This window comes from Mobula birostris, chromosome 6 (genome assembly GCF_030028105.1).
Source record: "Mobula birostris isolate sMobBir1 chromosome 6, sMobBir1.hap1, whole genome shotgun sequence".
In the NCBI taxonomy this organism is placed as follows: Eukaryota; Metazoa; Chordata; class Chondrichthyes; order Myliobatiformes; family Myliobatidae; genus Mobula; species Mobula birostris.
In genome coordinates, this window is record NC_092375.1 from 114,210,093 (window position 1) to 114,282,181 (window position 72,089).

A 72,089-nucleotide genomic window follows, 5' to 3' on the forward strand; every position below is an offset into this window, starting at 1 on the left:
TTTAGGAACAGCTTCTCCCCTCCTCATTCAGATTTCTGAATGGACAATTAACACTACTTCATTATTCCTCTTTTTATCTATTTTTTGAAACTTATGATTTTTACATCTTGCGCAAAACAACAAGTTACATGATGTACGTCAGTGATCTGATTCATTGAGGTCACAGATCCGAGCGACGAAAGATCGAGGGCAGAAATGTCACCTTATCTAAGGGGACCAACCCTCTATCTCTGGTATAGTGGGGGGATGGTGTTTCACCCCTCAATCCATCTCATTCAAACAGTCACCCCATTTACTGGACACCATTTAAGCCATGATCCCAGTGCCTGGCTGGCAAACTCCAAACGTCAGCAACTGCCACGCTTGGGGAGCCCCCACCTGTGTCCCGTCTCCCCAGCAGCCCACCAGGAGGAGGAGGGATTGCTCACCCACTGTGTCAGGTTGAGGAGCACCCTGGGGGTTGCTGTGTGCCGTGGGGGAGGGGGGAGCTGGGTGGATGGGGTTTAGACGTGTGGAACTCAGGGGAGGCGGGGTGGGAAGGGTTGGAGCTGGAGGGTTAGGTAGGCAGTGTAACTCCCCTCCCCCTCCACTATCTGCCGGCAGCCTCTGCGATGCTGACATGGACAAAGAGCGAAGCGGGTGCGATGGGGGTGCCGTCCCGGGAGAGCAGGTGGACGTGCCGGTAACCTGTGGGGAGTGCAGTGTTACAGAGGGCAGGTACTGGGACCCACATCCTCACCCCGTTCCCCTTCTCCCCTCCCACTCCTTCCTCCTCCCCAACCCTCCCATCGCTTCTCACCCCTCCCCAGCTCTCATCAACCCTCCCTTCCTATCCTATTCTCTCCTCTGGCCCTTCCCTCCACCTACTTCTCTTCACTTTCCCTCCTACTCACTGACCCCCCCTTCTTTATTCCTCCCCTCCATAACCCCTCCCTCCCCCCACCTCTCCAACCCACTATGACCCTCTCCCCTCCTCCCTTTCTCCCTCTTCGTCCCTACCCCTTTCTTTGCCCTTCTCCCCTCCCTCCGTCTCTTTTCTACTCCTCCCCTTCTCGCTCCTTTCCTCACCTCTCCAGCAACCCCCTCCCTCTCCCCCCGGCCCCGACCCCGACCACCCCTTCCACACAACCGTAGGGTTCTCAGCGGTTCCTCACCCTCCTTCATGGAGGACAGTGGTATTGTGTACTGCCCCACAAAGTCGTTCTTCGAGGCCAGGTCATAATCCTCAACCAGAAACCGCACCAGGGCGAGCTCCGGGACATGGACGATGAAGCTGAGCGTCTCGTACCACACAGGGTTAAATCCTGCAAAAGCAAGGATGGGAGGTGACACAGTGATTCAGCAAGTCCTGGCGTTCCTCTGTGACGGGGTCCCAGGACCCACCCCAGGGCGCCTCCTACAGAGAGCAGCAGGGGCTGGGGTCTGAGCCTCGTTCCTCATCTGCTGGACTGTGGACAGACTGTGTGCACACAGATGGACCGACACAGACAACACTACCCCCCACCATCTCATACATACAGATAAACATACAGAGACACACAGATATGCAGACACTTTTAAAGACACACGGTCATATATAGACACACACACACACACACACACACACACACACACACACACACACACACACACAGACCTACACAAAGACTACATATACATACAGTACATATTGTACACATACAGAGATTTACGCACACAATTAGTGTTTCATGTATGTACACACACAACTATGAATTACAAGTACACATACACATGATGCATAAACACAAAGAGACACACAGATACATACTGTACATACAAACATTTAGACACACAGATACACATACACAGGTGTGCACACACAGACATTTCAGTTTTAAATGACCAGTTCCTAATTTTGCATGTTTGTGTACGCATGTGTGTCTTTGCGTGTGGGTGTGTGCACACATTTATATGTGCATGTGTGTCCGTGTGTGTATCTGTGTGTCTGTGTGTAACTTTGATCTGATGTGCACATGGGCTCCTCCTGCCTGTTTTCACAGTCTGACTTGGCACACTCCACATCTCCACATGGATGTCTCCAAATTTCCAATCCTGTCACTAATTGTGCATCCCTTCCCACCCTAACCCTGACCTCTCCACTTTTGGCCTCAAGTATTAGGAACAATGATGCCCAACATAATCATCTCGCCTTTCAACTGGCCACATTATCCTCAGCATTTAAGATCACCATTTCAGATATCCGGCCATTCCATTTTCAGCTTCACACTAGCAGCTGTCATTATCTGGTTTTTGTATTTCTGATTTAATTTACTCCCCCTCTTCCTACACCCCAGTTTTTAGACTAACTCAAGGCAACACACATGAAATGCCGGAGAAACTCAGTAGGTGAGGCAGCATCTATGGAAATGAATTTGATGTTTCAGGCAGAGACCCTTCTTCGGGACTGGAAAGTAAAGCGGAAGACACCAGAATAAACAGGTAGGGGGAGAGGGAGAAGGGCTAGCTAGTAGGTGATAGGTGAACCCAGGTGGGTGGGAAAGGTAAAGGAGCTGGAGAAGAAGGAATCTGATAGGAGAGGAGAGTGGACCATGGGAGAAAGGGAAGGAAGAGGGGCACCGGGGGGAAGGTGATAAGTAGCTGAGTAGAAGTGGTAAGAGCCCAGAGTGGGGAATAGAGGAAGGGGGAGGAAAAAAATTACCGAACGGAGCAATCAGTGACCATGCCAACAGGTTGGAGGTTACCTAGATGGAATATGAAGTGTTACTCCTCCATCCTCATCATGGTAAAAGAGGACCCATGGACCGACATGTCGGAATGGAAATTGGGATAGGAATTAAAATGGTTGGGCACCAGGAAATTCCACTTTTGATAGATTGAGCGGAGGTGCTTGACAAAGCGGATTCCAATTTACATCGAGTCTCATCAATGCAGGGGAGGCCAATTGGGAGCACTGGCCACAATAAACGACCCCAACAGGTTCGCAAGTGAAGTGTTGCCTCACTTGGAAGGGCTGTGTGGGGCCCTGAGTGGAAGTGAGGGAGGAGTGAATGGGCAGGTGTAGCACTTCTGCCACTAACAGGGATAAGTGCCGGGAGGGAGACTAGTGGAGAGAGACAAATGCACAAGGAATTCACAGAGGGAGTGATAGCAGAGAGAGGGGGAGGTAAAGATGTGTTTAGTGGGAGGAGCCCATTGAAGTTGGTGAATCTGAACAAATATGTTTTCTCTGGAGCAGCGAAGGCTGAGAGGAGATCTGATAGAGGTGTATAAGATTATGAAAAGCAGAGACTGAGTAGACAGATAGCATTTTTTACCCAGGGTTGAAATGACTAACACCAGAGGGCATGCACTCAAGGTGAGAGGAGGTAATTTCAAAGCAGGTATGATGGGCAAGATTCTTTTTATACAGAGAGTGGTGATGCCTGGTGTGGTGGTAAACGTAGATATATCAGGGACTTTTCAGAGACCTTTGGGTAGCCACATGATTGTGAAAGAACTGAAAGAATGTGGACATTCTGTACGCAGATGGGATTAGTTTAGTTGGCCATTGGATGACTAATTTAATTGGCTCAGCTCAACATTGTGGACCAAAGGACCTGTTTCTGTACCGTATTGTTCTACATCCTATTCATCTTTAACTTTTTCCAGTTCTGATAGAGTTACTCGGCTGAAATGTTGGTCTTGTTCCTCTCCCCACAGATGCTGCCTGAAGGTCTGAGTGTTTCTGGCATTGTCTGGTTTTGTTTCACATATACAGCATCTGCAGCTTTGTGGATTTGGGCTGTAATTTCATGTTTCGATCACCAGAGGGAGCATTTTAGTGACTCAGTGCCAGGAAAGTGCCACCTGTTGGTACCTATTTACAATTACATGTTACTCTGTTTTGATTGGCTATCACTGCTAATCTTCTGGATAGATTTGAGCCAATTGAGGAAGTGAATATTACCCTATACTGTCCCTGCCCTGGGAGTCTGTGATGAGACATAGAAACATAGAAAATAGGTGGAGTAGGCCATTCGGCCCCTCGAGCCTGCACCGCCATTCAGTATGATCATGGCTGATCATCCAACTCAGAACCCTATACCTGCCTTCTCTCCATACCCCCTGATCCCTTTAGCCACAAGGGCCATATCTAACTCCCTCTTAAATATAGCCAATGAACTGGCCTCAACTGTTTCCTGTGGCAGAGAATTCCACAGATTCACCACTCTCTGTGTGAAGAAGTTTTTCCTAATCTCGGTCCTAAAAGGCTTCCCCTTTATCCTCAAACTGTGACCCCTCGTTCTGGATTTCCCCAGCATCGGGAACAATCTTCCTGCATCTAGCCTGCCCAATCCCTTTAGGATTTTATACGTTTCAATAAGATCCCCCCTCAATCTTCTAAATTCCAGAGAGTATAAGCCTAGTCGATCCAGTCTTTCATCATATGAAAGTCCTGCCATCCCAAGAGTCAATCTGGTGAACCTTCTTTGTACTCCCTCTATGGCAAAAATGTCTTTCTTCAGATTAGGGGACCAAAACTGCACACAATACTCCAGGTGTGGTCTCACCAAGGCCTTGTACAACTGCAGTAGTACCTCCCTGCTCCTGTACTCGAATCCACTTGCTATGAATGCCAGCATACCATTTGCCTTTTTCACCGCCTGCTGTACCTGCATGCCCACTTTCAATGACTGGTGTATAATGACACCCAGCTGACCATGAAGAGGGGAGCTTCAGTCTGTGTCTGACCCGGGAAGTGTGTGTGTGAAGGGACAGTGTGGACGGAGCTTACCTCTGTGTCTGCCCCCAGGAGTGTGTGATGAGACAGTATAGAAGGAGCTTCACTTTGTGTCTAACCTGGGAGTGAATGATGGAATAGTGCGGAGGGAGCTTCACTCTGTGTCTAACTGAGGAGCGTGTGATGGGACGGTGTGGAAGAAGCTTCACACTGCATTTAATCCTGGGAGTCCCTTAAATGTCCCTAATGAGTCTCCCTCTACCACCACTCCCCCCAACTTTCTGCAACAGCCTACTGTACCTCTGATATCCCCCCCACCATACTTTACACCAATCACAGTAAAGTTATATCCCCTATTAACCATTTCCACACTAGGAAAAAATCTGACTCTATCAATGCTTCTTATCATCTTGTATGCCTCTATTAAGTCACTGCTCATTGTCCTTTGCTCCAAAGAGAAAAAGCCTAGCTCACTCAACTGTCTTCATTATGCTCTCTAATCCAGGCAGCATGCTGGTAAATCTCCTCTGCACCCTCTCTAAAGCTTCCATATCTTTCCTATAATGAGGTGACCAGAACTGAACACAATATTCCAATTGTTGTCTAACTTGGGTTTTATAGAGCAGCAACGTTATTTTGCTGCTTGAATTAAATCCCCTGACTAATGAAGGCCAACAGCATAAGCCTTTTTAACCACCCTGTCAACTTGCAAGGCAACTTTGAGTGATCTATGGATGTGAATCCTGAGATCCCCCTATTCCTCCACACAGCCAATAATCCTACCATTGATCTTGCACTCTGCCTTAAAGCTGGACCTTTGACCCTGGTTCGACCTCAGACCCAAGCCCAATCATCCCCCCTGAGACCATTCAGCACAGGGGATAGTGGTGATGGAGTCGGGGAGAGCATGTACCATTATTGTCGATGTACTTGGTTTCTTGTTTCGCATTGTCCATGGGTACTCCATGTACCTCCACCCTGACCAGAGGGTCCACGATCGATCCCTGCTTACTGTTGGCCACTTTTGGTAACTGCTGTCCACTGATCACCTGAGAGACAGAGAGGAGGGGGGGGTAGGACGTGAGATGTGGAGAAAGGGAGGGACGGAACGTGCCACACTGGTGCAGTGTCTATCGTGTGCAGATCAGGCCACAGAGAAAGGATAAGGAACGATGCACTGGCATTGGAGATAGCACAAAGGGTTTTACAAAAATGATCCCAGGAATGAAAGGGTTAACCTATGAGGAGTATTTGATAGTCCTGGGCTGTACTCATTGGAGTTTAGAAGAATGAGGGGGGAACCTCATTGAAACGTATCAAATATTGAAAGGCCTAGTTAGAGTAGACTTGGGGAGGATGTTTCCAAAAGTGGGAGCATCTAGGACCAGAGGGCACAGCCTCAGAATACAAGGGTCTCCCTTTACAGCAGAGATGAGGAGGAATTCTTTAGATAGCGGGTAGTGAACCTGTGGAATTCATTGCCAAGTCACTGAGCATATGTAATAGAAGTTGATAGGTTCCTGATTAGTAACGGTGTCGAAGGTTATGGGGAGAAGGCAAGAGAATGGGGTTGAGAAGGGTAATAAATCAGCCATGGTGGAATGGCTGACTAAACTCGATGGGCCCAATACCCCAATTCTGCTCCTGTGTCCTACGGTCTTATGGAATATTGTGAGCAATTCCGGTCGGCCAGCTACAGAAAGGATGTGACCAGCTGGAGAAGTTGCAGAAAAAATTCGCAAGGACAGGAGGGCTTGAGTTATAAGGAGAGACTGGATAGGCTGGGACTGTTTTCTCTGAAGCAAACGAGACTAAGGGGTGACATTACAGAGGTTTATAAAATAACACGGGGGTGGGGTCACAGATAAGGTGAATGGTCACAGTCTTTTCCCCAGGGTAGTGGACGCTAAAACTAGAGGGCACAGGACTCAGGTGAGAGGGAGTTAAAGGGGACCAGAGGGCGAGGTTTCCCATACAAAGGGTGGTGAGTACGTGGAACGAGCTGCCAGAGGAAGTGCTATAGGCAAGTCTTTTGCAGCCAACAGACCGAAGCAGTTCCCCCAATCTGTGTTGGGTCTCATCGACGTAGAGAAGGCTACAACGGGAGCAGTGAACATAACAGATGACCCCAGCAGACTCACAGGTGAATGGTGTTGAGGGAGAAGGTGTAGCACCTATCACGGTTGCAGAGCCCACCCCCCCCCCCCACATCCCACGGTTCAACGAAGCAAGCTCAGGGTGGCTGGTCACCTGGATGGTGAGGTTTAGGGGTCGGTACCCAGCAGATTCCTTGGGATGGTCGGGGTCGAAGGTGGAGTCTGTTGACCTCAGGAAGGCGGGCTTCAGCACATAGCCGCAGTGGCCGTTGGTGGTGAAGAGGCCGTCGTTAAGATCCATCTCCTCCCCCGCTGACTGGAAGTTCAAAGCAACTCAACAGGAGAGAGGAAGAGCGTTAGTCGGGGGGGTGGGGGTTGTAGAGGAATGCCCTTTGCAGACCGTCACCCACACCTTCAGCATAACCCCAACTGTGACCCTGTCACTGTAACTACAACCGTGACCCCAGCTTTAACATCACCCCGACCCCAACCTTACCATGAACCCCACCATTAACATCACTGTGAGCTTATCACCGTGACCTCTGACTGTCACTGCTATTACCATGTGAACCCGATGTCATCATGTGACCATCATTCCCATGACCTCTGACCATCACGCTGACCTTAACAGTCACCATGACCCCACCGTAACTGTAAACCCAATAATGACCCCTACTGGAACGAAGACCCTAACCATTACTATGATTCTGAACATCAGAATGACATCAACCCTGACACCCACTATACAGTGGCCCTGGCCATGGGCCCTCTGTGACCCCAACCATCCCCACAATCCTGACTGTGATCCTACCTTGACCACAGTTGCTGTGACCCCGACTGTCACCTTGACCCGACCATGACCCCATGACTGTACTGTAATGTAATTGGGAGGAATGTACATAATTCACAACCACAGACATTGAGTTGGGGTTTCACTTTAAGGGGTGGTCGGACGTGATGAGGATATTATGTAAGGATTTTTAGCACACTTTTGCCTTTAAGTTTTAGAGTTCAATAAAATGTATTACAAGTTTCATTAAACATAAAACACCTCACTGTGTTTTATTTGTGAATTTTACATTAGTGACCCCAATGTTCTAGGACGATTCCAGAGTTACTGAACATGTCGGCCAATGCAGTCGCTTTGAAACTCCCGGAGTTTTAGGAGCAAAATTCCATCATTTGGTTTGTACAAACTGAGACCCAATTTGCTCTGCAAGAAATCACCTCTGACAACACCAACTTCTACTACGCAATAGCGTCTCTCAGCAATTCCACAACTGTAAGAGTGGTGAGCCTGCTTGAACACCCGCCTGAATACAAGCACAACAAGGATCCCATCATAATGTCGCCCGAGCCTGTGAAACAGACAATGCCGGGTGTGTGTTTCTAACCACGCTCACTTTGGTATGAATGCTAGGAAGTGCCGACTGCCATGCAGCTTCGACAGTGCCAGCACATCGGGACATCAGAGGTCTGTGAACACCGTGGGTTCCAGCTGCTTGGGTCATCTACTATTCATTACGGACTCCCTTTCAGGGCTACACTTCCTGTGTGACACAGGTGCTTGTAAGTGTGCTGTCAGCATCGGCTATCGATGAGAAGGCAGAGAGTGACAAACCTTGTTGGAGGCCAACAGTAGCAAAATCCAGACCTACAGGACACAATGCGTGATGCTGTGCTTCACTGGGCAATGTGACACATGGAACTTCATCCTGGCTAAAGTGGCCAGACCTCTGCTCGGTGCAGATTTACAGTGTGCTCACAGTCGATCTTTAAATTTGCCGGCTTGTGGATGTCAAGGCCTTTGGGTCATAACGCTGCTCCCCGAGTAAGTTCCCCACAACGACTCCGTCAGGCATATGTACCACTGCACGTGAGCTTACTCGACTGCTGGGTGAATTCCCACACCTCACCAAGCCCACATTCTCCATGACAGTCACAAAACATGGGGTCAAACACCACATTGGTGCTCGACCCACAGACTGGACCCAGGGAAACCGGCAACCACGAAGTCCGAGTTTGTCGACGTGGAAAGACAGCATCATATGCCAGTCAAATAGCCCCTGGGCCTCACCCCTCCGTATGGTCCCTTAGTCCGAAGGTGGTGGCTGCCCACGTGGTGATTACCGAAGTCTTAACAAGGCCACCATCTCCAATCATTACCTGATCCCACACATGCAAGTCTTCTTGGTAAATTTAACCGGACGGTTAATTCTCTCCAAAGGCAATCTTGTTAGGAGCTACCCATGTGCTCGGAAGGTATTCCCAAAACTGCTGTGATAACCCACGTTCGGCCTTTTTGAGCTCCTGTGCATGCCAATTGGACTAAGAACTGCAGCACAGACTTTCCAATGACTGATGGGCTCTGGGAGTTTGACATATAAAACCACAGATCCCCAGGAGTGGGTTGCAGATGGGGTCTACACCAGGGGTTCATGGGTTTATATATAGAATAACAAATCCCTGGGAGTGGGTTGCAGGTGGGGTCTACACCAGGGGTTCATAGGTTTATATATAGAATAACAAATCCCTGGGAGTGGGTAACTGGCTGGGGTCTAAACCAGGGGTTCATGGCTTTATATATAGAATAACAAACCCCTGGGAGTGGGTAACTGGCTGGGGTCTAAACTAGGGGTTCATGGGTTTATATATAGAATAACAAATCCCTGGGAGTGGGTTGCAGGTGGGGTCTGCACCAGGGGTTCATGGGTTTATATATAGAATAACAAATCCCTGGGAGTGGGTTGCAGGTGGGGTCTACACCAGGGGTTCATGGGTTTATATATAGAATACCAAATCCCTGGGAGTGGGTTGCAGGTGGGGTCTACACTAGGGGTTCATGGGTTTATATATAGAATAACAAACCCCTGGGAGTGGGTAACTGGCTGGGGTCTAATCCAGGGGTTCAGCACCTGCTCCCCACTGCACTCCTAGCCATCACTACTGATGCTTCAGACCTTGCTGTGGGTGTTGTGCACCAACTATCAATCAGAGGCGGGTGGCAGCCACTCGCCTCTTTCAGTTGCTGCTCTGTCTCTTGGAAAGGAAGTACAGCATGTCTGACCGTGACCTTCTCAGTCTCTATCTGACTGTCTGCCACTTTCATTTTCTTCTAGAGTGTCACCATTTCATAGTGTTCATTGACCACAAACCCCTTATGCACGCGATGGCCAAACTATCAGACCATTGGTCTGCACGGCAGCAATGCCAACTGGCCTTCATATCAGAGTTCACAACTGATATACAACATATCATGGGGGAAAATAATGCCATGGCTCTCATGGCCAGTCACTGAGGCCATACACATAGGGGTCGACTATGCTGGCACTGTAGCCAACCAAGATACTGATACTGACCCAGTGGTCCAGGCTTACCAAACAACAATCATGGGCCTGCAGTCAGCTGACTTTAAGTTCGGGAAAGCTTGGGTTTCTCTCCTGTGCGATGTCTCAACCGGTTGCCCTCCCCACATAGTGCCCACAAACTGGAAATGGACTGTTTCTGACTCCATACATGGCTTCTTGCATCTGGGCTGGAAGGTCTCACAGAAATTGGTTGTACTAAAGTTTGTGTGCCAAGCCCTTAAGGCTGATTTATACTTCTGCGTCAAATCAACGCCGTAAGTACGGCATAGCCACGAACCCTACGCAGAGCCTACGCGGATCCCTACACCATAGCCTGACGCATACCTCTCCCAAAATGTAACTACGCATCACGGCAATGCAGACCGCAACAACTGTGATTGGTCCACTTGGTAGCATCGCATTTCCTCCTACGCTGCAATAGCTTCCCATTGGGCGACTGAAGGGCAGGGAAGGAACTCTGGCTGCAATGCTTTCCATAAAGCTTTACAGTCCTCCAAAATTATGAAGGACACATTTCGCTTTTACAAAAAAAGACGTTCGCCTTAAACTTGTTTATCCCGAGAAAGACTACCATGACCATGAAGCCTTGCACTGGCAGGTGTGTGTGTATGCGTGACGTGCATGAATTGCAGAGCGATGCAGACACACCAACACACAAGTATAAATGCTCACAACAGCATTGCCCACTTGCGTAGGCTGCGGTGCAAGTTTGATCCACAAGTATAAATCAGCCTTTAGAAAGGACGTGTGTGATAGGTCTGCAGTTTGTGTGGAGTGCCAATGTGAAAAAATTAACCGTCATGTTCAGGCGCCATTGGCACCTTTTCAGGTCCCTGAGTGATGAGCTGATCATGTGAATGTGGACCTTGTTGGTCCTCTTCCTCCCTCCCATAGTTCCACGCAGTTTCCTACTATGGTGGGCCGTTCTACCAGGTGGCCAGAGGACATTCCTCTAGCCTCAATGACTTTCACAGACGTGGCTCGAGCGTTAATCAGCACCTGCGTCGCTCGGTGTGGCACCCCATCTGATATTTCCTCTGACCGTGGTCCCCAATTCATTTCAGACCTCCGGGCTGCGATGGATGCATTAGACTACGTCACAGCATAGCGTATGACCTGCAGTCCAATGGCCTATGTGAGCGGTTTTACCGCTCCTTAAGGGCCGCTCTGAGGGTTTCCCTGACCGATCAGTGTAGGCATGATAGTCTCCCATGTGTCCTGCTGCGGCTCAGAACTGATCCAAAAGGCGATCTGCAGTCTTCTGTGGCTGAGTTGGTATATGGGCAGCCATTACAAGTGCCAGGTGATTTTATTCCTGATACCACGACCAGGCAGCCTCTCACTCTCCTCAGTAAATCCAATTCCTTTGCTCCTATTCCTACCTCCCTTCATGGCACACAGCACTTTTGGGTTCCTGTTGACCTGTAATCTGCCTTGTTTGTTTTCGTCCACCATGGCACACAGCAACATCCCCTTAGCCTCCGTTATGTTTGCCCATTCTGCGTTTTGGAACGGGGAAAAAGACTTTTATCATAGATAAGAGGGATAAACCTGAATATATTTTGGTAGCTCGCCTTAAACCGGTCCACCAAGATTTGGAGGATTCGGCTACCATGCCCCTGGCGTCACAACATGGCCACAAGCATCTCAACGTGCCTCTGGACAAGCCAGGGGCAGGCATCTGCGGTTCTTCCACCCATGGAACAAGGGACCTGGGCCCTCAGCTCTGGACAGACTCACAGTGCCAGTGTTACTGAATTCACAACCACCGATATAGAATTGGGATTTCACTTTAAAAGGCCGGTCTGACGCGATGACGTTATTACGTAAGGTTTAGCGCGCTTTTGCATTTAGGATTTGGGGCTCGATAAAATATATTACGGGTTTCATAAAACATAAAACGCCTCACTTCGTTTTATTTGCGAAAGCCGACATGGTCACCAGCCCCATTGGCAGGTAGTTACCGATTTGGCACCCGGCGTTCCACATCTCCTGTGGGTTGAAGTTGGATGAGTCGGTTCGGAAGCCGCTGGGATAAACCCGGGTCAGCTGGCGAGCGTTGTGTCGGACAAATTCATTGGCTGCAGACACAATACAGCAGTCGTGAGTTGTACCCCCACCTGAGGGTGCTGAGGTCAAATCTTCCCACCTCAGAGTCACGCAGGTAGAAGGATGAGAGGCAGAATCATCCTGCGGTACCTAAATCCTAAAATCACAATACATCCCAGTCTGTAACCCACTCCTGGGGATCTGTTATTCCATATATAAATACATCAAACCCCTGGATTAGACTCCAGCCTGTAACCCACTCCCGGGGATCTGTTATTCTATATATAAACACACCAACCCCTGGATTAGACCCCAGGCAGTAACCCACTCCTGGGGATCTGTTATTCTATATCTAAACCCCTCAAACCCCTGGATTAGACCCCAGGCAGTAACCCCCAGGGATCTGTTATTCTATGTACAAACACACCAACCCCTGGATTAGACCCCAGGCAGTAACCCACTCCCGGGGATCTGTTATTCTATATCTAAACCCCTCAAACCCCTGGATTAGACCCCAGGCAGTAACCCCCAGGGATCTGTTATTCTATGTACAAACACACCAACCCCTGGCTTAGACCCCAGGCAGTTTCTCACCAGACTCCCGGATCTGTTTCCTGGCCTTGTACTCGGTGAAGGAGGAGATCTCGTAGAACTTGTTGTGCATGCGGGCATGCTTGAAGCCGTGGAAGTGGACACTCTTGCAGTAGACGACACAGTCAGACAGCTCCCTGGCCAAATGCTGCTTAGAGTCCTTGGGAAGCAGGTAGAGCAGAGAGAGACGTGACTGGGTGCGAGGTACGAGGGAGAAACATGGCGCCATTGAAACGCAGCTAGGCTGCACATTTGCTGGGATAACACAGAGACTGCATGGATAATGCACTTGGCTCTCTGGCAACAAGTTGCAGAGTTGCTATAATGATGGATACACAATTAATGTTATTATTATTATCCATATAATTTAAACAGTTAATATAAAGTAAAGTTAATATAATGATTATATGTATATAATTAATAATATAAATTTATCTGTGTGTGCATATGTACAGTATGTATTTATATACGTACAAATACCGTATATGTACATTTAGGTCAACGGCAGACGCAATCTCAATGGGTCTTCACACAGTCTTAGATCACCTGGATAATGCAAACACTTATGTCAAGATGTTTTTCGTTGGCCATAGCTCAGCGCTTAACACCATCATTTCCCCAGTCCTGATCGATAAGCTACAGAACCTGGGCCTGTGTACCTCCCTCTGCAATAGGATCCTCAACTGCCTACGCGGAAGACCAGTATCTGTGTGGATGGATGACAATATCTCCTCCTCGCTGACGATCAGCACTGGTGCACCTCAGGGGAGTGTGCTTAGCCCACTGCTCTACTCTGTCTATACCCATGACTGTGTGGCTAGGCATAGCTCAAATACCATCTATAAATTTGCTGATGATACAACCGTTGTTGGTAGAATTTCAGATGGAGATGAGAGGGCGTACAGGAGCAAGGTATACCAGCTAGTTGAGTGGTATCAAAGCAACAACCTTACACTCAATCTCAGTAAGACAAAAGAGCTGATTGTGGATTTCAGGAAGGGTAAGACAAAGGAACACATACCAGTCCTCACAGAGGGATCAGAAGTGAAGAGAGTGAGCAACTTCAATTTCCTGGGTGTCAAGATCTCTCAGGATTTAAACTGGTCCCAAAATATCAAAGCAGCTATAAAGAAGGCAAGCCTAAATCTCATCAGGGGTTTGAAGAGATTTGATTTGTCACCTAAAACACTCAAGAACTTCTTTTGATGTACCGTGGAGAGCATTCTGACAGGCTGCATCACTGTCTGGTATGGGGGTGGGGGGGGTTACTGCACAAGACTGAAACAATCTACAGAAAGTTGTATAATTAGTCAGCTTCATCTTGGGTACTAGCCTCCATAGTACCCAAGACATCTTTAAGGAGCAGTGCCTCAGAAAGGTGACATCCATTATTAAAGACTCCCATCACCCAGGGCATGCCCTCTTCTCATTATCACTGTCAAGAAGGAGGTACAGAAGCCTGAAGGCACACACTCCGCGATTCAGAAACAACTTCAGCCCCTCTGCCATACGATTCCTAAATGGACATTGAACCCGTGAACACTACCTCACTTTTTAAAAAAATGTGTTATTTCTGTTTTGCACGATTTTTAATCTAACTATTTAATATACTTATTGTACTTGTACTTTAATAGATTTACTTATTTTGTTTCTTTCTATATTATCATTGTACTGCTGCTGCTAAGTTAACAAATTTCACGACACATGCCGGTGATAACAAGCCTGATTCTGATTCTGAATTTTGTATTAAGGTATACAAAATTGTGAGGGGTATAGGTAGAGTAAGTGCAAGCAGGCTTTTTCCACTGAAGTTGGGTGAGACTAGAACTAGTAATGGGTTAAGGGTGAATGGGGAAACGCTTAAGTGGAACCTGAAGGGGACCCTCTTCAATCAGAGGGTGGTGAGTGTGGAACCAGCTGTGGGCAGAAGTGGTGGATGCAGGTTCGATTTCAACATTTAAGAGAAGCTTGGTTAAATACATAGTGGGAAGGGTATGGAGGGCTACAGTCTTGGTGTAGGTCAATTGGACCTGACAGAATAATATTTCAGCATGGACTAGATGGGCCAAAGGGCCTGCTTCTATATCAATTGTATATATTATCATATTATTGATAGGTTGTATGAATTAAATATTATAATGTCTCAACAACAACCGCAAACTCAACATCAGCAAGACTAAGGGAGTAATTGTGGACTTTAGGAAGGGGGATTCAGGAGAACACACACCTGTCCTCAGAGAGCATTCAGCAGTGGAAAGGACGAGCAGCTACAAGTCCTTGGGCATCAATATTTCAGAGGATCTATCCTGGGCCCAGACCATAGATGTGATCATGAAAAGGGCACGCCTGCACCTATATTTCATTAGGAGCTGAAGATTTTCGGAATATCACCAAAGGCTCTTGCGCAGTTCTATAGATGTACGACGGAGAGCATTCTGACTAGTTGCATTACTGTCTGGAATGGAGGCTCCTCTGAACAGGATTACAAGGGACAACCTCCTACAAAGGAATGCCAGCTTCATCACAGGCACACCCTCCCCACTATCGGGGGCATCTTCAAGGGGCACTGCCTCAAGATGCTGGTGTCCATCATTAAGGATGGATGATAGACATGCCGCCTTCTTGTATCACACACAGTCAACGTTTTAGGTGCGGATTCTTCCCCTCTGCCATCGGATTTCTGAATGGTCCATGAATACTACTTCACTATTCCTCTTTTGCAATATTTATCCATTTATTTATTTATAATTTATAGTATTTTTATAGTAACGTGTAGCCCAGTTAACAGGTTCCAACAGATATCTTCAACATCAAGACAGCCATCATCAACTCAGTCTTCCCAGTAACCTGTCTTCATGACTACAGTCCAGTGGCACTGACCTCAACAGTGCTTTAAGCGGCTGGTTATGGATCACAATAAATCCCATCTTCCTGCTAAACTGGACCCTTTCCAATTCACTTATTGTTCAAATTGGTCCGCTGATGATTCCGTAGCCTCTGCCCTCTACTCCGTCCTGTCCTACCTGGAAAATGGTGTCTCATACACCAGAATGCTGTTTATCAACTTCAGCACAGGATCATCCCTCAGAAACTGGTGGGTAAACTGTCTTCGTTGGGTCTCAGCACCTCTCTCTGTAACTGGATCTTGGACTTCTGGACAGAAAGGCCACAGTCAGTCCACCTTGGCAGAAACGTCTCGAGCTCCATCACGCCGAGCACTGGCACTGCCCAGGGTTGCTTGCTCGGCCCACAGCTGTTCACACCGCTGATGCATGACTGTCCTACTAGATCCAGTTCCAACCAAATAATCACGTTCGCTGATGGCACAACAGTGGCTGGCTTCATCAACAACGACCACACTTCCATGGGTGTGTGAGTTATGTGCACCATGTCGTGCACGTTGGTCTGGAGCAGGGATTCTCAACCATGGACCCCTACCATTAACCGAAGGGTGCATGGACCCCGGGTTGGTCTGGAGGAACATTGTTTTGTCTGGCAGCTTTTGGATGAATTACAATAAACTTGAACATAGGCCTTGGACTATACTGCTGCCACAAAATAATAAACGCCACAACAATATGTCAGATAGGTGGAGTAATGCAGGGTTGCTGGAGTGATGGAGGCGCTCCGGGAGCAGCAGAGACAGCTGTCTGAAGCAATGGCTCTGTGGATGAACAAACACTTTCCTGTAGCCAAGCTGGATATTGCTTGGTACAGGCTGAGGCCAATCAGCCACTCAGTTGGATTATGTTGGGACCTTGAACCCTACGGATCCATTCCATGTCCATTAGACCATAAGGCATAGGAGCCAATCTGGGTAGTTCCACTATTCCATCATGGCTCATGTATTTTCCTTCTCAATCCCCATTCTCCTGCCTTTTCCCATAACCTTTCATGCCTTTACTAATCAAGAACATGGAGAGTCTAGGACCAGGGGGCACAGCCTAAGAATACAAGGACATCCATTTAGAACAGAGATTAGAAGGAATTTCTTTAGCCAGAGGGTGATGAATCTGTGGAATTCTGAGCCACAGTTGGTTGTGGAGGCCAAGTCACCGGGTATATTTAAAGCGGAGATTGGTAGGTTCTTAATTAGTAAGTAAGAACATCAAAGGTTATGGGCAGAAGACAGGACAATGGGGTTGAGAGGGATAACATATCGCCATGGTGGAATGACAGAGCGCACTGAATAGCCTAATTCTTCTCAATTGTCTTAAATCTTATGACTTGATCTTGGAGAGATCTACAAAATCATGGGGGATGGAGAGAGGGTGAATGCACACAGTTTTTTTTCCCAGGGTTGCGAATCAAGAACTGGAGGGAACAGGTTTAAGGTGAGAAGAGTAATTTAATAGGAACCTGAGGGACTTTTATTTACACAATGGGTGGTGTCTTTGTGGAAGTGCTAGAGGCAGGTAGAATAGCAACTTTTAAAAGTCAGGTGGGCAGGTATCATGTAATGGATAGGTTTAGAGAGACAAGGGCCAAATGCAGGAAAATGGGACAAGTTTAGATGGGTCAGCTTGGGTTTGCATGGGCCCAGTTACGCCAAAGGGCTTGTTTCCGTGCTGTGTGACCTTTCCCCCCACCCCCGGCAGTGACATATCCCAGCATGCCCCTGGCCCCACTGCCCTCATAACGTTTACCTTCCCTTTCTGCTTCACTTCATTCTTTACGGTCTCGTCCTCCACCTCCACCGCCTCATCTTCGTCTGTCACCTCTGCAGCGCAGTGCTGCTGACCCAGGCCGTTCACGGAGCTCTCCAGCCCCCCAATCCTCTTCCCCTTCACCAGAACCTTCCACCGCAGCTCCTGGCACAATGACAACACATAGATTCCGTCAGCAGGGCACCTCCTTGGTACTGAGGTCAACTTTCCTCCCTCAGACAACTTAAAAAAAGACTTAAAATTTAGTTTCAATGTCCACACGTACATCAAAACATACAGTGAAATGCATCACTTTTGTATCAATGACCAAAAATGTCTGAGGATTTGCTGAGGGCAGCCTGCAAGTGTCACAATGCTTCTGGTGTCAATATAGAATGTCCACAACTTACTAACTCTCACCCACTCATCTTTGGAATGTGGGAGGAAACCAGAGCACCTGGAGGAAATCCACATGGTGAAGGGGAGAACGAGCAAACTCCTTACAGACAGTGGCAGGAATTGAACCCCAACTGGTGATTACTGGGGTTGCTGTAAAGCATTATGTTAACCACTGTGCTACAGTGCTACTCCTGATAACCAAACCTTGACCCCACCAGACCCTTTCACCTATCCTTGCCTCCCGAAACCCTGAGATACCCACCTTTCCATTCTGGGATCATGTCATCCACAAGCCTGTTCCAACATTCAACAAAACTGTGTCTTGCCTTCGAGAGGATGTTTCCTATGGTGGGGGAACCTGGGACCAGTGGGCACAACATCAGAATAGAAGGGTGTCCCTTTAGAACAGAGATGAGGAGGAACATTTCTTTGGCCAAAAGGTGGTGAATCTGTTGCCACCAACAGTTGTGGAGGCCAAGACATTGGGTATATTTAAACCGGAGGTTGGTTCTGGATTAGTCGGGGTGTCAAAGGTTACAGGAAGAAGGCAGGAAAATGAGTTGAGAGCAATAATAAATCACCCATGATGAAACCGCAGACCTGATGAGCCGAATACCCAATTCTGCTCCCATGTCAGATGGTCCTCACTGCCAATTTTTTCACTCACTCTGTCCTTCTGGACTTCCCACATATCCAGAAGAGGGTGAAGAATTCCGAAGATTTACCACCCTCTCAGTGAAGTAATTTCTCCCCACCCCGGTCATAAACAGCCAATCTCTTACTCTGTCTCTGCCCCTGATCCTCAACTCCTCACACCGGAGGCCACACCCCTCCCTGCCTACCTACACGAGGTGTTGCCTCAAGAAGGCAAATGCAATGTTAGCATTCATTTCGAGAGGACTAGAATATAAATGGAAGGATGTCGTGCTGAGGCTTTTTAAGGCACTGATCAGACTGTACTTCTTGTGAGCAATCTCGGGCCTCCTATCTAAGAAAGGATGTGCTGGCATTGGAGAGGGTTCAGAGGAGGTTCATGAGAGTGATTCCAGGAATGAAAGGGTGAATGTATGAGGAGCAGTTGATGACTCTTGGCTTGTACTCATTGGGGTTTAGAGGAATCGGGGGTGGGGGACATTGCCTTGTTGCTGGATGCGCGTGGCAGGGGTTAGTAGGGGGGATTTGGGGTTCTAAAGTTTTTACTGTCACTCATACTTTGGAGCACTCTTCTGTTTTTGTGGATATCTGCGAAGAACAAGGATTTCAAGTTGCATGTTGTATACATTCTCTGATATTAAATGGAATGATTGAGCTATTGAGATAGAGTAGATCTGGAGAGGTTCTTAATTAGTAAGGACATCAAAGGTTATGAAGAGCGGGTAGGAGAGTAGGATTCAGAAGGATAATAAATCAGCTGTGATGGAATGGCTGAGCAGATTTGATAGGCTGAATGTCTTAATTCTGCTCCTATGTCTTATGATCTCAAGGCAACATCCATCATCAAAGATCTCCACTATCCGGCCCATGCCATCTTCTTATAGCTACCAGCAGGCAGGGGGTACAGAAGCCCGAAGTCCCACACCACCAGGTTCAGGACAGCTACTTCCCTTTAGCCATTCGGTCTTGAACCAACGGGCACAACCCTGATCACTACCTCAAATAGCAACACTCTGACCATTTGCACTAAAATAGACTTTGTTTTATCTTGTACTAATTATGTTCTTTTGAACATAATTTTTGTTTAATGTGTCTCTTGTGATGTGGAATTTTTAGAAGGTGCAGAGGAAATTTACCAAAATGTTGCTTCATTAGATAGGTTGAGCAGGATAGGGCTTTTCTCTTGGGAGTGAAGGAGGATGAGAGGTGACTGATAAAGGTGTACAAGATGATAAGTGGACAGCCAAAGACTTTTTCCCAGGCCACAAACCGTTAACATGAGGGGTCATAAATGTGTTTGGAGGAAAGTATTGGAAGAATGTCAGAGGTAGGGGTTTATTTAACACAGAGATTGGTGTGTGCATGGAACGCTCTGCCAGGTATGATGGTGGAGGCAGATACATTACGGATATTTAAGAGACCCTTACATAGTCACATGGATGAATGAAAATTGGAGGACTATGTAAGGAAGGGTTAGGTTAATCTTGGAGTAGGTTAAAGTGTTTGGCACAGCATTGTGGGCCAAAGTGCTGCATGGTTCTATGTTCTAATATGTTCTATGTTTCGGGAGGAGAAGATGGCGGCGCGACGACAGCGCGCGTGGCCTTTCTAGTGATGGATATCTGTTATCTGTCAAGTAGGGGACGGTGAACAATTCTGATTTGATGGAGACAGACGTGAGAGTATGGAGGAACATCTGGAAAACATCTGAAGTGCCCGTTTCGCTGCCGCTGCTACTGTGTGGTAACCGGAATCTCCGGAGCAGAAGGCCCCGAGTCCTTGGCTTTGCTTCTTTCAGAGGCCGGGGCGAGGTTGAAGGCACTTGGGAGGCTGTATTGGAGGGGCTGGTCGGAGGCTCAAAGTTTTCGGACAGATGGACTCAGTGTCGTCTGCTTCCAAGGCATCGGCAAGTTGACGGTGCCTGGAGGTTTATGGCAGGGAGTTTCTCCCTTTTGTCGCCTGCTATCGGGGGCTCGGGAGTCGATTGACTCGGGGACTTTGAGACAATTTTTTTACCGTGCCCATGGTTTGTTCTTCATCAAATTACGGTATTGCTTTGCACTGCTGTAACTATATGTTATAATTATGTGGTTCTGTCAGTGTTACTCTTTTGTTTGTCCTGTTTTCTGTGATATCACTCCGGAGAAACATTGTATCATTTCTTAATGCCTGTATGCATTTCTAAATGACAATAAAAGAGGACTGAGTGTTCTCATAATCTAATGCTCTGTGCCTGTGATATTCCTACAAGAAAGATTTTCATTGCAACTGCCATACATGGACTTGCGCAGATGACGTTGACCACTCCCAATCAGTACAAAGAACATCCCTGTTGGGTATTTCCACTGTTAGATCAGAGAGTGATCTGAACTCACTCTGACCCCTCAGATAGTTCAAACAACCACAGTACAAGAGGCACACAGCTCTCTCCGGTATCCCAGTGTGGATGTCTGTTCCTGTGCTGTGCATTTATATTTAGAGATACAGGGTGGAAGGTGGAACAGGCTCTCCCAGCCCAATGATCCTCACTGTTCAGCAACCCAACTATTTAACACTAATCACAGGATGATGTACAAAGACCAATTAACCTTCTAACTGATACCACTGTGGGAGGAAACCCACTCGGTCATGGCGAGAATGTACAGACTCCTCACAGGCGGAGCCAGAATTGAACTCCAAACTCTGATGCCCTGAGTTGGAGTAAAGTCACTACGCTACCATCATAGACGTCAAGGGTTTCGTCGTTCAGAGTTCAATTCCAGCATCCTCTGTAAGAATGCTTTAACTTCCCGTGTGCCCATGGGCTTCTTCCAAGTGCTCCGGTTTCTTCTCATAATCCACTGACATACCGGATAGTAGGTTAATTGTCGTTGTAAATTGTCCTATGATCATTCTAGGGTTCAATAGGTACAGTGCTGGCTCGTTAAGTCAAAAGGGCCTGATCCATGTTGTATGTCTAAATAAATAAAATAAATTAATTCGATATCTATCCATCAATCACTAATTAACTATGAGGTGACCTTCTCACTAACACACTGCAAACAAGCTGTATGCAAATCCGATTCTGATTCCATCATCTACATAAGCCTGTTATGAGTGTTTGCTGACAAGCCAAAGCTCTTTAGCTTCCTGAGAAAGTCCAGTGGCACAGCACGGTGGCGTGGTGGTCAGCGTAATGCTATTAAAGCACTGGTAACCTGGGTTCTATTCCCGCTGCTGTCTGTAAGGAGCGTGTCCATTCTCCCTGTGACCGTGCGTGTTTCCACGGGGTGCGCCGCTTTCCTCCCACACTCCAAAGACACACAGATCAGGGGGTCAATTGGTCACATGGGTGTAATTTGGCAGTGTGGGCTCGTTGGACTGGAAGAGTGTGCTACTGAGCTGCATTGTTAAATTCATTAATTAATATTACCAGCTCCCCCACTACCCACATTTCTAAAGTATTGCACCAGCTATAAACTTATCATATGTCCCGTGAAGCAGAGAACTGTTATGGGATTGAAAGCCATTTAATCCCTTTCTTTGAGACTGTCCCCCGGTTCTCAACTGTGGAGGTGACATTCCACCCCACCATTGGTCATATCTCTGAAAGACTGGATTTTTTGATCCCTCGAGCCCTGATTCATCATTCAACAAGGCCATGGTGATCTGGCTTTAACTCAATGCATTATCGTGCACCCTCTGTAACCTGTTTACACCCAGGCCAATCGAGAATCTAGCTCCATCTGTTTTAAAAATATTTAATGAGTCTGCTTCCACTGCTCTCTGAGGAAGAGATTTGCAAAGGCTTACAAGTGTCCCACAAGGAAAAAAACAGCTGATCTCAAAAAACTCACATCATTTTCTTCTTCATATTTCTTCCAGATCATCTCCAGAAACTTTGTCTTGCTTCTATCATCAGATCAGGGAATGCATCCCAGAGTCCAATCCCACCCCAGGGTGAAAGCATCTTTCCTTGGTTTCCCTCTAAAACCCAGTTTTGGATACCCCCAAGTCCAGAGAAGTCTCCGACTATCTACCCGAGCAACATCTACTCCCATCAGGTTCCCAGTTCCCATTCAGCCTCCTCTGCTCCCAACACAACCGGCCGAAACCTCAACCTGCCCCACAGGATGCAGAGTGAAAGCGTCAAAATCCAGGCCTAGCCCAGTTGAGTAGTTGGAGGCCAGTGGCCCAGGATTGGTGTCTAGGCCTGTTTGGTGACAGGCTCACAATCCAGACAGGGAACTGTCCCCACACTAACTGCTGGAGATGAGCACCATCCATGAGGCTCTATGGCCGGGAAAGCTCACTAACACCTCAACTTCACCAGGAAACTGAAGAAACTCGGCATGTCCCCATTGACCCTCACCAATTTTTATCAATGCACCATATAACATATTATGTTCAAATGTATCACAGCTTGGTACAGTTACTGCAGAGAGTTGTAGACACAGCTCAGCAGATCACAGAATCCAGCCTCCCCTCCATGAACTTGGTCTACACTCCTCACTGCCTCAGTAAAGCAACCAAAGACCCTACCCACCGTGGACATTCTCCCTTCTCCGCCCTCCCATCGAGCAGAAGATACAAAAGCCTAAAAATACGTACCACCAGGTTCAAGGACAGCTTCTACCCCACCGTTACAGTATTAAGATGGACTCTCCACCTCAGAATCTACCTCATTAAGAGCTTGCACCTTCTTGTCTGCCTGCACTGCACTTTCTCTGTAACACTTTATTCTGCACTCTATTATTGTTTTACCTTGTTCTACCTCAATGCTCTGTGTAATGATCAGATCTATGTGAACAGTCTGCAAGACAAGCTTTTCACTGTATCATGTTATCTAGACAGACTGTGAGGAATGAAGTGTTAGTGACGGAAAACTATTTCCACCAGATTTTCTCCATAAATTCGGACATTTCTGTCGGTATTCCACAAGTATTAGGAACATTGCGATGGAGAGATTAATCTGAAGGATTTCAAGTGACAGTGTAGTTTCCAAATCTGTTCGAATTCTTCGAGGAAGTAACAAGCACTGAGGACAAAGTAGAGGCAGTGGATGTCACTTACTTGGATTTTCACAAGGCTGCTTAACAAGATAAAATCGTATGGCGTTACGGGAAAAATACTGGCACGGTTAGCAGAATGGCTGACAGGCAGGAGGCAGTGAGTGGGAGTAAAAGGGCCTTTTCTGGTTGGTTGCCAGTGACTGGTGGTGTTCCTCAGGAGTCAATATTGGGGCTGCTACTTTTCACATTATTTGTCAGTGATTTGGATAATGGAATTGATGGCTTTGTGGCAAAGTTTGCAGATGATACGAAGATAGGTGGAGGGGTAGGTGGTGCTGAGGAAGCTTGACCTGCTGAGTTCCTCCCGCGCATTGTGTGGACCACACTTTTATTTCACCCTCTATTATTGCTTTACCTTGTTTACCTCGATACTCTATGTAATGATCGGATCTGTATGAACAGTACGCAAGGCAAACTTTTCACTGTATCTCAGTACATGTGATAATAATAAACCAATTTCAATTCTATTCCACAATCCACCCTGCCCCTCAGGCCGAAGACACTTCCAGCTCAACAGAATCCCAATCCATCAGGGAAAGTAAATTTTTTGCCGAATGTTAAGGGTCAGTCAGCTGCCCCTGACGTGTGGTCAGAGCAGTGTGTGGGGGCTGCCGTTCTGTGCTCACCTCTGGAGAGGGGAGTGTGCTGGGGACCTGCACGTCAATGGTACTTGTCAACAGCTTCTCCCCCAGGATGGTGGTGAGGTGGTGGGCCATCACCGTCTGCTGCTCCAGGCTGCAGTGGTTCTCGATGGACAGGATGACGGGGAGATCGGAGGTCTGAAAGGGAAGGAACGTGGGTAAAGTGAGAGAGGTAAACTCACCACCACCCATTCCTCCTCAGTCACCCCTCTCCACCCACTCCCATCTCTCTTCTCACCCTCCCCAATCACTCCCTCCCTCCTAAACCTGCCCCAATGGCACCTCCCCCCCATCATTCTCTTCTCCTTCCCCCAACCTCCCCATTCACTCCCCCTCCCCTCCTCCTCCCTCCTCACCCTCCCCATTTCTCTCCTCCATTCCCAACACTCCCCTCGCTCCCTACCCACTCCCCTCAATCACCCTTTCTCATTCACTCCACACCCATGCCAATATCCTCCCCTTCCTACCTTCCCTTATTATTCCTCAACCCGCCCGGTCACTGCCCCCACTTCCTGCCTCCCTACCCACTTCCCTCCTCCTCCTTCCTCAAACACCCTTTCTCACCTTGCCTCCCCCTCCATCCCCACATCACTTCCCCATTCTCCCAACCATCCCATCCCCACTCACTCCCCTCCCTCCCCAAACCACCCCCCCGCCCCACCGGCCCTGAAATGGAAACTGGCCACTTGATCTTCCTCTGTCACAGTGCTCTGCTTCACTGGAGTTTCATTGTCGCTGGGACCAGTCCCTCCCCGGGGGAGGGGGGAGGAAGCAGCTGTTGCTACACACGCACATGTACACACACCCACACATCTACACTAACACACACCACACACTCAGCCTAAACATTTACACACCCACACACTAACACATCAGCATACATGCACTCAAGGTATCTCCCACCCCCTAACCCAGCTGGCAACACCAGACAAGTCCCAGCCGTCTCCTAATCCTGTCACACCAAGAGGTCTTGGGAATGAGCTGACAAACGGGGTTCGGGAATATTCTAGAAAGCTGCTTCCACAATGCCGGTGCTGAGATGGGGGAAGCACGGGTCAGCGCCTGATGCCATGCACACACCTTGAAGGCGTACTTGTCCACCACAGAGATGACGTCCTTGAAGAGGATCTTGGAGGTCAGCGTGTGTCCGTGGTAAACCACTGGCTCCTGGTTCGGGCCGTCCCAGCAGTCCACCTCCACGCAGCGGCAGCCCTTCTTCAGAGCTCTGCGGTGGAGAGGAGACCAGGAACACTGAGACCCGGCGCTTGGCAAAGCCCCACCACCACCTGTCCTAGGTAAGAGCCTGTCCTGGGGGTGGTCCTGTCTGTGTGAGTTGGGGGGGGAGGGAGAGAGTTTTGCTGCTGTTGTGTTCTGTGCTGTTTGTGGGCAGGCTATAATGGCGTCAGAGTATGTGGCGACACTTGTAGGTTGCCCCAAGCACATTCTTAAATTGTGTAGATTGTTAAAGAAAATCACACATTTCACCGTGGTTCCATGGAAATGTGATAAATAAATAGGAATCTGAATGTAAGGGGAAGGTGCATGAATTGGGGAGGAAAAGGAGGGGAATTAGTCCCAGAGCTGGAGGGAGGGAGGGACAAATATCTCATACTTGGAGGGATTGAGGGATGAGGTTCCCACAGTCTGACAGACTGAAGGATGAGGAATTTAGAGATTGAGGGAATGAGGGACCAGAATCCCAGAGTTCGAGGGACTGAAGGACAAAGTTCCGAGTTTGATGGATTGAGTGATAAGAATCCCCAGAGTTTGTGGGACTGAGGGATGCAGTTCCCAGAGCTTGAGAGGCTGAAGGACAATGTTCCCAGAGTTCGAGGGACTGCAGAATGAGAATCCCAGGATTTGAGGGACTGAGTGACGAGGATCCCAGAGTTTGAGGGACTGAGGGATGAGGAACCCAGAGTTTGAGGGACTGAGTGAAGAGGATCCCCAGAGTTTGAGGGACTGAGTGATGAGGATCCCCAGGGTTTGAGGGACTGAGTGATGAGGATCCCCAGGGTTTGAGGGACTGAGTGACGAGGATCCCCAGAGTTTGAGGGACTGAGTGACGAGGATCTCAGGGTTTGAGGGACTGAGTGACGAGGATCCCCAGAGTTTGAGGGACTGAGTGACGAGGATCCCCAGGGTTTGAGGGACTGAGTGATGAGGATCCCCAGAGTTTGAGGGACTGAGTGATGAGGATCTCAGGGTTTGAGGGACTGAGTGACGAGGATCCCCAGAGTTTGAGGGACTGAGTGACGAGGATCCCCAGAGTTTGAGGGACTGAGTGACGAGGAACTCCAGGGTTTGAGGGACTGAAGGACGAGTTTCCCGCAGTTTGACACACGGAAGGATGAGGAACCCAGTATTTGAGGAACTGAGGGAGGCAAACAGGGAGCTCCAACCTCCGACACCTTCTAACCTCTCGCCAGCTTTGGAGAGGGGAGGGGTGGAGTGTGGGACCTGAAGTCAGCAACATCAGGAGGAAGGGCAGGCTCGAGTGAGGAGAGTGAAGTGGAAAGACGGATCCCAGCGGCATGCTGGTGGGTGAACAAACAGAGGAAAATTCTTAAAGGGATCCAGCTGGAGAGGGCGGTGAAGAAGGCGTTTAGCATCCTGGCCTTCGTCAGTCAGTGCACTGAGTACAGGATTTGGGACCTTATGTTACATTTGTAAAAATGTTGGTGAGGGCACACTTGGAGTACTGTGTACGGTTCAGGTCACGGTTAAACTGGAAAGAGCACAGAGAAGATGACGTGGAAGTCCCAGCAGCATAGCTGTTAGTTAACGTTATTACAGTATCAGCGACTCAGGTTCAATTGACACCACAGTCTTGTACACTCTCCCCGTGAACAAAAGTGTTTCTTCTGGGTGCTCCGTTTTCCTCTCACATTGCAAAGACTACATATTAATAGATTAATTGGGTGTAATTGGGCAGTGTGGGCTTGTTGGGCCAGAAGATCCTGTTACTGTGCTGTCTGTCTGAATAAAAAATAAAAGATTTACAAGGATGATGCCAGGACCAGAAGGACGTGGTAACTGGGGGCAGTTGGCCACGCTAAGTCTACATTGGTGGACAATATCAGTCTTTTCCCCAGGGTAGTGGAGACCAAAGCTAGAAGGCATGGGTTTCGAGGCAAAAAAGGGAAGGTTTAAAGAGGACCTGAGGGGTGGAGGGGCAGGTAGTGTTGAGGAAGCAGGAGGTCTGCAAAATGACAGATTAGGAGACTGGGCAAAGAAGTTGCAGATGGAATATAGTGTAGGGAAGTGAATGGTCATGCACTTTGGTAGAAGAAATAAAGGCATAGGCTATTTTCTAAGTGGGGAGAAAATTCAGAAATCAGAGGTGCAAAGAGACTTGGGAGTTCTTGTGCAGGATTCCTTAAAGGTTAACTTGCAGGTTGAGTCGGTGGTAAGGAGGTAAAAGCAATGTTAGCATTCGTTCTGAGGGGACTGGAGTATACACTAAAAGCAAGAATGTAATGCTGACGCTTTATAAGACAGTGGTCAGAATGCGATTGAAGTATTGTGGGGAGCTTTGGGCCCCATGTTCCCTTAAAGATGTCCTGGCACTGGAGAGGGTCCAGAGGAGGTTTATGAGAATGATTGCAGGAATGAAAAGGTTAAAGCATGAGGAGCATTTGATGGCTCTGGCCTTGTATTATCTGGAGTTTAGAAGAATGAGGGGGGAATCTCACTGAATTCCATCCAATATTGAAAGGCCTAGATAGAGTGGTGGTGGAGAGGGCGTTTCCTTTCATGGGGGAGTCTAGGACCAGAGTGCACAGCCTCAGAATACCTTTAGAACAGAGAAGAGGAGGAATTTCTTTAGACAGAGAGTGGTGAACCTGTGGAATTCATTACCGCAGATGACGGTGGAGTCCAGGTTATTGGGTATATTCTGAAGTGGAGGTTGATATGTTCTTGATTAGTATGGACATCGAAGGGTATGGGGAGAAGGTAGGAGAATGGGATTGGGAGAGATAATAAATCAGCCTTGATAGAAGAGTGGTGCAGATTCAATGGCCTAACTCTGCTGCTATGTCTTATGGTCTCACTTTTTCCATGTAGAGGACAGTAAGCATATGGAATGAGCTGCCGAGGGAGTGGTTGAGGCCAGTGCAATAGCATCATTTAAGAAGGATTTGGACAGGTACATGAAGGGTGGGGCTTAGATGGAACTGGAGATAAACGTGAGAAATTAGGACTAGCTGGGTGGGGACAGTGGACAGCATGGACTAGTTGGGCCAAAGAGCCTGATTCAGTGCTGTATGTCTCTGTGACCTAAGCTGCCTGGAGATCTCCTCCCCAGGCAGCAAAAGGAAGGTGGGATGACACCTGCAATGGTGAGGAAGATCTGAGATGGGGTGGAGGGCTGTCAGGATGAAGAAACCATGGGAGGTTCTGAGTCCAATCTCACAGAAGTTCTAGACTGGGGGCTGCAGTAGGAGTGAGCCCAAGGAAGGGGTGAAGGACAGTAGCACAGCAGTTAGCTCAATGCTTCTCAGCACCAGCAACTAGGGTTCAAATACCGCCACTGCCTGGAGGAGTCTGTACGTTCTCCCCGTGACCACGTGGGTTTCCTCCAGGTGCTCTGGTTTCCTCCCACATTCTAAAGCAGGCACGCTCTGTTGGTGTCAGTGGCCTGGCGACTCTTGCCCCAGCACATCCTCAGACCGTGTCGGTTGTTGATGCCAACAATGCATTTCACTGTATGTTTTGATGTACATGTGTCAAATAAAGCTAATCTAAACTTTTCTTGATGCCTTTATGCCTGAATACATGAATCCCAATTGCCTGTATTAGGTCTGTATGCTTCTGTACCAAGCCAGTTCAGGCATCTGTGTAAACATCGCTTAAAAGCGTAGATTAGTACAACACTGGAACAGGAGGAGATTCCACAGGAACAGACCCTTCAGCCCACGATGTTGTGCTGAACCAAATGGCCAACTAAACTAGTCTCTTCCGCCTGCACAATGTCCATATCCTTCCATTTCCCTCCCATTCATGTGCCCATCTAAACATCTCTTAAAAGTCCCTAATGTATCTGCCTCTACTGCCACCCCAGACAACACATTCCAGGCATCTTCCACTCTCTGTGTAAAAAAAAACCTGCCCCTTATATCTCCCTTGAACTTCACAAGATCACAAGACAAAGGAGCAGGAGTAGGCCATTGGGCCCATCGAGTCTGCTCTGCCACTCCACCATGGGCTCAACTATTCTCCCATCTAGTTTCAATTTCCGGCTTTTTCCCCATATCCCTTGATACCCTGACTAGTTAGATACCTATCAATCTCCTCTTTAAACACCCTCAATGATCGGGCCTCCACAGCTGTATGTGGCAATGAATTCCATAAATCCACGGCCCTCTGGCTAAAAAAATTTCTCCTCATCTCTGTTTTAAATGGGTACCCTCTAATTATAAGACTGTGGCCTCTTGTCCTGGACTCACCCACCAAGGGAAACAGCCTTTCCACATCTACTCTGTCCAACCCTTTCAACATTCGAAATGTTTCCATGAGATCCCCTCTCATTCTTCTATACTCTAGTGAATGCAGTCCAAGAGCTGATAAATGCTCCTCATATGTTAGCCCCTGCATTCCAGGAATCATCCTCATAAATCTTCCCTGAACTCTCTCCAACATCAGAACATCCCTTCTAAGATAGGAGGCCCAAAACTGCACACAGTATTCCAAATGAGGTCTCACCAGTGCCCCATAGAGCCTCATCAACACCTCCTTACTCTTATACACTATTCCTCTTGAAATGAATGCCAACATAGCATTCACTTTCCTTACCGCCAATCCAACCTGGTGGTTAACCTTTAGGGTATCCTGCACGAGGAGCTCCAAGTCCCTTTGCACTTCTGATTTTTGAATTTTCTCCCCATCTAAATAATAATCTGCCCAATTATTTCTTCTTCCAAAATGTATATTTCTCAACATTGTATCTCATCTGCCATTCCTTTGCCCACTCTCCTAAACTGACCAAGTCTTTCTGCAACCTTTCCGTTTTTTCAACACTTCCTGCTCCTCCACCTATCTTGGTGTCATCAGCAAACTTAGCCACAAAACCGTTTTGTTCATAATCTAAGTTATCAATATACATTGTAAAAAGAAGCGGCCCCAACACCGACCCCTGCGGAACACCACTTGCGGCAACCAACCAGAATAGGATCCCTTTATTCCCACCCTTTGCTTTCTGCCTATCAGCCAATGCTCCACTAATTCCAATATCTTTAATTCCATGGGCTCTCATCTTATTAAGCAGCCTCTCATGCAACACTTTATCGAGGGCCTTTTGAAAATCCAAATACACAACATCCACAGCCTCTCCCTTATCAATCTTATTTGAGATTACCTCAAAAAATTCCAATAGGTTGACTAAAGAAGAGGAAGTACTGGAGTTTTTAAGGAATATAAAGATGGATAAGTCTCCGGGTCCTGACAGGATATTCCCTAGGACCTTGAGGGAAATTAGTGTGGAAATAGCAGGGGCTCTGACAGAAATATTTCAAATGTCATTAGAAGTGGGGATGGTGCCGGAGGATTGGCGTATTGCTCATGTTGTTCCATTGTTTAAAAAGGGTTCTAAGCCTAAACCTAGCAATTATCGGCCTGTGAGTTTGACGTCAGTGGTGGGTAAATTGATGAAAAGTATTCTTAGAGATGGTATATATAATTATCTGGATAGACAGGGTCTGATTAGGAACAGTCAACATAGATTTGTACGTGGAAGATTACGTTTGACAAATCTTATTGAACTTTTTGAAGAGGCTACTAAGAAAGTTGACGTGGATAAAGTGGTGGATGTTGTCTATATGGACTTCAGTAAGGCCTTTGACAAGGTCCCACATGAAAGGTTGGTTAGGAAGGTTCAATCGTTAGGTATTAATATTGAAGTAGTAAAATGGATTCAGCAGTGGCTGGATGGGAGGCACCAGAGAGTGGTGGTGGATAACTGTTTGTCAGATTGGAGACCGGTAACTAGTGGTGTGCCTCAGGGATCTGTACTGGGTCCAATGTTATTTGTCATATACATTAATGATCTGGATGATGGGGTGGTAAATTGGATGAGTAAGTATGCAGATGATACTAAGATAGGTGGAGTTGTGGATAATGAAGTAGGTTTTCAAAGCTTGCACAGAGATTTAGGCCAGTTAGAAGAGTGGGCTGAAAGATGGCAGATGGAGTTTAATGCTGATAAATGTGAGGTGCCACATTTTGGTAGGACTAATCAAAATAGAACATACATGGTAAATGGTAGGGCGTTGAAGAATGCAGTAGAACAGGGGGATCTAGGAATAATGGTGCATAGTTCCCTGAAGGTGGAATCTCATGTGGATAGGGTGAAGAAAGCTTTTGGTATGCTGGCCTTTATAAATCAAAGCATTGAGTATAGGAGTTGGGATGTAATGTTGAAATTGTACAAGGCATTGGTAGGCCAAATTTGGAGTACTGTGTACAGTTTTGGTCACCAAATTATAGGAAAGATGTCAACAAAATAGACAGAGTACAGAAAAGATTTACTTGAATTTTATCTGGGTTTCATCTCCTAAGTTACGGAGAAAGGTTGAACAAGTTGGGTCTTTATTCTTTGGAACATAGAAGGTTGAGGAGGGAACTTGATAGAGGTATTTAAATTTATGAGGGGGATAGATAGAGTTAACGTGGATAGGCTTTTTCCATTGAGAGTGGGGAAGATTCAAACAAGAGGACATGAGTTGAGAGTTAAAAGGCAAAAGTTTAGGGGTAACATGAGGGGGAATTTCTTTACTCAGAGAGTGGTAGCTGTGTGGAACGAGCTTCCAGCAGAAGTGGTTGAGGCAGGTTCGATGTTGTCGTTTAAAGTTAAATTGGATAGATATATGGACAGGAAAGGAATGGAAGGTTATGGGCTGAGTGCGGGTCGGTGGGACTAGGTGAGAGTAAGAGTTCGGCACAGACTAGAAGGGCCGAGATGGCCTATTTCCGTGCTGTAATTGTTAATTGTTATATGGTTGATGAGGCAGGATCTTCCCTTCATGAAACCATGCTGGCTTGGGCCTATCTTGTCATGCACCTCAAGGTATTTCATAACCTTGTCCTTGAAGATCAACTCCAATAACTTTCCAACTACCAATGTCAGACTAATAGGTCTGTGATTTTCTTTTTGCTGCCTCCCTCCTTTCTTAAACAGCGGAACTACATTTGCGACCTTCCAGTCCTCCGGAACCATGCCAAAGTCTATTGATTTCTGGAAGATCATTTCCAATGCCTCCACAATCTCCAAAGCCACCTCCTTCAGAACCTGTGGGTGCACCTCATCTGGTCCGGGAGACTTATCTGTTCTTAGTCCATTTAGCTTCCCAAGCACTTTCTTTCTAGTCATCTTGACTGTACCTAATTCTATTCCCTGAGACCTCTGGCTATCAGGTATGTTGCTAATGTCTTCCACTGTGAAGACTGATGCAAAATACTCATTTAGTTCCTCTGCCATCTCTTTGTTACCTATTATAATTTCTCCAGCATCATTTTCAATCGGTCCTATATCTACCCGTGTTACTCTTTTACTTGTCGTATATTTTTAAAAACTCTTAGTATCCTTTTTTATGTTAATTGCCAGCTTCCTCTCATAATTCATCTTTTCTTTCCTAATGACTTTCTTAGTTTCCTTCTGTAAGTTTTTAAAAGTCATCCATTTCTCAGTTTTCCCACTAATTTTTGCTTCCTTGTACGCCGTCTCTTTTGCTTTTATTTTAGCCTTAACCTCTCTCATTAGCCACATTTGTGCCATTTGTCCATTCATGATTTTCTTTTTTCTTGGAATATATTTTTCCTGCACTTTCCTTATTTCTTGTAGGAATTTCATCCAATTCTGCTCTACCGTCCCTCCATCTCGCTCACTTTTCCAGTCTACTTGGGCCAGTTCCTTTCTCATACCACTGTAATTTCCTTTGTTCCACTGAAATATCGATACACTTGATACCAGCTTCTCCTTTTCAAATTTGAAACTGAACTCAATCAGATTATGATCACTACTTCCAAGGGGTTCCATTACCTCCAGCTCCCTAATCACCTCAGGTTCATTACACAGCACCCAATCCAAAACAGCCGGTCCCCTGGTGGGCTTCTGGATAAGCTGCTCCAAAAAGCCATCCCATAGGCATTCTACAAACTCCCTCTCCTGAGATCCAGTACCTTCCTGACTTTCCCAATCCACTTTCATATTAAAATCCCCCATAACTATCTTGACATTTTCCTTCTGACACGCTTTTTCTATTTCCAGCTGTAACTTGTAGTCCACATCCTGGCTGCTGTTTGGCCCCTTCTCACCTTAAATGCATGTCCTCTGGAATTAGATATTACAGACATAATTAAGGTTGAATCTGAAGGCAGAGTACAGGGTTAATGGCAGGATTCTTAGCTGTGTGGAGGAACAGAGGGATCTTGGGCTCCACATCCATTCATCCTTTGAACTTGCCATGCAAGTTAATAGGGTAGTTAAGAAGATGTATGGTGTGTTAGCCTTTATCAGTCGGGAGACTGAGTTCTAGAACGGTGAGGTAATGTTGCAGCTCTATTAAACACTGCTTCAACCCCACTTGAAATATTGTGTTCAGTTCTGGTCACCTCATTACAGGAAGGATATGGAAGCTTCAGCAAGAGTGCAGAGGAGATTTACTAGGATGCTGCCTGGATTAGAGAGCATGTCTTATTTGGACAGGTTAAGCAATCTAGGGCTTTTCCCTTAGGAGTGAAGGAGGCTAGAGGAGACTTGATAGAGGTGTATAAGATCAGAGGAGGCATAGACTGAGTGGACATCCAGAGACTTTTGCCCAGAGTGGAAATGGTTAAGACAAGAAGACCTAGTTTTAAGGTGACTGGAGGAAAGTATAGAGGGGAAGACAGAAGCATGTTTTTCCCCCCACACAGAGAGTGTCGCACCTGCCATTACTTGTTATTAGGCTGCCAAGATATTTGAATTTGTTGACTTGTTTGATGTTTGTATTTCCGATCTTGATCACACATTGAAAGAAGCTTTCCAAAAAATGAAGACCATATTAACAGACAGAAAGATGAGCACATACACTAAAAACAGAATACTGCAGTGCTACATTGATTCTATCCTGACTTATGGAAGTGAATGCTGGACCATTTCCCCAGCAATGGAAAAGAGACTAGAAGCAGCTGAATTATGGCTCTACAGGAGAATGTTAAAAATATCATGGACCACACACACATCAAATGAAGAAGTTCTCAGAAGAGCCCAAGCAGTTCGATCACTCATACCAACAATAAAAGAAAGACCACTCAGATTCCTAGGGCACATCATACGGAAAGATGAACTAGAAAATCTCATACTCTTTGGAAAGATTGAGGGGAGCAAACCTAGAGGAAGACCTGGGCTTATGTACATCAAAAGCCTAGCCAGGTGGCTACACATCGAGGAAATGGAAGTCATCCAAAAAACGAGGGATAGATCTATATGGAAAACCACGGTCACCAACGTCCGCATCGGATATGGTACCCAGACAGACAGACAGACAGACACAGAGAGTGACCAGTCACAGATGTACTGCCGGGGTGGGATGGGGGGTGGTAGGGGCAGATACATTAGGGACATTTACCAGACTCGGGCAGATACATTAGGGACATTTAACAGACTCTTAGATAGGCACGTGGATGACAGAAAAATGGGCGGAGATGTAGGAGGGAAGGTCAGGACAACACTGTGGGCCAAAGAGCCTGTACTGTGGTATAATGCTCTTTGTTCTATGTTCTGAAATAGGTTTGGGGTAGGGGTTGATGGTGTACCTAATATAACCTTCAACACTACTGTGTCCCCGAAGCTGGTCCTCGAGCAGGTAGGTGTTGTGGGAGGAGGAGATGAAATAGTGGCACAGAGGCTGCATCATGTCCTGGTAGACAGGTTCGTGCTTGAGATTGAAGATGGACCCTTCCGGAGAGCAGAGGTACATGAGGAACCCATCCAACGTCATGGCGTACAACTTCCTGGCTGCAAATAGGCAGGTGGCAGATCAGACAGTGACTGAGAGGAATCTAAATGTCAAAGTGAGTCATTAATTCGGAGGCGAATAGCTAGGGTCTCACTGACAGTGTGACACTCCTTCAGTGCGTCCTTCTCTCAGTAATGCCCCTCCCACAGTGTGACTCTCTCTCACTAACACCCTTCCACAGTGTAACTCTCCTCTCAGTACCGATCCTCCCACAGTGTGACCCTTCCTCTGTATTTCCCTTCCCACAGTGTGACCCTCCCCTCAGTACCGACACTTTGATATTTTCAATTCATTTCTAGGATCTGATACAACCACGACTCTTGCTTCCCGATGCCCTTTAGAGTCCAGAAATTTCGACCTCAGCTTTGAATGACCGCACATCCACATCTATTCACTGTAAAAACTTGGGTGATGTTTCACCCGAGACCCACTTTCTGCAGTAACTTCAATATCTTGTGAAGATCCAGAAATCTACCCTCTCTGTATAGAATCACCTCCATCGCCCTCCACTGCAGAAATCTCGAAAGGTACTTCAAGGACTTTCTCCTCACCTCCTTTCTGAACAGATGACTCCATTCTCTTAGGCCATGACCCCTGGTAATGGCAGAATTCTTAGCAATGTGAAGGAACAGAATTGTAGGTTACAACAAGACATTGATAGGGTGCAGAGCTGGGCTGAGAAGTCGCAGGTGAAGTTCAATCCTAAAGGTCGAATTTGAAGGCAGAATACAGGGTTGATGGTGGGATTCGTGGCAGTGTGGAGGAACAGAGGGATCTCGGTGCCCACATCCATAGGTCCCTCAAAGTTGCTATGCAAGTTGATAGGGCGGTTAAGAAGGTGTATGGTGCACTGGTCTTTATTCGTCAGAGGATTAAGTTAAAGAGCTGCAAGGTAATGTTGCTGCTCTATATAACTCTGGTTAGACCACACTTGAGTATCGTGTTCAATTCTAGTTGCCTCATAAGAGGAAGGATGTGGAAGCATTAGAGAGAGTACAGAGGACATTTACCAGGATGCTGCCTGGATTAGAGAGCATGCCTTAGGAGGAGAGGTTGAGCGAGCTGGGGCTCTTCTCTTCGGAACAAAGGAGGATGAGAGGGTGACTTGATACAGGTGTACAGGATGATAAGAGGCATAGATAGAGTGGACAGCCAGAGACTTTTTCCCAGGGCGTAAATGGCCAACACCAGTAGACATCCATTTAAAGTGAGTGGAAGGAAGTTTAGGAGAGTATTTTGAGGATATGACAAGCATAGTGGCTAGTGGGTGGATCTTGTATACTTGGATTTCCAGAAGGCATTTGATAAGGTGTCACATAAAAAACTTATCTATGAGGATGCATAGATTTGGGGGTAATTTATTCACAAGGATAAGGTTTTGGTTAACCAATGGAGGGAAAAGAGTTGGAATAAATGTGTGTTTCCCTGGTTGGAGGTCAGTGGAGTGCAGAGTGCCACAGGGTTGGTGCTGGCCCCACAATTGTTCACAATATACATCAACAATTTGGGAGAGGGGACTGAGTGTAACTAAATTTGCTGATGACTCTAAACTGAGTGGTAAATCAAATTGTACAGAGGATGCAGAGTCTGCCGAGAGATATAGATAGGTTAGGTGAGTGGGCAAGGGTCTGGCAGATGGAGTACAACATTGTTTAAAGCGAGGTCACCTACTTTGGAAGGAAAATTAGAAAATCATGTTATTATTTAAATGGTGAGAGATTGCAGCATGCTGTTGTGCAGAGAGACTTGGGAGTGCTTGTGCATGAATCGCAAAAGGTTGGTTTGCAGGTACGCAAACACGAGGAAATCTGCAGATGCTGGAATTTCAAACAACACACATAAAGGTTGCTGGTGAACGACACACATAAGATATTGGCGAGTGCTCCCGATGTGGCCTGCTATATATTGGCAAGTCCTTGTCCTCACCTACCACCCCACCAGCCTCCGGGTCCAACATATTATTCTCCGTAACTTCCGCCACCTCCAGCAGGATCCCATCACTTAGCATATCTTTCCCTCCCACCCCCCCGCTTTCCACAGGGATCGCTCCCTACGCAACTCCCTTGTCCATTCGTCCCCCCCATCCCTCCCCACTGATCTCCCTCCTGACACTTATCCTTGTAAGCAGAACAAGTGCTATACATGCCCTTACACTTCCTCCCTCACCACCATTCAGGGCCCCAAACAGTCCTTCCAGGTGAAGCGACACTTCACCTGTGAGTCGGCTGGGGTGATATACTGCGTCTGGTGCTCCCGATGTGGCTTTCTATATATTGGCGAGACCCGACGCAGACTGGGAGATTGTTTTGCTGAACACCTACGCTCTGTCCGCCAGAGAAAGCAGGATCTCCCAGTGGCCTCATATTTTAATTTCACGTCCCATTTCCCTTCTGATATGTCTATCCACGGCCTCCTCTACTGTAAAGATGAAGCCACACTCAGGTTGGAGGAACAACACCTTATATTCTGTCTGGGTAGCCTCCAACCTGATGGCATGAACATTGACTTCTCTAACTTCCGTTAATGCCCCACCTCCCCCTCATATCCCATCCGTTATCTATTTATTTATTTATTTATTTATCTTTTTTTTTTTTCTCTTTCTCCTTTTTCTCCCTCTGTCCTTCTCACTACACTCCTTGCCCATCCTCTGGGTTCTCCCCCCCTCCCTCTTTTCCTTCTCCCTGGGCCTCCTGTCCCATGATCCTCTCATATCCCTTTTGCCAATCACCTGTCCAGCTCTTGGCTCCATCCCTCCCCCTCCTGTCTTCTCCTATCATTTCGGATCTCCCCCTCCCCCTCCCACTTACAAATCTCTTACTAGCTCTTCTTCAGTTAGTCCTGACGAAGGGTCTCGGCCTGAAACATCGACTGTACCTCTTCCTAGAGATGCTGCCTGGCCTGCTGCGTTCACCAGCAACTTCTATGTGCAGTTGCAACAGGTTATCAAGAAGGCAAATGGAATGTTGGCCTTCAGTGCTAGAGGGATTGAATTTAAGAACAGGAAGGTTAGTCTGCATCTGTAGAGGGCACCAGTAGAGGGCACGTGGAATACTGGGTGCAGTTCTGGTCTCCTTACTTGAGAGAAGATCCACTGGCTTTGGAGAGGAGGTTCAGCAGGTTGATTCCAGAGATGAGGGGGTTTGCCTATGGGGAGAGATTGAGTCGCCTGGGCTATACCTGCTGGAATTCAGAAGAATGAGAGAGAATCTTATAGAAACAGATAGAATTATGGAAGGGATCAATAAGGTAGAGCAGGAACGTTTTGTTTTTACCAACTATGAACTATCACTTACCAGTAGGGGATAAATCTAGAACTAGGGGACGTAGCCTCAAGATTTGAGGGAGTAAATTTAGAAAGGAGATGAGAAGGAACTGTTTTCCCAAAGAATGGTGAATCTGTGGAATTCTCTGCCCAGGGAAGCAGGGGGCCAGCTCATTAAATTTATTTAAGTCAAAGTTAGATAGATTTTTGCATAGCAGGGAAATTCAGGGTTATGGGGAAAAAGCGGCTAAGTGGAGCTGAGTCCAGCCATGACCTAATTGAATGTCAGAACAGGTTCGATGGGCAAGATGGCCGACTCCTGCTCCTGTTTCTTATAGTCCAATGAGATGTTAGATAGTCCTGTTCGCCGTACCCGTCTCTGACGGCTCATATCTCATGATCAAATCCATGGCAAACTTCTCCACACCTTCCTCCGGCTCATGCTGCTCATGGGTCAAGAAGTCCTCGAACTCCAGGAGGGTCAACTTCTTCCCATCCTTGGAGAACTCATTGAACAGCTGGTGAACATCATCCCGCTTTGTCAGCGCTTTGTAGAACAGGACGAACTCCTCACCCTCCAGTGTTCCCGACTGGGACCTGTCCGCCATCTGAAACACAACACGAGCAGAAAGACCGAGGGGTGAGGAATATCCTCCGGGCCCTACTAGAGCCAGGTACTCTCACCTTCTTATTCTGGCTTCTTCCCCTTTCCATTCCAGTCTTGATGAAGGATCATATCCCAAAACATCAACCATTTATCTCCCTCCATAGATGCTGCCTGACCTGCCTGACCTGCTGAGTTCCTACAAAACTTTGTGTTTACTACTGTTGGACTTGGGCTTAGTGCATGAGTTTGGAACCACCAGACCACTCAATTTAGTCATAACTAAAGTCTGGAATAAATAATCCAATGTATTCAACTTCATAACTCTACAGCAAAACTAGGTGTGCATCTATACTGTTTCTTCTAAGAAATTTAGGAAATAAGAGCAAAATAAATTAAGTCAGTTAACCACTTGTAATGTTTGCTAAAAGCTGACTTGGTTGATTTTAAGGTAATGGAGGGTGGAGGTTGCTGATTGGATTAGCAGCACAGTAGCCTGGCGGTTACCACAAATTTTTTATAGTGCCAGCATTCAGGATGCAATTCCCTTTGCTTTCTGTAAGGTGATTGTACATTTTCCCCACGTGTATGGGGTTCCTGTGAGTGCTCTGGTTTCCTCCCGCATTCCAAAGACCTACAGGTTAGAGTTAGTAGGTCATGGTCTTGCAGTGTTGGCACCAGGACCACGGTGACACTTGTGTGTTGCCCCATGTACATTCTTGGGCTGTGTTAGTCTTTGATGTTTGTACATACATGTGAAAAATAAAGCTCATCTTTTAAAAATACCTTTTACAAAATGCTGGAGAAACTCAGCAGGTCAGGCAACGTCTATGGAAAGGAATGAACAGTCGACATTTCGGGCTGATACCTTTCATCAGGACCTGCTGAGTTCCTCCAGCAATTTGTGTGTGTTGCTCTGGATTTTTAGCATCTGCAGAAGCTCTTGTGTTTAATCTTTTTAAAATATATTTTTAGTCATGATGCCAAGTTAAACTAATTTAATCTGCCTGCATGTAATTCATCTCCCACCACCCTTACATATTCATGTGTCTAACAGCCTTTTAAACACAATTCTGGTATCTGCTTCCACCAATATCCCTGACAGCACATTCCAAGCACCTAACATCTTCTGCGGAAAACCCTTGTTTCATAAATCTCCTTCTCGCCTTAGACCATAAGACAAAGGAGCAGGATTGGACTGTTCAGCCCATCTAGTCTGCTCCACCAGTCCACCTTGCATAACCTTATCAGGTCCCCTCTGCCTGCCGCGGTGGCATGGTGGTTCGCGCGATGTTATTGTAACTCGGGGCATTCCGCAGGTCGGAGTTCAATTCTGGTGCTGTTCTGCAAGGAGCCTCTGTACGTCCTCCCCAAGGAGCGCAAGGGTTTTCTCTGGGTCATCCGGTTTCCTCCCCACAGTCCAAAGGCGTACCGGGTAAGTTCATTGTTCATTGTCCTGTGACCGGGTTAGGGTTAGTCGGGTTTGCCGGGGGCTGCTGGGGTGGCGCAGCTCGAAGGGCTAGAAGGAAGGGCCTACACACCGCGCTGTATCGCTAAAATAAATAAAAATAAAACAACCAAGTCTGTCCAACCTCTCCGTTTAGCTCAAACCTCTAGTCCAGGCAGCATCCTAGTGAACCTCTTCTGCACCCTCTCCAAAGCCTCCACATACTTCCTGTAATAAGGCAACCAAGTTGAAGTTCAAGTTTATCGTCATCTGACTGTACATACATACAACCAAACGAAACAACACTCCTCTGGACCACAGTGCACCCACAAAACATGTATCACACACAGCACATAAAACAAAGCATGGCCACAAATAAGTTAATAAAATATAATTCAAAAATGCACGTTGTGTGCAGCACAGGTAAACAATAAACAGTAAACTCCTAGTGACAAGACTTTGGTGGTGGCAGGGTACTCATTACTCTCACAGGCTGAGGAAAGAAGCTGTTACCCAGTCTGGCAGTCCTAGTCCTGATGCTCCTGTACCTCTTTCCTGACAGTAATGGGCCAAGGAGATTGTTGGATGAGTGGTAGGGATCCTCAACAATGCTTCATCTACAACACTCCAGTAAACGTCACAAGTAGGGGAGGTGGCAGTGGTCCTCTTGGTGCATTTTTTTTCTATCCAGAATTACACACGGTACGCCAGATGTGTCCTAACCATCACTCCAGGATTGAAGGGCTTTATATACTGTACATGGGAACACAGGAAACTATGGAATTCATTGCCTCGACAGCTGTTGAGGTCCAGTCATTGGGGGTATTTAAACCAGAGGTTGATGGGTTCTTGATTAGTAAGAGTGCCAATGTTTACAGGCAGGGAGGGCAGGAGAATGGTGTTGAGAGGGAAAACAAGTCAGCCATGACCAAATGCACAGCAGGTTCGATGGGCCGAGTAGCCTAATTCTGCTCCTACTGTATGCCTTAGAAGCACGAAAACCCATTCCCAACATTCAGTAAGATCGTGGCTGAATTACCCCATGCCTCATCTCCTCCTCACCGCCTGTTCTCCACAGCACTCAGTTCCAAGAATTATCAAAAATCTACCAACCATTTTCTTCAAATACTTCTAATGGTCCAAGACATCACAACCTAGAGAGTCACCGACACACACAAAAGTTGCTGGTGAACGCAGCAGGCCAGGCAGCATCTCTAGGAAGAGGTACAGTCGACGTTTCGGGCCGAGACCCCTCGTCAGGTCTAACTGAAGGAAGAGCTAGTAAGAGATTTGAAAGTGGGTGGGGGAGGGGGAGATCCAAAATGATAGGAGAAGACAGGAGGGGGAGGGATGGAGCCAAGAGCTGGGCAGGTGATTGGCAAAAGGGATATGAGAGGATCATGGGACAGGAGGCCCAGGGAGAAGGAAAAGGGGGAGGGGGGAAAACCCAGAGGATGGGCAAGAGGTATAGTCAGAGGGACAGAGGGAGAAAAAGGAGAGTGAGAGAAAGAATGTGTGTATAAAAATAAATAACGGATGGGGTACGAGGGGGAGGTGGGGCATTAGCGGAAGTTTGAGAAGTCAATGTTCATGCCATCAGGTTGGAGGCTACGCAGACGGAATATAAGGTGTTGTTCCTCCAACCTGAGTGTGGCTTCATCTTTACAGTAGAGGAGGCTGTGGATAGACATATCAGAATGGAAATGGGACGTGGAATTAAAATGTGTGGCCACTGGGAGATCCTGCTTTCTCTGGCGGACAGAGCGTAGATGTTCAGCGAAATGATCTCCCAGTCTGTGTCAGGTCTCGCCGATATATAGAAGGCTGTATTGGGAGCACCGGATGCAGTATATCACCCCAACACTCTGTCTGCGTCTAGAGAGTCACCAGCTGCTATAGAAGGACATAGTCTTTTCTCCAGGGAGGGATTGTTAAAAACAGGAGTGATCAGAGGCATGAGACTTAGACATAAGACCCAGGTGCAGAATTGGGCCTTTTGCCCATTGAGTCTGCTCTGCTATTCTGTCGTGGCTGACCTATTTTCCCTCTTAACCCTATTTTCCTGCCTCCCCTATGTGACTTTGATGTCCTTACTAATCAAGAACCTATCAACCTCTGCTTTAAATATACCCGATGACTTGCCCTCCACAGCCATCTGTGGCAATTAATTCATCACCTTCTGGGTAAAGAAGTTAAAAGGGGCATCGGGGGCAAATTCTTCATGCAAAGGGTGGTCTGTATATGGAATGAGCTGCCAGAAGGAGTGGTTGAGCTGGGCACATCAGCAGAATTTTAAAAAATACATACAAAATCCTGGAGGAATTGATACGATTCCTTCTTCTTCAACCCTTTATTTCTTCCGGCTATTGCCTCCCAGTTTCTCACTTCATCCCACCCTCCCCCACTCATCCACCTTCCCCCTCACCTGGTCTCACCCATCACCTGTCAGCTCGTACTCCTTCCCCTTCCCCACCTTCTTATTCTGGCTTATTCCCCCTTCCTTTCCACTCTGCTTGTATTTCATATAATTACCTATGTATCTGCAATTGTACAGTGTGCCCCCTAGTGGTTACAGTTCTTTGTATTATTGTAGTAGCTTCTTGGGTATCGCATTATTTGAGTAGAAACTACTCTGATTGGTTAACTCTTATCTACAAATTTGAATGGAATGTCTGCTATCCATGGTATAAGAAGAGCAGAGCACATTGGCCCGCCATCTCTTCTCTATTTCTTCTTTGTTCTTTCCTGCCATTCGCTACTAGACTCTTGCTACTTTCCATTTCCAATTCCTTTGTCCTCTTTGCGCTTAATAAAATGATCGTGAAGTAACAAGTTTTATGCCTCATTCTTGACTCCTGAAAGAACTTTGGATCAAAAACCATCAGAATCCAGCAATGGGTAGGAAAGGTTTAGAGGGCTATGGTCAGAAGGACTAGCTCACTGGGAACACAGTCGACATGGATGAGTTGGGGCAAAGGGCCTCATTCCCAGGTTTGTATGACTCTAAACTGAGTGACAAACTACTTCACCTGTATGGTCAGGGTGGCACGGTGGGAGAAACAGAGGCTAGGTGAAGGTCGGTTTGTAGAGTCAAAGGGAAGAATCAAGCGATCTGAAGTAACTGGGCTGCAATGAGCTAGGAAAAATTGATGGGCCGAACAGCCAGGCACAAGCCCACCACATTCATCAGATCCCCCTAAGGAGAACCACACTCAACGATTTAGGAACAGCTTCTTCCCCTCTGCGATCAGATTTCTGAATGGTCCATGAACAGTACCTCATTATTCCTTCTGTTTGCACTATTTATTTTGTAACTTGGAGCAATTTTACGTCTTTGTTCTGCTGCCACAAAACAACACATTTCACAGGTCGCGTAAGACAGTGAGAATGAATCTCACGTTGAGCATCCCACCTTAAAGAGCCGTAAGGAGTGATCTTCATTCATGTCGACGTTCATCATCTGCAGTAAATTTCGCACCTCCTTGAAGTTCATCCGTCCATCCTTATCCTTGTCAGCCTTCTGGAACCAATCACTAATCCACATGCGGGGGTGAAGGAAACTGAATATGCTGTACAAAGAGTGACGCTCCCGCCTCATCACCTGCTAACAAGCTCACAGTACGGACACCAGTCATTACCAAGAGGAAAATGCTCCCTCTACACTGTCCCATCACACACTCCCAGGGTCAGACACAGAGTGCAGCTCCCTCCACACTGTCCCATCACACACTCCCAGGGTCAGACACAGAGTGCAGCTCCCTCCACACTGTCCCATCACACACTCCCAGGGTCAGACACAGAGTGAAGCTCCCTCTACACTGTCCCATCACACACTCCCAGGGTCAGACACAGAGTGCAGCTCCCTCCACACTGTCCCATCACACACTCCCAGGGTCAGACACAGAGTGCAGCTCCTTCCACACTGTCCCATCACACACTCCCAGGGTCAGACACAGAGTGCAGCTCCTTCCACACTGTCCCATCACACACTCCCAGGGTCAGACACAGAGTGAATCTCCCTCTACACCGTCCCATCACACACTCCCAGGGTCAGACACAGAGTGAAGCTCCCTCTACACCGTCCCATCACACACTCCCAGGGTCAGACACAGAGTGAAGCTTCCTCTACACCATCCCATCACACACTCCCAGGGTCAGACACAGAGTGAAGCTTCCTCTACACCATCCCATCACACACTCCCAGGGTCAGACACAGAGTGATGCTCCCTCTACACTGTCCCATCACACACTCCCAGGGTCAGGGCGGAGTGAAGCTCCCTCTCCACCTTTCCATCACACACACACTCCTGGGGTCAGACAGAATGAAGCTCTCTCTTCACCATCCCATCCAAACTCATACAGTCAAGTACAGAGTGAAGTTCTCTCTATACCGTCCTATCACACACGCCTGAGGTCAGGACAGAGTGAACTTTGCTCACGCCGCCCCCTCTGCCGCCCTTCCTGTCCTTCCGGTGCAGCGTGTGGCCTTGGACATTCAGCGCCCAGCTGCATCCATCCTTCAGCCACAGTTCCGCGACATCGTGCCTGACAATCTGTAATAGTGCAACAAGATCATCGACATTATTTCTTATACTCTGCGTATTTAGATATAACAGTTTGAGTGCTGCATTTGCTATAGCAGTATGGTGGAATTTCCATGATTCAGGGTGATGAAGTGCGTGAAGTTATCATAACTAAAGGGAAGATACTTGGGAAACTGAAAGGTCTGAAGGTAGATAAGTAACCCAGACCAGATGGTGTACGCCCCAGCATTCTGAAAGAGATAGCTGAAGAGATCGTGGAGACATTAGTAATAATCTTTCAAGAATAACTAGATTCTGGAATTGTTCTGGAAGACTGGAAAATTGCAGATTTTAAATTTGCACTCCACTCTTCAAGAAGGGAAAAGGGCAGAAGAAAGGAAACTATAGGTGAGTTAGTCTGACTTCAATGGTTTGGAAGATGTTGGAGTCGATTATTAAGGATGAGGTCTCGGGGTACTTGGAGACACACGATAAAATAGGCTGTATTCAGCATGGCTTCCTCAAGGGAAAATCTTGCCTGACAAATCTGTTGGAATTCTTTGAAGAAATAACAAACAGGAAAGACAAAGGAGAATCAGTTGATGTTCTGCACATAGAACATAGAATAGTACAGCACAGTACAGGCCCTTCAGCCCACAATGTTGTGCCAACCCTCAAACCCTGCCTCCCATATAAGCCCCCACCTTAAATTCCTCCATATACTTGTCTAGTAGTCTCTTAAACTTCACTAGTGTATCTGCCTCCACCACTGACTCAGGAAGTGTATTCCACGCACCAACCACTCTCTGAGTAAAAAACTTTCCTCTAATATCCCCCTTGAACTTCCCACCCCTTACCTTAAAGTCATGTCCTCTGGTATTGAGCAGTGGTGCCCTGGGGAAGAGGCGCTGGCTATCCACTCTATCTATTCCTCTTATTATCTTGTACACCTCTATCATGTCTCCTCTCATCCTCCTTCTCTCCAAAGAGTAAAGCCCTAGCTCCCTTAATCTCTGATCATAATGCATACTCTCTAAACCAGGCAGCATCCTGGTAAATCTCCTCTGTACCCTTTCCAATGCTTCCACATCCTTCCTATAGTGAGGCAACCAGAACGGGACACAGTACTCCAAGTGTGGCCTAACCAGAGTTTTATAGAGCTGCATCATTACATCACGACTCTTAAACTCTATCCCTCGACTTATGAAAGCTAACACCCCATAAGCTTTCTTATCTACCCTATCCATCTGTGAGGCAACTTTCAGGGATCTGTGGACATGTACCCCCAGATCCCTCTGCTCCTCCACACTACCAAGTACCCTGTCATTTACTTTGTACTCTGCCTTGGAGTTTGTCCTTCCAAAGTGTACTATCTCACACTTCTCCAGGTTGAACTCCATCTGCCACTTCTCAGCCCACTTCTGCATCCTATCAATGTCTCTCTGCAATCCTTGACAATCCTCTACACTATCTACAACACCACCAACCTTTGTGTCATCTGCAAACTTGCCAACTCACCCTTCTACCCCCACATCCAGGTCGTTAATAAAAATCACAAAAAGTAGAAGTCCCAGAACAGATCCTTGTGGGACACCACTAGTCACAATCCTCCAATCTGAATTTACTCCCTCCACCATCACCCTCTGCCTTCTGCAGGCAAGCCAATTCTGAATCCACCTGGCCAAACTTCCCTGGATCCCATGCCTTCTGACTTTCTGAATAAGCCTATCATGTGGAACCTTGTCAAATGCCTTACTAAAATCCATATAGATCACATCCACTGCACTACCCTCATCTATATGCCTGGTCATCTCCTCAAAGAACTCTATCAGGCTTGTTAGACACGATCTGCCCTTCACAAAGCCATGCTGACTGTCCCTGATCAGACCATGATCCTCTAAATGCCCATAGACCCTATCTCTAAGAATCTTTTCCAACAGCTTTCCCACCACAGACGTAAGGCTCACTGGTCTATAATTACCCGGACTATCCCTACTAACTTTTTTGAACAAGGGGACAACATTCGCCTCCCTCCAGTCCTCCGGTACCATTCCTGTGGACAACAAGGACATAAAGATCCTAGCCAGAGGCTCAGCAATCTCTTCCCTCACCTCATGGAGCAGCCTGGGGAATATTCCGTCAGGCCCCGGGGACTTACCCATCCTAATGTATTTTAACAACTCCAACACCTCCTCTCCCTTATATCATCATGCTCCAGAACATCAACCTCACTCATATTGTCCTCACCATCATCAAGTTCCCTCTCATTGGTGAATACCGAAGAGAAGTATTCACTGAGGACCTCGCTCACTTCCACAGCCTCCAGGCACATCTTCCCACCTTTATCTCTAATCGGTCCTACCTTCACTCCTGTCATCCTTTTTTTCTTCACATAATTGAAGAATGCCTTGGGGTTTTCCTTTACCCTACTCGCCAAGGCCTTCTCATCTCCTCTTCTTGCTCTTCTCAGCCCCTTCTTAAGCTCCTTTCTTGCTTCCCTATATTCCTCAATAGACCCAGCTGATCCTTGCTTCCTAAACCTCATGTATGCTGCCTTCTTCCACCTGACTAGATTTTCCACCTCACTTGTCACCCATGGTTCCTTCACCCTACCATTCTTTATCTTCCTCACCAGGACAAATTTGTCCCTAACATCCTGCAAGAGATCTCTAAACATCGACCACATGTCCATAGTACATTTCCCTGCAAAAACATCATCCCAATTCACACCCGCAAGTTCTAGCCTTATAGCCTCATAATTTGCCCTTCCCCAATTAAAAGTTTTCCTGTCCTCTTTGATTCTATCCTTTTCCATGATAATGCTAAAGGCCAGGGAGTGGTGGTCACTGTCCCCCAGATGCTCACCCACTGAGAGATCTGTGACCTGACCGGGTTCATTACCTAGTACTAGATCCAGTATGGCATTCCCCCTGGTCAGCCTGTCCACATACTGTGACAGGAATCTGTCCTGGACACACTTAACAAACTCTGCCCCATCTAAACCCTTGGAACTAATCAGGTGCCAATCAATATTAGAGAAGTTAAAGTCACCCATGATAACAACCCTGTTATTTTTGCACCTTTCCAAAATCTGCTTCCCAATCTGCTCCTCTGTATCTCTGCTGCTACCAGGGGGCCTATAGAATACCCCCAGTAGAGTAACTGCTCCCTTCCTGTTCCTGACTTCCACTCATACTGACTCAAAAGAGGATCCTGCTGCATTACCCACCCTTTCTGTAGCTGTAATAGTATCCCTGACCAGTAATGCCACCCCTCCTCCCCTTTTTCCGCCCTCTCTATCCCTTTTAAAGCACTGAAATCCAGAAATATTGAGAATCCATTCCTGCCCTGGTGCCAGCCAAGTCTCTGTAATGGCCACTACATCATAATTCCATGTATGTATCCAAGCTCTCAGTTCATCACCTTTGTTCTTGATGCTTCTTGCATTGAGGTACACACACTTCAGCTCTTCTACCTTACTGTCTTTACACCGTTTATTCTGCTTCTCTTTCCTCAAACCCTCTCTATATGTTAGATCTGGCTTTACTCCATGCACTTCTTTCACTGCTCTATCGCTCTGGGTCCCATCCCCCTCGCAAATTAGTTTAAACCCTCCGGAACCATGCTAGCAAACCTACCTGCAAGGATATTTCTCCCCCTCGAGTTCAGGTGCAACCCATCCAATCTGTACAGGTCCCACCTTCCCCAGAAGAGATCCCAATGATCCAAAAATCTAAAACCCTGCCCTCTGCACCAACTCCTCAGCCATGCATTCAACTGCCATCTCCTCCAATTCCTACCATCACTGTCACGTAGCACTGGCAGCAATTCTGAGAACACCACCCTTGAGGTCCTGTTCTTCAGCTTTCTGCCTAGTTCCCGAAACTCACACTTCAGGACCTCATCCCGCTTCCTGCCTATGTCATTGGTCCCTACATGTATCACGACTTCTGGTTGCTTTCCCTCTCGTACCAGGATGTCGTGCACCCGGTCAGAGACATCCCAGACCCTGGCATCTGGGAGGCAACAAACCATGTGGGTGTCCTTGTTACGTCCACAAAATCTCCTGTCTGCTCCCCTGACTATAGAGTCTCCAATGATGACAGCTCTCCTCTTCTCCGTCCCACCCTTCTGCACCACCGGGTCAGACTCAGTGCCGGAGGCCCTGCCACCGTGGCTCACACCTGGTCGGTCGTCCCCGCCATCAGTATCCAGGACGGTAAACTTATTATTCAGGGGAATGGCTATAGGGGTGCTCTGCGCTACCTGTCTGCTCACCTTCGCTTTCCCCCCTCTGACTGTCACCCAATGACCTGCTTCGGACAGCCTAGGTGTGACTACCTCCCTGTAGCTCTCATCTATGACTGCCTCATTCTCCCTTATGAGTCGAAGGTCATCCAGCTGCTGCTCCAGATTCCTTACACGGTCTTCCAGATCACCCAGCCGTATGCACTTCTGGCAGATGTGACTCTGCGGGAGAGGGGCGTTCCCCCAAGACCGCCACAACTCACATGAGAGGCACATCACCGTCTCAGGAGACATTGTAAAAACTAACTGCGAGCTAGCTTGTCCTCCGCCTCTTCTCGTCGAAGCCTCTCGAGTCAAAGCCTCAAAGCTCCACTCCTTCACTGGCCCACTCACTCACTGGCCGCTTCGCTTGAGCTATCCCTCTATTTATCTGTTTGAGCTTTTCAAAATGCTTGGTCACCTGACCTCGATTGCCCACTTGGGTTTACAGAAGGCCTTTGACAAGGTGCCACACAAGCTATGAGCCCGTGGTACTACAGGAAAGACTCTAGCATGTATAAAGCATTGGCTGATTGGCAGGAGGAAAAGAGTGGAAATAAAGGGAGCCTATTCTGGTTGGCTGCCTGTGACTAGTGGTGTTCCACAGGGGTCTGTGGACTGATTCTTTTTACTTTATATGTCAGTGATTTGGATGATGCAATTCATAGCTTTGTTGTAAAGTTTTCAGAAGATATGAGATGGGTGTAGTGGCAGGTATTGTATTTCTGAGGAAGTAGAGAGGCTGCTGAAGGACTTTGACAGATTAGGAGAATGGACGGATGGAATTCAGTGACAGGAAGTGTATGGTCATACTCTTTGGTGGAAGAAATGAAAGGGTTGACTATTTTCTAAATGGAGAGAAAATACAAAAATCTGGGTCGCAAGGGAACTTGGGAGTCCTTGTGCACGATTCCCTGAAGGTTAAGTTGTAGGTTGAATCTGTGATGAGGAAGGCAAATGCAATGTTAGCATTCATTTCAAAAGAGGTTCACAAAAATGGTTCCAGGATTGAAGGGCTTGTCATGTGAAGAGCATTGGATGGCGCTGGGCCTGTATTCACTGGAATTCAGAAGAATAAGGGGCGACCTCATTGAAACCTATTGAATGGTGAAAGGCCTTGATGGAGTGGACGTGGAGAGGATATTTCTAATAGTGGAAAAGTTTAGGACCAGAAGACAGAATAGAGGGGTCTCCTTTTAGAACAGAGATGAGGAGGAACTTCTTTAGCCAGCAGGTGGTGAATCTGTGGAATTCTTTGCCACAGTCAGCTGTGGAGACCAAGTCTTTATGTATATTTAAGGCAGAGTTTGATAGATTCTTGATTGGTCAGGGCATGAAGGGATACGGGGAGAAGGCAGGAGATTGGGGCTGAGAGATTAATTGGATCAGCCATGATGAAATGGCGGAGCAGACTCAATGGGCCAAATAGCCTAATTCTGCTCCTATATCTTATGGTCTAAGCTCCCTCCATACCTTCCCATCACACACTCCCAGTGTGAGAAACAGAAGGAAGCTTCCTCAACACCATTCCATCACACACTCAGGGTCAGACACAGAGCGAAGCTGCCTCTACACCGTCCCATCACACTTTCCAGGGGTCAGACACACAATGAAACTCTCTCTACGCTGTCCCGTCACACATTCCAGGGGTCACACACAGAGTGAAGCTCCCTCTACACAGTCCCAATTGCTTCTACTTGAGGGCCATCCCAATTCCTCCTGCAAATTTGCAAAAACCAAATTCCCACTGGAATGAGCTGTAGGGAAGGATATTGGTCGAGCTTTTCTTTCTGGTCCATGTTTTTCACGGTCTCGATGAGCTTGCGTAGACCCTGGATCCAGTGTCCTGCCTCCCGCGGGGAATCAGCCACCAGGTCCAGGTTCCCCCTGCGGCCGCGGAACACCAGGGTGAAGCAGCGCTCGGGGTCAAACTCATCAGCGGTGCTCTGCAGAACCTCAGACTGGTGGCCCTCACGCACCGCCTCGATGTCACTGATGGAAACTGTGGAGGAGGGGAGAAGAGGGGAGCACTGACTCAATTCAGAACTTCCAACAGCCTGTCCTTACTTGTGGGCTTCCCGGGCAGGACACAGCTTACACTGGCCCACACAAGGCTGATTGGGGGCGGGAGGTGCAGGGAAGGTGAAGGGAGAGAGGGATAAAGGTCTAGAGAGGGAGGAAAAGAGTGAAGGGGAGGAAGGGAAGGGGAGAAGTCTCTCTCTCTCTCTAATAATCTCTCTTCATCACATTCTTTCATTTCATCTGTCAGCTATTTCTTTCTTCTTTACTACCCTATCCTTTCCTCCTCTCCTTTCCTCTCCATCCCCAACCCCATGTCTCCCAAACGTCCCCTCTTTCCTCCCCTTAGCCTCCTCCCTTCCCTCATACTCTCTCCCTCACATTTCCATCTCCAACCTCCCCTCACTATTTCATCATTCTCTCCCTCCTCCCCTACCCCAATATATTTCTCCTGCATCCTCACCATCTCCTCTCCTCCCAACCTCTATTCACCTTCTCCCTTCTCCCACTTCCAATTCCTGCTCCCCTTCTCTCTCTTTCTCTGCTCTCCATCATTGCTGTCACTCCTTCTTTCCCCATCTCTCCTTCACCCTCCATCTCCCCCCTCTCCCACCACTGCCCTTTCCTTCTCTCCTCCCTCATCCCCACTTCTCTACCTCACTCCTCTCAGAACAATTTTCCCTGTCCCTCTATCTCCCCCGTGCTCCTCTGACTTCCTCAGCTCTCTGTGATCCCCTTTCCCCCACCCACTGCTTTTCTCTGCCGTCCCTTCTCTCCCTCTCTCACTGTTCGCACCTCCTCCACTCCTCACTCTCTGGCCCTCCCTGTGTCTCCTCTTCTGCCATCTACTCCCCCTTTTCTGCCTAACCCCTCTCCTCCCTCCCTCCTACCTACCCCTTCCTCAACCCTTCTCTGTGCCCACTTCTCCTTCTTCTCCCTCTAACTGCCCTTTCTCTCAGCCCCTCTTTCTACCTCTCTCTCTTAACCCTTTTTCCACTCCCCCTCACCTCACTCACCCCTCCCTTCCCTGACCAACCTTCTCGTGCGCCCTCTTCCTCTCCACTCAGTCTCTGCGCCCTCCCTTCCCCCATCCCCTCCCCACTCCCTCTGCTCCCCTCTCCCCACACACCTCCCCTCCCCACTAACCCTTGGGCCCGCAGGGACTCACAGCTGCTGCGGGGGTTGCCGGATTTCTTGGACTGGTACCAGATACTCATGCAGTCCTCCTGCAGTTTGAAGTATCTCGGCCTCTTCCAGCTCCGGGACTTCACCTTCCTCATCATCGCCCCACCCAGCATTGCCTGGAGGTCCTCGTCGACCGGCAGCCCTGCCCACAGGCACAACGGTTAGAACAGCCCTCAGCAACCTGCCGCCCGACATCCAGGGGTGGCAAGCTCCAGAGACAGCTTAAACAGCAACAACCACATCCTCAAGGTCACTAAGACCACGGTGGTGATTGTGGACTTCAGGGAGGGGAAGCTGAGGGAACATGCACCAGTCCTCATCGAGGGGTTAGGTGTGGAAAGGAAGAGCAGTGCCAGGTTTCTGGGTGTCAACATCTCTGAAGGTTTATCTCTGCCCTGGGCTCAACATATCGATGCAATTGCAAAGCGCGAACATGAGCAGTTGGGCTTCGTTAGAGCTTGAGGAGGTTTGGACTGTCACTAAGGACTGTAGCAAGTTCTTACAAATGTATTGTGGGGACCATTCTGACTGGTTGTATCGCTGTCTGGTATGGAGCTCCAATGCACAGGATCAGGTAAAGCTGCAGAGAGTTGTAAACTCAGCCAGCTCCATCATGGGCACTAACCTCCCCACCATTGAGGACATCTTCAGAAGCCGATGCCTCAAGATGGCAGCATCCATCATTGAGGCCCCTCACCATCTGGGGCATGCCCTCTTCTCATTATTACCATTGTATATTCTTATTGTATTTTTAATGTATCACACTGAAATGCTGCCAAGAAACGACGAATTTCCTGACATAGGTCAGTGATAATAAGCCTGAGTCTGAGAGTGGCGTCATTGCAGATAGCGTAGAAGGCTGCCGAAGGACAGCTCGGTTGCAGATATGGCCAGAGAAATGGCAGATAGAACATAGAATACTGCACAAAATGCTGGAGGAACTCTGCAAGAGGAGTAGGATCTACGGAGAAGAATCGGGCGGGACTGGAAAGGAAGGGGGAAGAAGCCAGAATAAGATGGCGGGGGAGGGGAAGGAGAACAAGCTGTCAAGTGCTAAAAGGGAGAAGGTGGGGAAGGGGTGATGAAGTGAGAAGCTGAGAGGTGATAGGTGGAAGAGGTAAAGGGCTGAGCAAGAAGGAATCTGATAGGAAAGGAGAGGGGACCGTGAGAGAAGGGAGGTGGAGCACCAGAAGAGGTGATGGGCAGCTGAGGAGGAGAGAAAGGGTACGAGCGCCTGCCACTTCCGCCCTGGAAAAAAGTCTCTGGCAATCCACCTGATCTATGCATCTTATCATATTGCACATCTCTATCAAGACACCTCTCATCCTTCTTCTCTCCAACCAGAAAAGCCCTAGCTCACTCCACCTATCCTCATAAGACATGCTCTCTAATCCAGGCAGCATCCTGGCAAATCTCCTCTGCACCCTCTCTAAAGCTTCCACATCCTTCCTATAATGAGGCACGCAGGACTGAACACAATATTCCAAGTGTAGTCTAACCAGGGTTGTATAGAGATGCAACATTGCTTTGCGGAAGGTCAAATATAAGGAGGAAATACACAGTTAATGGCAAGAACTTTAACAGTGTTGATGTACAGAGGGATTTTGTGGTCTAAGTCCATAACTGCGTAGGTTGGCGGTATGGTAAGGAAGGCGTATAGCGTGCTTGCCTTTATTTGTCGAAATAGTGACTTCAAGAGTAAGGAAGTTAGATTGCAGCTATAGTTTGACCACACCTAGAGTATTACAATCATTTCTGGTCACCCCATTATAGGAAGGATGTGGAAGCTTTGCAGAGGATTGATGTTGTTCCTCTCCACGCCTTGTGGCACATTCGGTGGCAACCTTAGTGTTTCCTCAGAATTTGTTTTTTTTACGAGGCCGAGTTGCTAGCTCGTCGCTCAATCCAGTCTGGTGGAAAGCGTGCAAGAAGCCAACCGGATTTGAACCCAGGACCCCTCAGCTTGAAGTCCAGTGCAGATGCCACTACACCACTGGCTGGCTTAGGAGCGGGCACGTAAGAGGTTTACCAGGATGCTGCCTGGATTATGGGGCATGTGCTATCATGAGAGGTTGGACTTACCGGGGTTGTTTTCTCTGGAGCGGCAGAGGCTGAGAAATGACCAATAGGTATTTTATAAGATTACGATAGGCATAGATAGAGTAGACAGAATATTTTTCCCGGGCTTGAAATGCCTAATACTAAAGGGCATGTATTTAAGGTGAGAGTTGATAAGTTCAACGGGAAATTGCAGGACAAGATACTTTAATCACAAAGAGTAGTGGGTGCCTGGAGTGTTCTGCCAGGTGGTGGTGGAACAGGTATAATGAAGGCGTTTAAGAAGCCGTTAGGTAAGCACATGGATGTGCGGGGAATGGAGGAGTATTAGAAGGAATTAGTTTGCCGCCAACCCACTCCGCGCCCCCACCCCACGCTGGACTCAGTGGTCAGGTACTCACGCACGCTGGCCCAGGAAGACGCCATTGGCACCGGTGCAGATTCCAAGGCAGGCGGGCAGCCAGAACGACAGGCGGGATTGGGAATGGTCAAGGGTGTTCCTAAAACAACCGACACAGCCCGGTCATTGGCAGGCAGCCCCTAGAATCACCAACCCCTCACCAGCCAATGAGCAGACCCATCAGCCCATCAACCACTTCTAGCTCAGTCAAAACTCCCTCCTGTCGCTTCCTTCTCCCTGCTCTGTCCCCACCCCCCTAGCTCCAGGACCTCCTGGACCTCCCGCCTTAGGGGGCTGCTCCCACCTCTCCTTCAGACCATCCACTCTGAGATCAAGGGCCAAGGCCCCACCATCTGTCCTCTGCACTTCTCCAGGTCTCTATGGCTGCAGACATTTTCTCCAGTGAGCAGTTAACCTGGTGGTGTTTAACCGAGAGAGACGATAACATTTAGTTTTATTTGTCACAGATTCATAGAATGCTGCAGCATAGAAACAGGCCTTTTGGCCCATCTACTCCATACTGAACTGTTATTTTTCCTAGTTCCATTGACCCACACCATAGCCCTCCATACCCCTCCTATCGATGCACCTATCCAAACTCCTCTTAAATGTTGCGATCAAACCCACAACCACCACTTCCACTGGCAGCTTGTTCCACACTCTCACCACATCCTCTAAGAGAAGAAGCTCCCCCTCATGTTCTCTTTAAATACTTCACCCTTCCCCCTTAACCCATGACCTCTTGTCCTGATCTCACCCAAACCTCAGTGGAAAAAAACTTGCTTGTATTTGCCCAATCTATAGCCCTGAAAATTTTGTGTACTTCAGTCAACTCTCTCCTCATTCTCCTACGCTCCAGGGAATAAAGTTCTAAACTATGCAACCTCTCCCTATAACTCAGGTCTTCACATCCTGGCAACATCCTTGCAAATTTTCTCTGCACTCATTCAGTCTTACTGACATCTTTCCTGCAGGTCAATGAACATTGACACATTGAAAATACAAAGAAATCTGTTGTTTGCGTCAATGACCAACACAGCCTGAGGATGTGTTGGGGGCAGCCCACAAGTGTCTCCGTGCTTCCAATGCCAACACAGTATGCCCAAAACTCACTAACCCTAGCCTGTACTTCTTTGGGATGTGCGAGGAAGTCGGAGCACCTGGAAGAAACCCCCACAGTCACAGGGAGAATGTAGAAACTCCTTACAGTAGTGAGAATCGAACCTGGATTGTGGCACTGTAATATTGTTAGCTAAATGCTACACACACGTGCCATCTAAATAACGCTCACCCACTCTGTACAACCCCAGCTATTCACTGCAAAAGGGGCTCAGCAAAGATACTGCACCTTGTCACCAAGTCAATATCAATATGCTGCTGCCCTGTTCATTCCCCAGCACCTGATCTACCTGCATCTCCAGCTGAGTCGCAGTGAGATCATGAGCTGAGTGCTCTTTTTCTCTCCCCTCCCTCCCTCTTACTCTCCCTCCTTCTCTTTATCTCTCTTTCTTTCTCTCTTTTTCTGACATTCTCTCTGTGTCCTTCTTACTTTTTCTGTCTCTGTGTCTCTACGTGTGTGTGTCTCTCTCACTCACTCTCTCTCGCTCTGTCACCAGCCTGTCAGCTCAATCATGCTCCAGAGAAGTGGGGTGGGGGACAAAAATCTCTCTTTAGTTTACATTGATGGAGAGTCACACTGTGGGATGGGCAATACTGAAGGAGGGTCATACCGTGGGAGGGTCGCATTGTGGGAGGGGCATACTGTGGGAGGATGGTACTGAGGCCAATATTCATCCTCCAACTAACAATAATGGAATAGGTCACATGGACACTGTGGACTCTTGCTGTGTAAGGGATTTGTAGAGTTTCCTATGATACACAAGTGAAATCACTTCTTTAGATGAAAGGCACGACAGAAATGCAGACCCTTCACCCTGGTTGCTCATTGGGTCTCTCGGTTCTCCACAGGGAACTGACTGTGCCTCACCTGAGGAACAGGTGTCTCTGGCAGTGATGCATTCCATCAAGCCTGCTCCAGGTACGCAGACCGTCTCCGGAACAATGTCCCACATCCTCACAGCGTCCTAGCCAGAGGAGAAGGAGTGCTGGGAAATCTCGGGAAGTTTCCAGCAGATTTCTACAACTGTATCATCGAGATCAAGACTGCCTGGTAAGGAGGCTCTATTGTATAGGATGGCAAGAGGGTCATAGACAGCCAGCTCTATCATGAGCACAACTCTCCCCACTATTTTCAAGAAGGAGTGCCTCAAGCTAGCGGCATCCATTGTTAAAGACCCTCCCCATCTGCAACATACCCTCTTCTCCTTACTACCATCAGGTCTTCCCTCCCTTTTCAGTCCTGGTGAAGGGTTTTTGTGCAAAACGTCGACTGTTTATCCCTCTCTATAGATGCTGCCTGACCTGCTGAGTTCCTCCAGCATTTTGTGAGTGTCTGGGCAGGAACTACTTAGCCCGAGCGAGCGGTTTGTGAGCTTGCCTCCAGCCTGCTGATTTAACCCCTCACACACCACACAAACTATCGTGCTTCAAGCCTTCCCCTTTAAGTTGGTGCCGGGTGTGGGAAGTAGGTGATGAGCCCAGTTCTGTCCCTGAACAACAGTCCCCTTCCACTCCCCCTGTCCAACCCTCACATGCTGAACCTGATCCACTTAATTATATCCCTTCATCAGTCTTTAGTCTGACCTGTCAGGGTGCAAGGACACTGCTTAAAATATTCATGAGACTGTGCAGTACACGGCAACTGGTGCCGAGAGAGAGAGAGAGAGAGAGAGAGAGAGAGAGAAGGGGGGAGAGAGGGAGAGGGGGAGAGGGAGGGAAGGAAGGTCAAGCATAGTTCAGCAAGCGAAACATGGGCTGTGAATACACAGATACACGCACAAGCATATACATATTGTGATACACGCACATGTGAGAGATCTTTCTCTCTGTCAGTCTGTCTCCTTCTCTGTCTCTCTATTTCTCTCTCTCCCTCATACACACATACACACACAACATGAAATGTAGCATACAGCACAAGCAACTGAAAGATCAGGTTCAATTCCCACCACCGTCTGTAAGGAGCTTGTTCCCTCTCCCCATGACCGTGTGGGTTTCCTCCCACATATCAAAGACATACAGATTAGTCCGCGTTAGTGTGCTATGATGGTGCCGGAAGCTTGGCAACAGTTATGGGCTGCCCCTAACACAATCCTCGGAGTGTGTTGGTCATTGACGCAAAGGGTGCATTTCACTGTAGGTTTCAAAGCACATGTGACAAATAAAGCTAATCTTATCTTATACCCAGAGCGAGCCATGGTTAAATAATGCATACAGACCTGTGGGTGTAAGACCAGCACTCACCCGTGGAGTATGTGCCCCATTGAGGGAGGCGCGGAGGAAAGTGCCCTTCACAGGACCATGGCTGGATGTGAGCACTGCTGCATCTTGTCCACACCCAGACTCAGCTGCTGAGTTAACTGGAGAAATTGATCGGTGCTGTTTGCTAGTCAGCTGGAGAAAGTCCGGGCCAAACCTTAGAGCAAGTACGTCAGTCTTGTGTGGCCTGCCATATGAACAGGAACCAGAGTGGCCTCGTATATAATTAATAAGGTATTTTCTCCTTACATGCCAGAGTGCTTTGTGTGTCTCTTTCATTGAGTCATATCCTTTACAGCATCAGGAAATGGCCACTCAGCCCATCCTGTCTATGCCAGCTCTTTGGAAGCTTCTTCTCGACTCTCTGCTCAGTCCCTGTAGTCTTGCAATTTTGATTAATAATTCAGTAATTCAAAGTACAAAGTAAATTTATTATCAAGGCACGTATATATCACCATATATCACCTGACAGTCGTTTTCTGGCAGACGTTCACAGAAGATACAAAGAAACACAATAGAATCAATGAAAAACTACACACAAAGACTGACAAATGAACAATGTGTAAAATAAGACAAACTGCAAATGCAAAAAAAAATAAAAACAATGAATAAATAAATAGGAAATAATATTGAGTTGTAGAGTCCTTAACCATGAGTCTGTAGATTGTGGAATCAGTTCAATGTTGTGGTGAGTGAAGTCATTCAGGGTGGTTCAGGAGTCCGATGCTTGTAGGGTACAGTAATAACTGTTTCTGAAGCTGGAAGCGTAGGACCAAAGGCTGCTGTAACTGTAAGAAGGGAGCATGGCCGAGATGTTGAGGGGACCTTGATGATGGATGCTGCTCTCTCGTAGCAGTGCTCCTTGCAGATGTGCTCAGTGGTGGAGAGGGCTTTACCTGGGATGGAGGAACTCAGTGTGTCCCATTCCCATTCCTACATTTCAGTCCATAGCCTCCTCTAATGCCACAATGAAGCAACTGCAGGTTGGAGGAGCAACACCTCATATTCCATCAGAGTAGCCTCCAACCTGATGGCATGAACATCAATTTCTCCAACTTCCAGTACTTCTTCCCCTCTCCCTTCTCTCTTCTTCCATTCCCGCTCTGGCTCCTCTTTTACCTCTTCCCTTCTCCTCACCCGCCCATCACTTCCCTCCTTCCCTTTCTCCCATGGTCCATTCAGATTCTTTCCACCCATTAACTCCCAGCTTCTCATTTCATCCTCCCTCCCCCCACCCAGTCATCATCCCCCTCACCTGGTTTCACCTATCACCTTCCCCTACCCCACCTCTTCATTCTGGCTTCTGCCCCCTTCCTTTCCAGTCCTGATGAAAGACCTTGGCCTGAGACATCGACTATTTATTTCCTTCCATAGATGCTGCCTGACCTGCTGAGTTCTTCCAGCATTTTGTGTGTGTTGCTCAAGATTGACAGCATCTGCAGAATCTCTTGTGCTTATGAGAACAAGAGATTCTTCCCCTGCCACCAGGCCTACAGCACGTTCCAGGCACCCACCATCCTCTGTTTTAACAACTTGCCCCAGGTGCCTCCTTTAAGTGTTCCACCCTCACATTAAACGTCTAGTATTTGACATTTCTACCTAGGGAAAAAAACTATCTACCAAATCTATGCCTCTGATAATTTTATCAGGTATCCCCTCATCCTTTGCCATTCCAGAGAAAAGAAACCAAGTTTGCCCAACCTCTCCTTAAAGCTGTACCCTCTAATCCAGGCAGTAACCTCTGCTGCACCCTCTCCAAGGCCTCCACATCCTTTATGTAATGGGGTGACCCGAACTGCACACAGTACTCCATGTGTAACCTTACCAAACCTGGTAAGAGTTGCAAGGTGAATTGTCAGTCCCTGGACACCCCGGGCCAGTTTAGGGCTGTCGGAAAACTCTACCTCACAGCCAGGGTTGAGATTGGACAAGGTACTTCAGTGGAATGAAACAATAATCAACTCCACCATGGACGGTCCCAAGCCCGGCTGGGAGAGGAGGATTGTTAGGCATGGGGCTAGCAACTCCAACCCGTAAAAACCCAGAGATACAGAAAGTCCAACAGAAGCTCTAAAGATCTCATCCCTGAGAGACCAAAGGTACACTAAGAAGATGGTCTACATCTGGGAAAACTTGAAAGACTGGCCCAGGATAGAGGACTGCTGTTGGCAGCCGACATCCCACCCCAATGGGCTTAAGAAGAAAAAACAATAACCTACCAATGTACTCTAAACACATCCACCAGCTTCCTGAACTTCACTGCATTGTGTTTTGTATTTTTACTCAAGGATAACATTCCAAAATCTGAAGACCCCCCTTTCCCCTCACCTATTGCTTTGCTCACGCTGAGCGCTCAGTGACGGCGCCGATGCTTTTTTTTGCCGGTGGGGGGAGGGAGGATTGTTGCTCGCTGCTGCTTACACACGGTGGGGTAGGGTACTTTGGGGTTCTAACATTTAACTGTCATTCATTCCTTGGGGCACTCCTCTGCTTTAGAGGATGGTTGTGAAGAAAAAGCATTTCAGGATGTATATTGTTTGCATTTCTCTGACATGAAATTGTACTTTTGAACCTTTGAACCTTTCTGCTTAGACACGCCTACCAGGGTAAAGTAATTCTGTCAATGTCCTTATAATTTTATATAGCTCTCTTGTTCTCCTGAATAATATCTACATCTAGTGGATGTCATTCTACATTAGACTACTCACTCTAAGGATGCTCCCGTTTAGTAATTGTGGGAATCCTCCCAGAGTACCCGTTGGACAGTTAAACGGCCATTGCAAATTGCCCCTTGATTAGGCTGGGGTTGCTGGCAGGGCAGCTTGAAAGGCCAGAAGGGCCTATTCTGCACTGTTTATCTCTAAATAAATAAATAAAATGTTCCTCCTTATCAAGTTTGGGACACAAACCGAGGCCTTCAGTTAGTTGCCTACAGGAGTACAGCACCCTGGCACCCCATTCTCTCTGCGTCTCTCCCTCCTCTGCCCGTGGGTCACAATTAGAGGAGGCGGCTTGCAGAGGTCGAGGTACTGACGACCCAAAACTTCAACAGGTCCTTTTCCCCCTACACATCCCACAAGACCCACAGATTTCCTCCAGCAGATCCTTTGTTGCTGACTGGATAAGCAAATCTGTGGTACCTTATATTACAGCTGGAAGTTGTGGACACCTCTACCACTTACTGGGTGACCTGCCGGCTCTGATTCTCCCCAACTTAATCCCTTTCAAAAGATCAAAGGCTTAGACCAAGACCAGGAAATACAGTAATGGGTTAGTTTCCAAAACCCGCTGGCTTGCTAATCTCAGATCTATTTGTCCTCACTCTCCCTATTTCGCCCTCCACCACAGGCACAACCAGCACCAAGGGCATCTTCAAAAGGTGTTGCCTCAGGAAGGTGGCATCCATCACCAGAGAATTTCGCCATCCAGGACATGCCCTCTTCTCATTGCTACCACAAAGGAACCACACTCAGCGTTTTAGGAGCAGCTTCGTCCCCTCCGATATCAGATTTCTGAATGGTCCATGAACCCTCCCACCTTCCAATAACCTTTCTCTGCCTCCAAGCCCATTCCTCTCCCTCCTCACTTTCTCTTTGCCTCTCCCCATCACCCTGGCCCCCTCCCTATCTCACCCCATTCTCTCTGCATCTCTCCCCACTCCACTTGTGGGACAACTGTGAGGGAAGATGTAAGAGGCAGTTTTCAGAGGTAGAAATACTGAGGCAGGGTGTTGACAAGTCCTTTCTCCCCTACAGATGCTGCTTGACCCAGACATTTCCTCCAGCAGATTGCTGCTGGTAACTGGATCAGAAAATTTGCAGATGATACCAAGATTGTGGGCATAGCTGACAGCGAGGAAGTCAATCAAAGCTTGCAGCAGGATCTGGACCAGCTGGAAAAAATGGGCTGAAAAATGGCAGATGGAATTTAAGTGTGTTGTTTTGCACTTTGGGAGGACGTACCAGGGTAGGACTTGCACAGAGAGCTGTAGGACACGAAAGAGTGCAGTAGAACAGAGGGATCTCGGAATATACATCCATAATTTCTTTAAAGTGGCATCACAGGTAGAATGGGTCATAAAGAAAGCTTTTAGCACTTAGGCCTTCTTAAATCAAAGTATTGAGTACAGGAGTTGGGATGTTATGTTGGAGTTGTAGAAGATGTTCGTGAGGTCTAAACTGGAGTATTGTGTGCAGTCTTGATCGCCTACCTACAGGAAAAATATCAATATGATTTAAAAAGTACAGAGAAAATCTACAAGGATGCTGCCGGAATTGAAGACCTAAGCTACAGGGAGTGATAGATGCATGTTTGAGAAAAGAGCATGAGAAAAGGAGGGAACAACAAAGCACTGTACTGAGGAAACTTCTAGAAGGTAAAAGGAGAGTTTCCTCCCCATCTTCTCACTCTCGAAGAGAGAGTATGAGGTACAAGGATGGGGAGAAGATGAAGAGGTCTCTGCATCAGTGAGACTGCAGCTTACTTAAAGATTTATCAGAGTGTTTTGAGGATGCTGGCTGGCATAATGTACTAAATTAATTTGGTCAGATCCCAGATTGCTGAATGAAATAGGCGTTAAGAGGTTTATTGGCCAAGGTCCAATGCAGCACTGACTGGGGCGAAGTACGCATTGCAGGGGTAGGCAGTCAGGGGAGGAGGTGTGAGGGGAACATGAGGGGAGGTGATGTAAGAGGGGAATTAAGGGGAGGGGGTGTAAGAAGGGAATTGAGGGAAGTTGGTAAGAGGGAATTGAGGGGAAGGGAACTGGTGAGAAGGGAGGGGTTATGAGGGAACAGGAGGGGAGGGGAAAGCGTTTGGAGGGGAGGGTGTGGGAGGGAAAGAGAACTGGAGGAGAAGAATGGAGAACAAAGAAGCCAAAGTGATCCATTACAACTATAGCATCCTCCCTACTAGTCTCAGTTGCCTGCATTCAGTCAAAACCTTCCAAACCTCTCCCCTCCATATACCTATCCAAATACCTCTTAAATGTTGTAACTGTATCTGCCTTGACCAATTCCTCTGGCAGCTCATTCCAGACACTCACTACCCTGTAAAGAAGCTACCCCTCAGGTCCCTTTTAAACCTTTCTCCTCTTATCTTGTCTCTGTGAATTCTTAGTTTTAGAGTCCACAACCCCAGATAAAATGTCCACGACCATCCACCAGATCCACACCTTTCACGTATGCAGAGGTGAATTGAAGGGAAGAGGAGTGGGGGGGGGGGGGGAGAAATGGACTGGAGTGTAGAATAGGGGTAGAAGTAGAGGGGGAGGGGGAAATGGAGGGCAGGGGAGTGAAGGGAAATGTAGGATAAAGGAGGAAAGGGGAAATGGAGGGGAGGTGTGGAAGATGGAGAGTGAGGGGAGGGGAGATGAGGGGAATGAAGGGGAGGGGAGGGGATGTGAAAGAAATCAAGAGGGAGGGGAGGGAAATTGAGGGGAGAGATAGGGAATGGAGGGAATGGGAGGGAAATGGATGGGAGGTGTAGAAAATGGAGAGTGAGGGGAGGGGAGATGAGGGGGAGGGGATGTGAAAGAAATCGAGAGGGAGGGGAGGGAAATGGAAGGGGGGGTGTAGAAAATGGAGAGTGAGGGGAGGGGAGATGAGGGGAATGGGGAGGGGAGGGGATGTGAAAGAAATCGAGAGGGAGGGGAGGGAAATTGAGGGGAGAGATAGGGAATGGAGGGAATGGGAGGGAATGGGAGGGAAATGGATGGGAGGTGTAGAAAATGGAGAGTGAGGGGAGGGGAGATGAGGGGAATGAAGGGGAGGGGATGTGAAAGAAATCGAGAGGGAGGGGAGGGAAATTGAGGGGAGAGCTAGGGAATGGAGGGAATGGGAGGGAAATGGAGGGGGAGGGAAATGGAAGGGGGGGTGTAGAAAATGGAGAGTGAGGGGAGGGGAGATGAGGGGAATGGGGAGGGGAGGGGATGTGAAAGAAATCGAGAGGGAGGGGAGGGAAATTGAGGGGAGAGATAGGGAATGGAGGGAATGGGAGGGAAATGGAGGGGGGAGGGAAATGGAAGGGGGGTGTAGAAAATGGAGAGTGAGGGGAATGGGGGAGGGGAGGGGATGTGAAAGAAATGGAGAGGGAGGGGAGGGATGGGAAATGGAGGGAACTGGAGGGAAATGGAGGGGAGGGATGCGAACGCGGAAATGGAGAGAATGAAAATGGAGGGGTGGAGTGGGGAGGGAAGCTGGGAAATGAAGGGAGGAGGGTAGGAGAGGGAAATGGAGTGGTACAAGAGGAGGGATATGGAAGGGGTCTGTACGGATTTAGTACATTCTCCCATGATCTTGTGAGTTTCCTCCGGGTGCTCTGGTTTCTTCCCACAGTTGAAATGAGTTAGTAGGTGAATTGGTCAAATGGCTATAACTGGGCTCGTTGGGTTGGAAGGGTATGTTACTGTGCTTCTTTCTCCAAACAAAAATAAACCAATAGGGGAGGGGTGAGTGGAAGAGGAGAAGGAGGGAAGTAGAGTAGAAGAGAGGGAGGGAGGGTAGGAAGGACAATGAGATTAAGGGGAAGGGCAGGAATAATGGAGAGTATTTAAACAGGGCCAACAACAGAATATCTGGAATTTTGTGCTCTCTATGATACATTAGAGGCTTTGGGACTGAAGTTATTGATGTAAGAGAGATTCAGGAAAGCGCAGGACGAGGAGAAAAGGACAAGACAGGTGGAAGGAGTTGGACAAGCAGTTGGGAACAGAATGACATGGACAACAGGTGACGTGTATGAACCCGAGGACAGAGGGCAGAGAATGAGAAGCAGGAAACAGGGTCAGACTCACAGATTGATTGTGCTGTCAAAATAACTGACAGCATTCTGCTTCCATGATAGGGTATGAAATATAGAATCCAAATGTTGACCTATCAACCCTCAGCAAGATTCATTTAGAGAACAGTGCACTAGTATTGCGATCTGCAATTCAATATTTTAGAGGACACTGCAGCTGACTAGTTGATGTGAACAGCTATACTTCATTAGGAGTTTGAGGAGATTTGGTACGTCACCAAAGATTCAAGCGATTTTTTACAGAAGTACCGTACTGCATTGTTCATAGGAAATTCCATAGTCTGAGAAACAGAGACGTGATTCTGTGGGCAAGATAGAGACACTCGGATGCTATGCTGCTCCCAGGTGCCAAGGCCAGGGATTAGATTAGATTATGAGTACACTCAGTCCTCGTTTATTGTCACTTAGAAATGCATGCATTAAAAAATGATACAATGTTCCTCCAGAGAGATATCACAAGAAACACAGGACAAACCAAGACTAAAACTGACAAAACCACATAATTATAACATATAGTTACAACAGTGCAAAGCAATACTGTAATTTGATAAAGAGCAGACCATGGGCACGGTAAAAAAAAGTGTCAAGTCCCGATAGCCCCATCATCTCACGCAGACGGTAGAAGGGAGAAACTCTCCCTGCCATGAACTTCCAAGCGCCGCAAACTTGCCGTCTCAGACTGGGTCCATGGCATTGTCAAGGGGGCGGTAAGCAGCCAGAAGCGGCACCAATGACATGGGTAGACAAGGTAAGGAGGTCCTGAAGAGAGATTTTAGGGAGCTAGGTAGAAAGCTGAAAAACAGGACCCCCAGGGTAGTAATAAGAACATAAGAAATAGGAGCAGGAGTAGGCCATCCGGCCCATCAAGCCTGCCCCGCCATTCAATAAGACCATGGCTGATCGGTCCGTAAACTCAGCTCCATCTGCCTGCCTTTTCCCCATAACCCTTAATTCCCTTACTATGTCAAAACCTGTCTAACTGTTTCTTAAACATAGTTAGTGAGGAAGCCTCAACTGCTTCCCTGGGCAGAGAATTCCACAGGTACACCACTCTCTGGGAAAAAGTTTCTCCTCACCTCCGTCCTAAATCTTCTCCCCCGAATCCTGTGGCAATGTCCCCTAGTTCTAGTCTCACCCACCAATGGAAACAACTTTCCTACTTCTATCTTATCTATCCCTTTCAAAATGTTGTATGTTTCTATAAGATCCCCTCTCATTCTTCTGAACTCCAGAGAGTATAGTCCCAGGCAACTCATCTCTCCTCATAGTTTAACCCCTTCATCCCTGGAATCAACCTGGTGAACCCCCTCTGCACTGCCTCCAAAGCCAGTACTTCCTCAAGTATGGAGACCAGAACTACACACAGTACTCCAGGTGCGGCCTCACCAGTACCCTGTATAGTTGCAGTATGACCTCTCTGCTCTTGAATTCAATCCCTCTAGCAATGAAGGCCAACATCCTGTTTGCCTTCTTAATAACCTATTTTACCTGTAAGCCAACTTTTTGCATTCATGAACAAGCACTCCCAAGTCCCACTGCACAACAGCAAGCTGCAATCTTTCACCATTTAAATAATAATCTGCTATTCTATTATTCCTTTCAAAGTGGATGATCTCGCATTTACCAGCGTTGTATTCCATCTGCCAGACCTTGGCCCACTCACTTAACCTATCTATATCCCTCTGCAGACTCTTCACATCTTCTGTACAATTTGCTTTTCCACTCAGTTTAGTGTCATCAGCAAAGTTTGCTACGCTACACTCAGTCCCCTCTTCCATATCATCAATGCAAATGGTAAACAGCTGTGGGCCCAGCACTGACCCCTGCGGCACCCCACTCACCACAGACTGCCAACTGGAGAAATACCCATTTATACCAACACTCTGCCTTCTATCGGTTAACCAATCCACTATCCATGCCAATACACTTCCTTCGACTCCTTGCATCCGTATAATATTTATGTCTCTTGTGTGGCACCTTATTGAATGCCTTCTGGAAATCCAAGTATACGACATCCACCTGTCTCCCTCTATCCATTGCACTCATTATGTCCTCAAAGAACTCCAGTAAGTTTGCCAAACAGGACCTGTCCTTTCTGAATCCCTACTGCGTCTGTCTAATGGAACCACTCTCTGGATTGCTTCCTGGCCACACACCAGTGAATGATTTGGTAGGTGAATGTGTGGCTGAGAAACTGGTGCAGGATTTATGGATCATTGGGATCTCTTTTGGGAAAGGTACGAAATGTACTAAAGGGATGGGTTACACCTGAACTCGAGGGGGACCAGTATCCCTGCAGACAGGTTTGCTAGAGTTGTTTGGGACACTTTAAGCTAATTTGGCAGAGCAATGGGAACTGGAGTGACAGGGCTGAGAATGAGATACTGCACTTGGTTTACAAACAGAGGCAGTGTGTAGTGAGACTCCTAGCAAGGAGGGGCTGATGACAGGGCAAAACTGCAGTCAACAGGATGAGCTGCAATGTAGAAGGTGAACAAAATCGAAAAGGGTGAATACGGGACTGAAGGTGTTATATTTGAATGCACACAGTACATGGAATAAGGTAAATGAACTTGTAGCACCGTCTCAGATTGCATGTATGATGTTGTGGGCAACACTGAATTGTGACTGAAAGAAGTTTATAGCTGGGAGCTTAATATCCAAAGATACACATTGTATCAAAAAAACAGGCAGATAGGCAGAGGGGGTGCTGTGGCTCTGTTTGCGAAAAATGAAATCAAATCATTAGAAAGAGGTGAGATAGTGTTGGAAGTGTTGAATCTTTGTGGGTAGAGCTCAGGAACTGCAGGGGTAAAAAGACCCTGATGGGAGTTATATAATGACCTCCAAATAAAAACCAGGATGTGGTCTACAAATTACAACGGGAGATAAAAATACATGCTAAAAGGGCAATGTTACAATAGTCATGGGGGGTTTCAATATGCAGCTAGATTCGGCAAATCACATTGGTGTTGGATCCCAAGGGGGGGAGTTTTTATTCTGGATTGGGTGTTGTGCAATGAACTGGAATTGATTAGAGAGCTTAAGGTAAAAGACCCTTTAAGGGAAAGTGATCATAATAAGATTGAACTCACCAAGAAATTTGAAGAGAAGCTAAAGTCAAATGTATTAGTATTACAGTGAAATAAAGTGAATTACAGAGGCACGAGAGAGGACTTAGCTAAAAGTGGTTGGAAAAAAACACTGGCAGGGGTGACAGCACAGCAGCAACGGCTAGAACTTCTGGAAGCAATCTGGAAGGCATAGATAAATACATCCCAAAGAGGAAGAAGTATTCTAAAGGCAAGATGACACGACCGTGGCTGACGAGTTAAAGCCAAAGAGAAGGCATATAATAAACAAAAATTAGTGGGAAGTTAGAGGATCGGGAAGCTTTTAAAAACCAAGAGAAGGCAACTAAAAAATTCATTAAAAAGAACAAGATGGAATACAAAAGTAAGCTACCCAACAATATTAAAGAAGATACCAAAAGTTTCTACAGATGTATAAGATGTAAAAGAGAGGTGAGAGTGGATATCAAACTGTGGAGAGGTAGCAATGGGAGAGAAGGAATTGGTGGATGAACTGAATAAGTATTTTGCATCAATCTTCACTATGGAAGACACTAGCAGTTTGTGGAAGTTAGAGAGTGTCAAGGGACAGATGTGTGTGAAGTTGCCATTACTAGAGAAGGTTCTGGGGAAACTGAAAGGTCTGAAGGTAGATAAGTCAGCTGGGCCAGATGGTGTACACTTCAGGTTTCTGAAAGAGGTGGCTGAAGAGACAGTGGAGGCATTAGTAATGCTCTTTCAAGAATCAATAGATTCTAGAAGGTTCCAGAGGACTGGAAAATTGCAAATATCACTCCACTCTTCAAGAGGGGAGAGAGGTAGAAGAAAGGAAACTATATGCCAATTACTCTGACCTCACTGGTTGGGACGATGTTGGAATTGATCATTAAGGATGAGGTTTCAGGTTACTTGGAGGCATGTGATAAAATAGGCCGTAGTCAGTGTGGTTTCCTCAAGGGAAAATCTTGATTTGGGAAAATCTGTTGGAATTCCTTCAGGAAATAGCAAGCAGAATACACAAAGGAGAATCAGTTGATTTTGTGTACTTGGATTTTCAGAAGGCCTTTGACACAGTGCCACACATGAGACTGCTCAACAAGTTAGGAGCCCATGGTGTTACAGAAAAGATTCCAGCATGGATAAAGCAGTGGCTGATTGGCAGGAGACAAAGAATGGAAATAAAGGGAGCCTTTTCTGTTTGGCTGCTGGTGACTAGTGGTGTCCTACAGGGGTCTGTATTAGGACAACTTCCTTTTACATTATATGTCAATGACTTGGATGATGGAATTGATGGCTTTGTGGTACAAAGAAATAGGTGAAGGGCAGGTAGTTTTGAGGAAGAAGAGAGGCTACAAAAAGACTTAGACAGATTAGGAAAATGGTCAAAGAAGTGACAGATAGAATACAATGTCGGGAAATGTATGCACTTTGGTAGAAGAAATAAAAGGTTAGGCTATTTTCCAAATGGAGAGAAAAATTAAATATCTGAGGGGAAAAGGGACTTGGAGTCCTTATGCAGGATTCTCTGAAGGTTATTTTGCAGGTTGAGTCAGTGGTGAGGAAGGCAAATGCAATGTCAGCATTCATTTTAAGAGGACTAAAACAGAAAAGCAATCATGTAATGTAGAGATTTTATAAAGCACAGGTGAGGCCCACTTTTGGGTCCCTTATCTTAGGGAGGATGTGCTGACACTGGAGAGGGTTCAAAGGAAGTTCACGAAAATGATTCCAGGATTAAACAGTTTATCATATGAAGAGCAGTTGATGGCTCTGGACCTGTATTCACTAGAATTCAGAAGAATAAGTGGTGACCTAATTGAAACCTATCAAATGTTGAAAGGCCTCTATGGAGTGGATGTGGAGAGGATGTTTCCTATGGTGGGAGAGTCTAGGACCAAAGGACACAGCCTCAGAATAGAGGGGTGTCCTTTTAGAACAGATATGAGGAAGAATTCCTTTAGCCAGAGAGTGGTGAATCTGTGGAATTCTTTGCCACAGGCAGCTGTGAAGGCCAAGTCTGCGTATATTTAAGGCAGAGGTTGACAGATTCTTGATTGGTCAGTGTATGAAGAGATAAGGGAGAAGGCAGGAGATTGGGGCTGAGGGAAAATGGATCAGTCATGGTGAAATGGAGGAGCAGATTCAGTGGACCAAATTCTGCTCCTATGGTGTTATGCTCTTATGGTGTTATGGAAAGCATTCTCACTGGCATTATGTTCCAATGCACAGGTTCAGAACAAGCTGCAGAAAGTTATAAACTCAGCCAGATCCATCATGGACACTAGCCACCTCACCGTCAAGGACACCTTCAGAAGCTGGTGCCTCAAGGGAACCCTCACTGCCCTCATGCCCTCTTCTCACTACTACTATCAAAGAGGTGGTACAGGGGTCTGAAGACACTCAGTGTTTTAGGAACAGCTTCTTCCCCTCTGCCATCAGATTTTTGAATGGTCTATGAACCCGTGAACACTGCCTCGCTAATTTCCTCTCTTTTTGCACTACTTATTTAATGCTTATATATGCTTATTGTAATTTATAGTCATTTTTCCTCATAGTCATAGTCATACTTTATTGATCCCGGGGGAAATTGGTTTTTATGTATTATACTGTACTGCCGCCGCATAACAACAAATTTCCCAGCAAATGTCAGTGATAATATACCTGATTCTGATATGGAAATGTTATAATGGATGTGAATATTTGGGAAAAATTGTTTTCCTTGATTTATAGAGTGCTGCTGGTGGGAATGGGATTGCTCTCTGTCTACTCCTAATTGTCCTTCGGGAGGGGGTTTGGAGGTAATAGATCCCTTAATGGATGCTTTGGGTGATGGGGGTCCTTAGTGACAGATGACGCCTTTGTCTTTTACTGGTGTGTTGATGACACAAGTCACGATGGGATTGGGAGTGCGGAGGAGGGTGTGAAGAGCTTTCAAGGACACAAGCACAAACTGAGAGGGCACGAGTTTGGCAGATGGAACATACTGTAAGGTCATTCACTTCAATTTGTGAAACAAAAAAGTGTAGTGCTTCTTAGCTGGCAAGAGATTGGGAAGTATTAACACTCAAAGGGACCTGGGCACCTTGTACACAATTTGCATAAAGCTCACAGGCAGGGAGCTGCAGGTAGTTAGGAGAGCAAATGGTATGCGGGCGCGCACATTGAGAGGACTTCAATACAAAAATAAAGATGTATTTCTGCATTTCATATGATGCATAATCATATGCATTTCTGTTGTCCTTTTAGAACAGAGATGAGGAGAAATTTCTTTAGCCAGAGGGCAGTGAATCTGTGGAATTCATTGTCAAAGACAGTTGTGGAGGCCAAGTCATTGGGTATATTTAAAGCAGAGGTTGATAGGTTCTTGATTAGTAAGGTTGACAAAGGATAAAGAGAGGTCAGGAGAATGGAGTTCAGGAGGATAATAAATCAGCCATAATCAAATGGCAGAGTAGAGTGAATGGACCAAATGGGTTAATTCTGCTCCTGTGCCTTACAGTCTTAAACAGAATGGAAACAGAACCTGTGGCTCAAACATGCCAACCAAGTATCTCTCTCAATCGGTCAGACTGCATTTAGAATACTATATTCTGGGCATTTTTGGGTCTCTTTTCGAAAGAAGGATGTGCTGGCATTGGAAAGGGTCCAGAGGAGGTTCACAAGAATGGTCTGAGGAATGAAAAGGTTAGTGTATCATGCACGTTTGATGGCTCTGGGCCTGTACTCGCTGGAGTTTAGAAGAATGAGGAGGGATCTCACTGAAACATTTGAAATATTGAATGGCTTAGATCGAGTGGATATTCCCCATAGTGGGTGAGTCTAGAACCAGAGGGCACAGCCTCAGAATACAAGCACTTTCCTTTGGA

General features: G+C 47.2%; 1 protein-coding gene across 1 annotated transcript; it reads right to left on the minus strand.

The window, feature by feature from the left end:
- Positions 1–508: 508 nt before the first annotated feature.
- plcd4b (phospholipase C, delta 4b) lies at positions 509–58,359 on the minus strand. The gene is made up of 16 exons (XM_072262379.1): positions 58,346–58,359; positions 54,981–55,045; positions 52,505–52,663; positions 51,091–51,319; positions 43,920–44,049; positions 38,830–39,064; positions 34,992–35,193; positions 25,278–25,422; positions 24,183–24,335; positions 17,453–17,617; positions 12,810–12,966; positions 12,131–12,247; positions 6,953–7,131; positions 5,616–5,751; positions 1,155–1,304; positions 509–687 (listed from the first exon to the last, which is right to left on the minus strand). The coding sequence occupies exons 1-16, from the start codon at positions 58,357–58,359 to the stop codon at positions 590–592; spliced, it is 2,334 nt and encodes a 777-aa protein (XP_072118480.1). The 3' UTR covers positions 509–589.
- Positions 58,360–72,089: the final 13,730 nt, after the last annotated feature.

Coding starts and splice junctions, on each gene's coding strand:
- plcd4b (XM_072262379.1), bottom strand. Junction 51,320..52,504: donor CGGCAACCCCCGCAGCAGCT/GTGAGTCCCTGC, acceptor CCTCCTCCACAG/TTTCCATCAGTGACATCGAG. Junction 688..1,154: donor ACTGTCCTCCATGAAGGAGG/GTGAGGAACCGC, acceptor CACTCCCCACAG/GTTACCGGCACGTCCACCTG.